At 46.3% G+C, this 72,089-nt stretch overlaps 2 protein-coding genes across 2 annotated transcripts; both read left to right on the forward strand.

Moving 5' to 3' along the window:
- The first annotated feature begins 6,457 nt into the window (after positions 1 to 6,457).
- On the forward strand, positions 6,458 to 16,423 carry LOC121008594 (nmrA-like family domain-containing protein 1). The gene is made up of 5 exons (XM_040441234.1): positions 6,458 to 6,783; positions 7,369 to 7,607; positions 7,768 to 8,017; positions 12,663 to 12,853; positions 16,114 to 16,423. Exons 1-5 carry the CDS (start codon positions 6,744 to 6,746, stop codon positions 16,291 to 16,293), a joined length of 900 nt encoding a protein of 299 aa, XP_040297168.1. The 5' UTR covers positions 6,458 to 6,743; the 3' UTR covers positions 16,294 to 16,423.
- Positions 16,424 to 46,967: 30,544 nt separating this feature from the next.
- On the forward strand, positions 46,968 to 53,091 carry LOC121008595 (nmrA-like family domain-containing protein 1). Its single transcript, XM_040441235.1, has 5 exons — positions 46,968 to 47,107; positions 48,551 to 48,789; positions 49,379 to 49,628; positions 49,768 to 49,958; positions 52,875 to 53,091. Exons 1-5 carry the CDS (start codon positions 47,068 to 47,070, stop codon positions 53,055 to 53,057), a joined length of 903 nt encoding a protein of 300 aa, XP_040297169.1. The 5' UTR covers positions 46,968 to 47,067; the 3' UTR covers positions 53,058 to 53,091.
- Positions 53,092 to 72,089: the final 18,998 nt, after the last annotated feature.

The following is a 72,089-nucleotide window of genomic DNA, read 5'->3' on the forward strand; positions in this document are numbered from 1 at the left end:
CATCAGGTCGAGGGACCATGCTGTTGAGCAAGGGGAAGCTCCACAGTCCACCTCTAGGGGGCCAAGGGCCTTTAAAGTGGACGAGTCTTTAAAGAAATTAATGGCGACCGAGTGGAAACACCCGGAGAAGGGGGCAGTATTAACAAAAAGATTTAAACTAATGTTCCCTTTACAGGATGCGGATTCCTTAGTCTGGGTTCCACCTCCAAAGGTGGATATGGCCATATCAAAGCTCTCTAAAAGGACTCTAGTCCCCTCAGACGACGGCATCAACCTAAAGGACCCCCTAGACAGACGAGCAGAGTGCACGCTTAGACGCAACTACTCGGCTGCCTCCGCCTCTGCCTCGGTTGCTATAGCATGCTCTGAAGTATCAGAGTTTGTCCGTGCACGCACTCTCAGAATCCAATCAGACTTGGATTCTGGGGTTGCCCGGGACGACATCCTGGACCAATTTAAAACACTCTTACTGGGCATTGATTTCCTTATCAGACTCCTCCCAACAGCAATTAAAATTAGCGGCCAAGTCTATGGTGCTCTCCTTTGCCAGCAGGCGCCCACTCTGGTTAAAACCATGGGCGGCGGACAACACGTCCAAATTTAACCTTTGCTCCCTTCCTTATGAGCTATGGGAGATTGTTCGGTTCTGAATTAGATTCTCTCATGGAGAACTTAGCGGACAAAAAAGGTAAATCCCTCCCCCAGCAGTCCTTTCGGGGTCGAGGAAGAGGCAGAGGAGGAAGATTTCAGGGGGGAGATAGAACCCAGAGGCGTTCTGAAGGTAGTAAGAGAGGTAGGTCGTGGGAACCGCAGGGCTGACCTATGACTCTCTACAGCCCGTCAATTCCCCTTCCCCACCCCCCAGGGTCCCAGAGGAAGGACTGGTTTTCAGTCCCCCAGTCGGTGGACGTTTGAGTCTATTCAAAAGTTTTTGGATGCAAAAAATTCCAGACCCTTGGGTGCTACAAGTGATAGCATCAGGGTACACAATAGATTTAATTTCCCTTCCTCGGGACAAGTTCGTCCTAACAAGGACGTTAGCACCCGACAAACAATTAATCCTGGAAGACTCGGTTCTCCAGTATATACAGAAAGGAGCATTAGAGGAGGTTCCTCCTCGCGTGTGGCGGCAGGGGGTTTATTCCCCCATCTTTCTGGTACCAAAACCATCAGGAGACTGGCGGATGATCATCGATTTAGGTTACTTAAATCGCTTCATCAGGAAGAAGCGTTTCCGGATGGAAACCATTCGCTCTGTATTAAATATCCTGAACCCAGGAGATATGGTAACTATAGACCTGAAGGATGCTTATCTTCATGTTCCCATCTGCCCAGCACACAGGAAATATCTCAGAGTTGCTGTGGCCTTGCAAGGGGTAGTGAAGCACTACCAGTTTGCTGTATTGCCCTTCGGCATATCCTCAGCTCCGCACACCTTCACAAAGGTAGTGGCTCCTGTGGTTGCCCATTTAAGACTTCTTGGGCTAGAGGTCGTACCGTACTTGGATGATTGGCTTTTAAAAGCCGCAGACGTCCTGCAGAGTCAGCTTCATCAAGCTCTCCAGATTCTCCATGGTCTGGGTTGGTTGATAAATTGGGACAAGTCGCACTTAGTCCCCTCAACCACGAGAACGTTCTTGGGGTTTGTGATCGATTCACAACTGATGACCCTGTACCTGTCCCCACAGAGGAGGGACAGAGTAATAAAAGCCGCACAGTCTCTTATACCGCCCAAACGAGTCTCCATAAGGGTTCTTATGAGGATGTTAGGCCACATGTCAGCATCTGCAGAGGCAGTTCCTTGGGCCTTGTGGCACTTACGCCCTCTTCAGGAGGAGGTCTTACCGAGGGTATTGATGAAGATCAAGCAAGACCAGACCTCGGTGATCGCCATCATGCCATTCTGGCCAAAGAGGTCTTGGTTCACCCAGCTCATGCAGATGAGTCAGGGCAATTATTGGAGACTTCCCCTATTACAGGACCTTGTGTATCAGGACACAGGTCCCTGTCTAGATCTGAGGAGGCTCAATCTGACAGCCTGGAGATTGACAGGTCCCTTCTAGAAGCTAGAGGGTTATCTGTGGAGGTCCTGAGAACAATTTCTCACTCCAGAGCGGAATCTACAAGCAAGAAGTATTCTAGAATCTACAGAATATTTCTGCAATGGTGCAATGACAGAGAGGTAGTTGCCTCAGACCCTCCTCTCTCCGCTATTTTACAATTCCTCCAGGATGGTCTAGACAAGGGTCTAAGCCCATCTACTCTCAGAGCTCACGTCTCTGCCTGATCGGCATGCCTTAGCAGACCGATTTCTCAGGACCCCCTAATCAAAAGGTTCCTGAAGGGAGCCGAGAGGCTTAAACCCAGAATCCTGAGACCAATCCCACAGTGGGACTTAACAGTGGTTCTAAAAAGGTTATGTGTTTCCCCCTTTGAGCCTTTGAATGAGGTGGACTTGAGGTTCCTATCCCTAAAGATCACCTTCTTACTAGCTATCACATCAGCTAAGAGAGTTGGGGAACTTCAGGCTCTGGGGGCTTCTGAGCCCTATTTAAAATTCCTTCAGGACAAGGTCCTGTTAAGGTTTTTGCCAACCTTTTTACCAAAGGTTCCTACTTTTTCTAATATTAATCAGACGATATGTCTGCCCACTTTTTCACCGGCTGCGGCTTCTCCCGAGGAGGAAAGGCTCCGTACATTGGACATCTCAAGAGGTCTTAGGATATATTTGGACAGAACAAGCGAATTCAGAAGGTCGGAAAACCTCCTTCTGACCTATTCAGGGAAGAACAGGGGTCTGAAGGCCTTCAAACCCACTTTGAGCAGGTGGATTAAAGAAGCAATCCGTCTGGCCTTTCTGTCCCAAGATTTGACGCCTCCTTCCTTTGTCTCCGCCCATTCTACCAGGGCTGTATCCACCTCTTATGCAGAGAAGAAACTGATCCCCCTAGATCAGATTTGTGCAGCCGCTTCTTGGAGTTCTCTGAACACCTTCATCTCGCATTATCGTCTAGAGGCTAGACAGGCGGAGGGAATGGCCTTTGGACAATCCGTTTTAAGTGCCGCCCTCTCCTGAGAGGGGAGTAGGGAGCCCTCCCAATTTGGGTGAGGTTTCTTGCTACTTCCCCACTTGTGCTGCTGGTTAAGACGAAAGGGAAGCGTCAATTTTGACGTAAATTTGTTTTCCCTTAGTCCTAACAGCAGCACACAAATTTCCCTCCCCTTGTGTGATTATTATCATTTACTTGTTATAAAGCAACCCCGTCCAGTTAGGGGCCGGGTTATATGGGGTAGGGGCTTAATTAATGAATTACTAATTAGGATACTTAGGCAGAAATTTTTTTGTTCATTAAAAATTCCACCTGTCCTGACCAGCTTCACAGGGGCAAATACCCCACTTGTGCTGCTGTTAGGACTAAGGGAAAACAAATTTACGTCAAAATTGACGCGTCCCTGCAAAGTCAGGACAGTTGGCAAGTAGGTGAGATCTCCTGAGGTAAAATCAGTTACAGTGAGCTCTCCTGAGGTAAAAATCAGTTACAGTGAGCTCTCCTGAGGTAAAATCAGTTGCAGTGAGCTCTCCTGAGGTAAAATCTGTTACAGCGAGCTCTCCTGAGGTAAAATCAGTTGCAGTGAGCTGTCCTGAGGTAAAATCAGTTGCAGTGAGCTGTCCTGAGGTAAAATCAGTTACAGTGAGCTCTCCTGAGGTAAAGTCAGTTGCAGTGAGTTCTCCTGAGGTAAAGTCAGTTGCAGTGAGCTCTCCTGAGGTAAAGTCCGTTGCAGTGAGCTCTCCTGAGGTAAAGTCAGTTGCAGTGAGCTCTCCTGAGGTAAAGTCAGTTGCAGTGAGCTCTCCTGAGGTAAAGTCAGTTGCAGTGAGCTCTCCTGAGGTAAAGTCAGTTGCAGTGAGCTCTCCTGAGGTAAAGTCAGTTGCAGTGAGCTCTCCTGAGGTAAAGTCAGTTGCAGTGAGTTCTCCTGAGGTAAAGTCAGTTGCAGTGAGCTCTCCTGAGGTAAAGTCAGTTGCAGTGAGCTCTCCTGAGGTAAAGTCAGTTGCAGTGAGCTCTCCTGAGGTAAAGTCAGTTGCAGTGAGCTCTCCTGAGGTAAAGTCAGTTGCAGTGAGCTCTCCTGAGGTAAAGTCAGTTGCAGTGAGCTCTCCTGAGGTAAAGTCAGTTGCAGTGAGCTCTCCTGAGGTAAAGTCAGTTGCAGTGAGTTCTCCTGAGGTAAAGTCAGTTGCAGTGAGCTCTCCTGAGGTAAAGTCAGTTGCAGTGAGTTCTCCTGAGGTAAAGTCAGTTGCAGTGAGCTCTCCTGAGGTAAAGTCAGTTGCAGTGAGCTCTCCTGAGGTAAAGTCAGTTGCAGTAAGCGTCCTGAGGTGAAATCAGTTACAGTGAGCTCTCCTGAGGTAAAATCAGTTGCAGCGAGCTCTCCTGAGGTAAAATCTGTTACAGCGAGCTCTCCTGAGGTAAAATCAGTTGCAGTGAGCTGTCCTGAGGTAAAATCAGTTGCAGTGAGCTGTCCTGAGGTAAAATCAGTTACAGTGAGCTCTCCTGAGGTAAAGTCAGTTGCAGTGAGTTCTCCTGAGGTAAAGTCAGTTGCAGTGAGCTCTCCTGAGGTAAAGTCCGTTGCAGTGAGCTCTCCTGAGGTAAAGTCAGTTGCAGTGAGCTCTCCTGAGGTAAAGTCAGTTGCAGTGAGCTCTCCTGAGGTAAAGTCAGTTGCAGTGAGCTCTCCTGAGGTAAAGTCAGTTGCAGTGAGCTCTCCTGAGGTAAAGTCAGTTGCAGTGAGCTCTCCTGAGGTAAAGTCAGTTGCAGTGAGTTCTCCTGAGGTAAAGTCAGTTGCAGTGAGCTCTCCTGAGGTAAAGTCAGTTGCAGTGAGCTCTCCTGAGGTAAAGTCAGTTGCAGTGAGCTCTCCTGAGGTAAAGTCAGTTGCAGTGAGCTCTCCTGAGGTAAAGTCAGTTGCAGTGAGCTCTCCTGAGGTAAAGTCAGTTGCAGTGAGCTCTCCTGAGGTAAAGTCAGTTGCAGTGAGCTCTCCTGAGGTAAAGTCAGTTGCAGTGAGTTCTCCTGAGGTAAAGTCAGTTGCAGTGAGCTCTCCTGAGGTAAAGTCAGTTGCAGTGAGTTCTCCTGAGGTAAAGTCAGTTGCAGTGAGCTCTCCTGAGGTAAAGTCAGTTGCAGTGAGCTCTCCTGAGGTAAAGTCAGTTGCAGTAAGCGTCCTGAGGTGAAATCAGTGAAAAGTGTCCGTCTACCCTCAGTGATGCCAGTCCTTGTGTTAAGAACGTGTTTGGGCCATGATGCGGGGCACCACCCTCTGTATGTTGGCAGTGGCTCAAATTCATTTAACCCTTTAAATCCCAGTCTTTTATACTCACTTTGATGCCCATTTGTGTGCCAGACATTTCTGTTTTCATGCTGCTTTCACCCGATTCCCCCTCAGGACGCTCACTGCTGATTTATTACTGGAGATAAATTCTCCTCAAAATTAATTTAAAAAAAAGAAATATAACAAAAAAATACAAATCATATGAAGAAAAAAACTGAGGAATAAGAACCAACTTCAGCCTCTTACAACCTACACATCCGAGAATTAGATACACAGCTTAGGAACAGTATCACACATGCTAGAATTAGATACACAGCTCAGCAGGCAGTATCAAACATGATAGGCTTAGATACACAGCTCAGCAGACAGTATCACACAGGATAGGATTAGATACACAGCTCAACAGGCAGTATTACACATCGTAGAATTAGATACACAGCTCAACAGGCAGTATTACACATCGTAGAATTAGATACACAGCTTAGGGACAGTATCACACATGCTATAATTAGATACACAACTCAGCAGGCAGTATCACACATGATAGGATTAGATACACATCTCAGCAGACAATATCCCCCATGATAGGATTAGATACACAGCTCAGCAGACAGTATCACACAGGATAGGATTAGATACACAGCTCAGCAGACAGTATCACATAGGATTAGATACACAGATCAGCAGACAGCATCACACAGGATAGGATTAGATACACAGCTCAGCAGACAGTATCACATAGGATTAGATACACAGATCAGCAGACAGCATCACACAGGATAGGATTAGATACACAGCTCAGCAGACAGTATCACATAGGATAGGATTAGATACACAGCTCAGCAGACAGTATCACATAGGATTAGATACACAGCTCAGCAGACAGTATCACATAGGAGAGGATTAGATACACAGCTCAGCAGACAGTATCACATAGGATTAGATACACAGCTCAGCAGACAGTATCACACTGGATAGGCTTAGATATACTGAGACTAATACCTCTGAATGTGAGACCACCTCCACCCATAAATGAAGACCCAGATCCACCACTATGACATCTTCCTTAGAGGTGGGGCTGTGACAACCTGACATTCTTGAGAATAAGGGTTGTTACTGCAGTATGGGGGGGGGGGGTTCATACAGTGCGGGCAGCTGAGGGAGGATTAGAGAAGGCATGTCGTGGGCGTCTGCAGTTTGTAGCCCGTTTACCTGGTGCCTCAGTAAATACTGGACGGAGGTTCTGATTGGCTGGACCACTCTCAAAAATGGCTGCACCCTTTGCATACAGAACCTGGGGATTAATAATCGAGCTGAGTCACAGGGATCGACTCTATAAGAGAGTAGACGGCGGAGGAGAAGACTCTCAGGACTTCCCTACAGACCCATCCGTTTGCAGCATTTTCACCACTGATCCCCCCCGAAGCTAGCGCCCCATGTCCGGGAAGAAGGTAGTCGTGGTCTTTGGAGCAACAGGTGAGTTGCCCTGCTCACCATCTTTTGTTACAGTGTATCAGTGTGGAATCTAGGCAGTGTATTAGGTCTGGTGTACATAAATAAGAATTTTAACACTTATTGACAGCAAGCAGAGATCTTGAAAGGAAAAATATATTAGAAAGTTGCTGAACATTTCGGTTTACATTGTAAAGTACATGTCCATCCTGTAGCACCATTTAAAATAGGTTCACAATTATGTTAAAGTTAAAGGGATTGTCCAGGCGATAAAATGTATTCTTAATAAAATAAAATAAATTATTCTCCTTATCAGCTGCTGTTCCCATTCCACTGCCCCTCCAGTCAAGACTTCTCCTAGTGCTGGAAATGATAAATTCCAGAGCCACCACTAGAGGGAGCTCAGGAGCTTACTGCATATGGTTTATGTATGCAGGAAGCTCCCTCTAGTGGTCGCTGCAGAAAACCAGAATTTTATCTTTTAGCTTAGAACTAAAGTTGTAGATCGTAACAAACACTTAGCTTATGGATGTGGCCCATATATATGGCCGCCATCAGCATGGTATCTTTGTATTTATGCTTTTCTTGTGTACTAACCTATATTTGCAGGAGCCCAGGGCGGATCAGTTGCTGCAGCGCTCCTGAAAGATGGCACCTTTGCCATTAGAGCAGTGACTCGAGACAGCAGCAAACCGGCATCTTTGAAGTTGAAGGAGGCCGGAGCGGAGGTTGTGTCTGCAGATCTGGACGATGAGAAAAGCCTGGAGGTCGCACTGGGCGGAGCTTATGGAGCGTTCGTGGTCACCAATGCATTTGAAGGCGCTAAAAAGGACAAAGAAGTCTTACAGGTGTGTGGGGAAAATAAAGAGGGGAGGTGGCCATGTTTTACAGAAGCAAGTAAATCATGACTTCAAGTGAGGAGCCTCTCGTTAAGGTTCAGTACAATCGTTCAGCAGTGATATGAATGAGGAGTTCATCTCTCTATGTCCTGACCCGATTCTCTTCCAGGGAAAACTGGTCGCAGATCTGTGTAAACGCCTGAACCTGGAGCTGGTGATCTACAGCGGACTAGAAAATGTGAAGAAGATTACTGGGGGGAAACTGGAGGTGCCTCACTTTGATAGTAAAGGCGAGGTAGAGGAGTATTTCCGACAAATTGACTGTCCCATGACCAGTGTCCGTCTAGCCTTCTACTACGAGAACCTGCTGCATGCCTTCAAACCAAAGAGAAGCCAAGACGGGAGAGTGTTTCTTTTAGGTAAGAAAATAAGGGAAAATGTAGAAAGGAAAAATATACAGTAATGAACAATACTGCTCTAATTTAGAAGAATTTAACTACTATAATACTGCTCCTATGTACTAGAATATAACTGCTATAATACTGCTCCTATGTACAAGAATATAACTACTATAATACTGCTCCTATGTACAAGAATATAACTACTATAATACTGCTCTAATTTAGAAGAATATAACTACTATAATACTGCTCCTATGTACAAGAATATAACTACTATAATACTGCTCCTATGTACAAGAATATATAACTACTATAATACTGCTCCTATGTACAAGAATATAACTACTATAATACTGCCTCCTATGTACAAGAATATAACTACTATAATACTGCTCCTATGTACAAGAATATAACTACTATAATACTGCTCCTATGTACAAGAATATAAAACTACTATAATACTGCTCCTATGTACAAGAATATAACTACTATAATACTGCTCCTATGTACAAGAATATAACTACTATAATACTGCTCCTATGTACAAGAATATAACTACTATAATACTGCCTCCTATGTACAAGAATATAACTACTATAATACTGCCTCCTATGTACAGGAATATAACTACTATAATACTGCCTCCTATGTACAAGAATATAACTCCTATAATACTGCTCCTATGTACAAGAATATAACTACTATAATACTGCTCCTATGTACAAGAATATAACTACTATAATACTGCTCCTATGTACAAGAATATAACTACTATAATACTGCCTCCTATGTCCAAGAATATAACTACTATAATACTGCCTCCTATGTTCTAGAATATAACTTCTATAATACTGCTCCTATGTACAAGAATATGACTACTATAATACTGCTCCTATGTACAAGAATATAACTACTATAATACTGCTCCTATGTACAAGAATATATCTACTATAATACTGCTCCTATGTACAAGAATATAGCTACTATAATACTGCTCCTATGTACAAGAATATAACTACTATAATACTGCCTCCTATGTACAAGAATACAGGGAGTGCAGAATTATTAGGCAAGTTGTATTTTTGAGGATTAATTTTATTATTGAACAACAACCATGTTCTCAATGAACCCAAAAAACTCATTAATATCAAAGCTGAATATTTTTGGAAGTAGTTTTTAGTTTGTTTTTAGTTTTAGCTATTTTAGGGGGATATCTGTGTGTGCAGGTGACTATTACTGTGCATAATTATTAGGCAACTTACCAAAAAACAAATATATACCCATTTCAATTATTTATTTTTACCAGTGAAACCAATATAACATCTCAACATTCACAAATATACATTTCTGACATTCAAAAACAAAACAAAAACAAATCAGTGACCAATATAGCCACCTTTCTTTGCAAGGACACTCAAAAGCCTGCCATCCATGGATTCTGTCAGTGTTTTGATCTGTTCACCATCAACATTGCGTGCAGCAGCAACCACAGCCTCCCAGACACTGTTCAGAGAGGTGTACTGTTTTCCCTCCTTGTAAATCTCACATTTGATGATGGACCACAGGTTCTCAATGGGGTTCAGATCAGGTGAACAAGGAGGCCATGTCATTAGATTTTCTTCTTTTATACCCTTTCTTGCCAGCCACGCTGTGGAATACTTGGACGCGTGTGATGGAGCATTGTCCTGCATGAAAATCATGTTTTTCTTGAAGGATGCAGACTTCTTCCTGTACCACTGCTTGAAGAAGGTGTCTTCCAGAAACTGGCAGTAGGACTGGGAGTTGAGCTTGACTCCATCCTCAACCCGAAAAGGCCCCACAAGCTCATCTTTGATGATACCAGCCCAAACCAGTACTCCACCTCCACCTTGCTGGCGTCTGAGTCGGACTGGAGCTCTCTGCCCTTTACCAATCCAGCCACGGGCCCATCCATCTGGCCCATCAAGACTCACTCTCATTTCATCAGTCCATAAAACCTTAGAAAAATCAGTCTTGAGATATTTCTTGGCCCAGTCTTGATGTTTCAGCTTGTGTGTCTTGTTCAGTGGTGGTCGTCTTTCAGCCTTTCTTACCTTGGCCATGTCTCTGAGTATTGCACACCTTGTGCTTTTGGGCACTCCAGTGATGTTGCAGCTCTGAAATATGGCCAAACTGGTGGCAAGTGGCATCTTGGCAGCTGCACGCTTGACTTTTCTCAGTTCATGGGCAGTTATTTTGCGCCTTGGTTTTTCCACACGCTTCTTGCGACCCTGTTGACTATTTTGAATGAAACGCTTGATTGTTCGATGATCACGCTTCAGAAGCTTTGCAATTTTAAGAGTGCTGCATCCCTCTGCAAGATATCTCACTATTTTTGACTTTTCTGAGCCTGTCAAGTCCTTCTTTTGACCCATTTTGCCAAAGGAAAGGAAGTTGCCTAATAATTATGCACACCTAATATAGGGTGTTGATGTCATTAGACCACACCCCTTCTCATTACAGAGATGCACATCACCTAATATGCTCAATTGGTAGTAGGCTTTCGAGCCTATACAGCTTGGAGTAAGACAACTTGCATAAAGAGGATGATGTGGTCAAAATACTCATTTGCCTAATAATTCTGCACGCAGTGTATAACTACTATAATACTGCTCCTATGTTCTAGAATATAACTGCTATAATACTGCTCCTATGTACAAGAATATAAGTACTATAATACTGCCTCCTATGTACAAGAATATAACTACTTTAATACTGCTCCTATGTACAAGAATATAACTACTATAATACTGCCTCCTATGTACAAGAATATAACTACTATAATACTGCCTCCTATGTACAAGAATATAACTACTATAATACTGCCTCCTATGTACAAGAATATAACTACTATAATACTGCTCCTATGTACAAGAATATAAGTACTATAATACTGCCTCCTATGTACAAGAATATAACTACTTTAATACTGCTCCTATGTACAAGAATATAACTACTATAATACTGCCTCCTATGTACAAGAATATAACTACTATAATACTGCTCCTATGTACAAGAATATAACTACTATAATACTGCCTCCTATGTACAAGAATATAACTACTATAATACTGCTTCTATGAACAACAATATAACTACTATAATACTGCTCCTATGTACAAGAATATAACTACTATAATACTGCCTCCTATGTACAAGAATATAACTACTATAATACTGCTCCTATGTACAAGAATATAACTACTATAATACTTCTCCTATGTACAAGAATATAACTACTATAATACTGTCTCCTATGTACAAGAATATACTACTATAATACTGCCTCCTATGTACTAGAATATAACTACTATAATACTGCTCCTATGTACAGGAATATAACAACTATAATACTGCCTACTATGTACAAGAATATAACTGCTATAATACTGCCTCCTATGTACAAGAATATAACTACTGTAATACTGCTCCTATGTACAAGAATATAACTACTATAATACTGCTCCTATGTACAAGAATATAACTACTATAATACTGCCCCCATGTACAATAATATAACTACTATAATACTGCCTCCATGTACAATAATATAACTACTATAATACTGCTCCTATGTACAAGAATATAACTACTATAATACTGCCCCCATGTACAATAATATAACTACTATAATACTGCTCCTATGTACAAGAATATAACTACTATAATACTGCTCCTATGTACAGGAATATAACTACTATAATACTGCTCCTATGTACAAGTATATAACTACTATAATACTGCCTCCTATGTACAAGAATATAACTACTATAATACTGCTCCTATGTCCAAGAATATAACTACTATAATACTGCTCCTATGTACAAGAATATAACTACTATAATACTGCCTCCTATGTACAAGAATATAACTACTATAATACTGCTCCTATGTACAATAATTTAACTACTATAATACTGCTCCTATGTACAAGAATATAACTACTATAATACTGCTCCTATGTACAAGAATATAACTACTATAATACTGCTCCTATGTACAAGAATATAACTACTATAATACTGCTCCTATGTACAGGAATATAACTACTATAATACTGCTCCTATGTACAAGAATATAACTACTATAATACTGCTCCTATGTACAAGAATATAACTACTATAATACTGCTCCTATGTACAAGAATATAACTACTATAATACTGCTCCTATGTACAATAATATAACTACTATAATACTGCTCCTATGTACAAGAATATAACTACTATAATACTGCTCCTATGTACAAGAATACAACTACTATAATACTGCTCCTATGTACAAGAATATAACTACTATAATACTGCCTCCTATGTACAAGAATATAACTACTATAATACTGCTCCTATGTACAAGAATATAACTACTATAATACTGCTCCTATGTACAAGAATATAACTACTATAATACTGCCTCCTATGTACAAGAATATAACTACTATAATACTGCCTCCTATGTACAAGAATATAACTACTATAATACTGCTTCTATGTACAAGAATATAACTACTATAATACTGCCCCCCTGTGTCCAAGAGTATATATACTTTAATATTATGGTATAATATAGTTTTATAGTTGTAGCACAGATTTTGGGCAGTGTGCATGACACAGAATTATGTCTTCTTGACCATCCTGTTATTCCAGGCCTCCCGATGGGTGATGTACCTCTGGACGGGATAGCGGTGGCAGATTTGGGTCCTGTAGTTGTCTCCATTCTGAAATCCCCAGCATGCTACAAAGGAAAGAACATCGGGCTCAGTGCAGGGAAGTTACTGGTGGAAGAATATGCCGAGATAATGTCCAAGATTACCAAGGAGATTGTCAAGGATGCTAAGGTGACAGTGACCACAAAAGATTCTAATATATTTAAAGAACATAATATACCAGTAGTAGTGCCCAGTAATATACCAGTATACAAGTAGTACTCCCCAGTAATATACTAGTATAAGTAGTAGTGCCCAGTAATATACCAGTAGTAGTGCCAGTAATAGTAGAAGTAGTAGTGCTCAGTAATATACCAGTAGTAGTGCCAGTAATAGTAGAAGTAGTAGTGCCCAGTAATATACCAGTAGTAGTGCCTAGTAATATACCAGTAGAAGTAGTAGTGCCCAGTAATATACCAGTAGAAGTAGTAGTGACCAGTAATACACCAGTAGAAGCAGTAGTGACCAGTAATATACCAGTAGAAGTAGTAGTGCCCAGTAATATAGTAGTAGTAGTAGTAGTGCCCAGTAATATACCAGTAGTAGTAGTAGTAGTGCCCAGTAATATACCAGTAGTAGTAGTGCACAGTAATACACCGGTAGAAGTAGTAGTGACCTGTAATATACCAGTAGAAGTAGTAGTGCCCAGTAATATACCAGTAGTAGTACCCAGTAATACACCAGTAGAAGTAGTAGTGCCCAGTAATATACCAGTAGAAATAGTAGTGCCCAGTAATATACCAGTAGAAATAGTAGTGCCCAGTAATATACCAGTAGTAGTGCCTAGTAATATACCAGTAGAAGTAGTAGTGCCCAGTAATATACCAGTAGAAGTAGTAGTGACCAGTAATACACCAGTAGAAGCAGTAGTGACCAGTAATATACCAGTAGAAGTAGTAGTGCCCAGTAATATACCAGTAGTAGTAGTAGTAGTGCCCAGTAATATACCAGTAGTAGTAGTGACCTGTAATATACCAGTAGAAGTAGTAGTGCCCAGTAATATACCAGTAGTAGTACCCAGTAATACACCAGTAGAAATAGTAGTGCCCAGTAATATACCAGTAGTAGTACCCAGTAATACACCAGTAGAAATAGTAGTGCCCAGTAATATACCAGTAGAAGTAGTAGTGCCCAGTAATATACCAGTAGAAGTAGTAGTGCCCAGTAATATACCAGTAGAAGTAGTAGTTCCCAGTAATATACCAGTAGTAGTACCCAGTAATATACCAGTAGAAGCAGTAGTGCCCAGTAATATACCAGTAGCAGCAGTAGTGCCCAGTAATATACCAGTAGTAGTGCCCAGTAATATACCAGTAGCAGCAGTAGTGCCCAGTAATATACGAGTAGAAGCAGTAGTGCCCAGTAATATACCAGTAGCAGCAGTAGTGCCCAGTAATATACCAGTAGAAATAGTAGTGCTCAGTAATATACCAGTAGAAGTAGTAGTGCCCAGTTTTATACCAGTAGAAGTAGTAGTGCCCAGTAATACACCAGTAGAAGCAGTAGTGACCAGTAATACACCAGTAGAAGTAGTAGTGCCCAGTAATACACCAGTAGAAGCAGTAGTGCCCAGTAATACACCAGTAGAAGTAGTAGTGCCCAGTAATACACCAGTAGAAATAGTAGTGCCCAGTAATATACCAGTAGAAGTAGTAGTGCCCAGTAATATACTAGTAGAAGTAGTAGTGCCCAGTAATACACCAGTAGAAATAGTAGTGCCCAGTAATATACCAGTAGAAGTAGTAGTGCCCAGTAATACACTAGTAGAAGTAGTAGTGCCCAGTAATACACCAGTAGAAGTAGTAGTGCCCAGTAATATACCAGTAGAAGTAGTAGTGCCCAGTAATACACCAGTAGAAGTAGTAGTGCCCAGTAATACACCAGTAGAAGCAGTAGTGCCCAGTAATACACTAGTAGAAGCAGTAGTGCCCAGTAATACACTAGTAGAAGTAGTAGTGCCCAGTAATACACCAGTAGAAGTAGTAGTGACCAGTAATACACCAGTAGAAGTAGTAGTGCCTAGTAATACACCAGTAGAAGTAGTAGTGCCCAGTAATATACCAGTAGAAGTAGTAGTGCCCAGTAATACACCAGTAGAAGTAGTAGTGACCAGTAATACACCAGTAGAAGTAGTAGTGCACAGTAATATACTAGTAGAAGTAGTAGTGCCCAGTAATACACCAGTAGAAGCAGTAGTGCCCAGTAATATACCAGTAGAAGTAGTAGTGCCCAGTAATACACCAGTAGAAGTAGTAGTGACCAGTAATACACCAGTAGAAGCAGTAGTGCCCAGTAATACACCAGTAGAAGTAGTAGTGACCAGTAATACACCAGTAGAAGCAGTAGTGCACAGTAATACACCAGTAGAAGCAGTAGTGCCCAGTAATATACCAGTAGAAGTAGTAGTGACCAGTAATATATTAGAAGTAGTAGTGCCCAGTAATACACCAGTAGAAGCAGTAGTGACCAGTAATACACCAGTAGAAGTAGTAGTGCCCAGTAATACACCAGTAGAAGCAGTAGTGCCCAGTAATATACCAGTAGAAGTAGTAGTGCCCAGTAATACACCAGTAGAAGTAGTAGTGACCAGTAATACACCAGTAGAAGCAGTAGTGCCCAGTAATACACCAGTAGAAGTAGTAGTGACCAGTAATACACCAGTAGAAGCAGTAGTGACCAGTAATACACCAGTAGAAGTAGTAGTGCCCAGTAATACACCAGTAGAAGCAGTAGTAACCAGTAATATACCAGTAGAAGCAGTAGTGCCCAGTAATATACCAGTAGAAGCAGTAGTGCCCAGTAATATACCAGTAGAAGCAGTAGTGACCAGTAATATACCAGTAGAAGCAGTAGTGCCCAGTAATATACCAGTAGAAGCAGTAGTGACCAGTAATATACCAGTAGAAGCAGTAGTGACCAGTAATATACCAGTAGAAGACACCAGTAGAAGCAGTAGTGACCAGTAATATACCAGTAGAAGCAGTAGTGCCCAGTAATATACCAGTAGAAGCAGTAGTGCCCAGTAATATACCAGTAGAAGCAGTAGTGCCCAGTAATATATTAGAAGTAGTAGTGCCCAGTAATACACCAGTAGAAGCAGTAGTGACCAGTAATATACCAGTAAAAGTAGTAGTGCCCAGTAATATACCAGTAGAAGTAGTAGTGACCAGTAATACACCAGTAGAAGCAGTAGTGACCAGTAATATACCAGTAGAAGCAGTAGTGCCCAGTAATATACTTACTAGTAGAGGTAGTAGTGCTCAGTAATACACCAGTAGAAGCAGTAGTGACCAGTAATATTCCACCAGTACTAGTAAAGGCCATCGCCATACCACCAGGAGCTCATTACTTTTATCCACTCTACACAGTTTCCTATGCTTCATCTTCTACAGATTCTCCCTGCTGATTACGAGGCGCAGGGCGGGGCGCACAACATGGCCAACATGTTCCGATTCTACATGATGAGACCTGACCGGGACGTGCAGCTCACCCGCAAACTGAACCCCAAAGTCAGGAGCTTCCAGCAGTGGATGGAGGAAAACGAGGAGGCGTTCAGGAGTGGATGCCAGTAAAGCCCTCACACCTTCACAGGATTATTGCTACTTTAACCCTTTTATAGATTTGATGTTTTATTTTATTTTTTGCTAATACTTTAATTTCCCCTGTATGGATCATGTAAACATTAAAGTTCTGAAAATCTGGCATGAGCTCAAGCCTCTTCTGTCAGCTGGTAGAACAGCAGGTGAAAGGTTTTTTCCTGGCGTGATAAGTATTTAGATCTTTTATTTTTATTTTTTTGCTTTTAATTTGCTATTAATTGTATTGAAATATATTCACATGAAAAAAAAGTCCTGGGCTCCCAAAAACAGCAACTTACAGATTGCACTGCGAGTCTGCGACCCATTCGGTTTAATGGCTGCACGGCTACATCGCGCTCTTTGGTCGTGCAACCGGTATTGCTGCCAAGATCACATGTAGCCCCAGCTTAAAGGGGTTTTCTGCTGACCTGAATTACACATCACCTGCCTGTGGAAGGTGTGATAGGAGGGGTGCTTAATAAGTTATCTAACCCAGCATGTTCTGTCAGCATTAGGGCTGTTTCCGTGCGTGACATCCGCTGCGTGAATGACAGCCCAGACCCGCTGCGGACAGCAGAAGCACGGAGCAGTAACATGATTGATGATGCTCCGTGCCTCCGTGAGTTGTCACCATGATATTGTAGTAAAAAGATCACAGAGAGGCACGGAGCATCATCAATCATGTTACTGCTCCGTGCTTCTGCTGTCCGCAGCGGGTCTTGGCTGTCATTCACGCAGCGGATGTCACGCACGGCATCTGCTTGTGTGAAACAGCCCTTAGAGCTGAACTTTTCTGTGGAGATTGAGACAGTGGCGTTGCTAGGGCTGGTGTCACCCGGTGCGGTAGAAAATTGTGTCACCCCCCCTCCCCAAGCAATAATATTATAGTTATATAACCAAAAATATGTTATATAGTGTGGGCAAAATATACCTAATTACATAACATTCCCAAAACATAAACTTATTTTTATGTGAAAAATGGCTATTATATTTTTTTTTAAAGTGATACACTTTGGTGCCAGGTGGTGTACCATAATAAAAATGTCAGGGTACACCCCCTGGCACCAAAGAGTATCACTAATAAAAATGTAAAATGGCCTTTTTTCACATAAAAATAAGTTTATTTATTGGGACTGTTATGTAATTAGGTATATTCTGCCCACATTATGTACTGTGGGACTCTTTATTTATTACATATAAATATAGGGGACACGTACTGTGCAGTAAAAATATTGCTATTGCCAAAGTCAGGAGGTAGGCAGGCTGGCAGCTCCAACACGGCACGCCTCTTCGTGGAGCTCTGAACAGCCCTCCGATGCGGCGCTTGCAGGAGTGTCACTGTACGGGCCTGCGCCTGCGCACTGGATACTCCGATGCTTCTGCCAGTAATCGGGAAACCAGTGCGCAGGCGCGGACATCCGGATCCTCGGCACAGGCGCGGGATTTGGCCACTGGAGGAGGAGGACAAGCTGAAGACACTGGGCGGGCCGCCTGTGTGAGTGAGTCACTGCTGTGGACGTGACCAGGGCAGGTGCAAGGATTTTTTGGCAACACAAGCGAAGCTACATCTCGTCCTGGTTCTGTCTGCAGCAGCTGGCTTCTCCTCTGTGTGGTCCTGGTATCTTCGCTCTGCTTCAATCGCTGGTTTAAGGACTGTACTTTTTGCCCTATAAGACGCACATAGGTTTTAGAGGAGTATAATAAGAAACAATATTTTCCATTATACCTCAGGTCAGACCACCAATCAGACCCCCAATGTTAATCATACCTCAGATCAGCCCCCCATATCAGCCGTCAGCCCCCATCTATCATGCCCCCCATGTCAGCCATCATGCCCTCATGTCAGCCCCCCATACATAATGCCCCTCATGTCAACCGTCAGCCCCCATCCATTATGCTCGCTAATGGGGGACAATGTTGGAGTCTGCACCATCAGGGGGGGTGACATGATGAGGGACAATGTTGGAGTCTGTGCCAAAGGGGGGGGTTACAATACAGCCCCCCCCCCATCAACTCAGCAACTCCTCTGGGCTGAGAATGATCAGTAGTACTGTACCTGATATATCACTGGGGTCTGGCTGGAGTGGGGTCGGGTCCTGGCTCCAGTCTCAGCCTTAAGTTGTCTTCTCCAGAGTCCAGCAGGGTCGGCCAACAAGTCGTGCCTCACTCAGTCTTCTCTTTGTTCTTCTGCTGCCAGCCTGAAGAGGCAGCTTTTACAGGCCACAGCAGAGCAGCTTCGCCTCCTCGCCTTCCTCCATCCAGAGTCCTCCAGACAGCTGCGCAGGCGCTGCCGTCCGCCGCGGCCCCACTGACAGACTCAGTCACGCCTCCTTGGGCCTGAGCGCCGCACGCACCGCACGGCACACACGTAGGCTGGCCAGACAAGACAGTAGCAGCCGCCAGCCAGACCTACCTAGGTGATTAATTAAATTATTTAACACATTCAAATTGCACTGCAGTAAGTCCGTCCGGCGGCCGGTGGGGGCAGGTGACACCCCATTGTAGCAGCTGCCAGCCAGACCTACCTAGGTGATGAATTTAACACATTTAAATTGCACTGCAGTAAGTCAGTCCGGCGGCCGGTGGGGGTAGGTGACACCCCATCAGACTGGTGTCACCCGGTGCAGCCCGCACCCCCCTTGCAACGCCACTGGATTGAGACATGTCTACACAGTAGCAGTGCAGTCTGATGAAAGCACTGGAAGTGACAGGATGGCAAGTGCAGTACAGTGCGGCTCTACAAAGGAAGTGAAGGATTTGGAGCTTCGTTCCGTGATTAAATTCCTTACAAAGGAAGAAAAGAAGCCTAAAGAAATCCATGAAAGGAAGATGCTGTACATGGTGATGAGGCACCTTCCTACTACCAAGTAAAGTTTTAGGCTAAGCAGTTTACATGTGGTAGGGAATCAATTGAAGATGAGCCCCGTTTAGGGCCATCTGCCAAAGCATCTTTAGAGGAAGTGTGCCGTAAATTGGAGGCCATGATCTTGGAAGATCTTCGGGTCAAAGTCTAGGTTATAGAACATGAATTAGACATTTCAGTTGGCAAAGCTTCCAGTATCATTCATGATGTCAAAGGTCAGTTCCCACGGTTGTTGACACCTGAGCCAAAAACTTGTCACCAGCAATTTAGCCAAGAGAATTTAGACACGCTCAGAGAAAATCCAGGAGACTTCTATTCTCGAAGTATTACGGGTGATGAAACATGGAGACCAGACAAGAGTCCATACAATGGAAGCACAAGGGGTCACCAACCCCAAAGAAATGTCATGTGCAGCAGCAGTCAGCTGGAAAGATCACGATAACAGTTTTTTGGGATACGGAAGGCATTTTTATTACTACAATTCATGCCACAGCTCGTATACTTACTATTCTGAAATTGTGTGGGACTCAGGAACTGCTCAGGAACCCAGTGACATGACGCTCCTCTCCTGAAAATCCTTCTTCCACCAACGTCACCACCTTTACCAGGGTTCCGGCTTGGACTATGGATGAGACGTCAGTTCTGCTGTAGACAGGGCCAGAACTAGTCCTCTCCCCGATGCATGTGATGCAGAGGTGGATTCAGGAGTCAGCAGAAGAAAATAAATACCGTATTTTTCGCCCTATAAGACGCACCTGCCCATAAGACGCACCTAGGTTTTTGAGGAGGAAAATAAGAAAATAAATATTTTGAACAAAAAGGTGTGCTTTTGGTCGGTTTTGAACTAATGGTGGTCTGTGGATGACACTATTATGGGGGATCTGTTGAGGACACTGTTATGGGGGATCTGTGGGTGACACTGTTATGGGGGCTCTGTGGGTGCCACTGTTATGGGGATCTCTGGATGGCTCTCATTGGTGTCTCTGGATTGCACTGTTAGGGGGATCTGTGGATGACACTGTTATGGGGGGATCTGTGGATGACACATATATGTGTCATCCACAGATCCCCTCCATAACAGTGTCCCTGTAGTGTGAATGACACCCAATACAGGGGGTGGGGGTCACATCTGGTTTTATAATGACAGCCCGGCGCCTGCCCCTGTGCGTCAGAGTAAGTCGCGTCACAAATGAAAGACAAACAATAAAACACAACTTTAAAATAGTACCATGATTATATGTGCAACATGTTAATAGGAGAGATCGGGTCCCTATAGGAATATCCCCATGTCGATTTTGTCGTTTAACCCCAGGGGTCCCATTGCGTCTGTACGTAGGATCCATTTGCTTTCTCTTCTAAGGAGCTCCTTGTGTCTATCGCCCCCCTGTGGTAGACTCTGCACTACCTCTATACCAGCGAAGCTAAGGATACGATGGTTACCTGCGTGTTCCTCCCTCACGTGATCTATCAGACGTATGCAGCCTTTTCCCGTGGACAGTGAGTTTATATGTTCCCTAATCCTCTCCTGGAGACACCTGATCGTTTTGCCTATATAAAACCTACCACATGCACATTTAATAAGGTACACCACGTGTTTACTTTTACAGGTGATGAGGGTGTTCACTTTGTGTTGTATCCCTCCAAACCTTAAGATGTTCCATTGGGGATTCAAACCGCAGCACGAACAATGGCCGCACCTGCGGTTTCCTTTCGGTCCCCAATTCTCCAGCCATGTGATGGGTTTCTTCTCTAGGAATCTGCTACGGACTAACTTGTCCCTCAAGGTATGGCATCTCCTGAAAGCTATGATCGGTGCCACATTTTTTATCTCCCTTAATGATTTGTCTCTTTTAAGTATGGCCAGGGGGTATCCCCTTAGACTACTGAACCGGGCCATAAAGAAGGCCGCTCACATTAAACCCCAAGTCTGCCCTGTACCCACTGGGAATGTGCAGACAGAGAGAGTAGTCCTTGACGAGGGCTCCCATCTGTAACATCCTGAAGTATGTCACTAAACTTCTTTCACCCTGCTTCATAATGTTAGGTGTGCATGTATATTTCCATTTTATGTAATCCTACTGTGCATTGCCATGATATGCCTGTTTCATAATATTTGCCGTAATCTCAATGTACACCAGCAGGTGGCAGCAGTATGTAGCAGGTCATAGATAGTTAAGTATCTAGACTGGAATAGTTCATTCCAGGCTAGCTCCCCCCTTTCTGAGGAGGAGTGGAATGTTCCCACATCCTACTTCAGGGGGAGGAAGGAAAGTTCTAAGCAGAGTAACCAGCCCCCCTGCTAGGGAAGGCTGTGTTAGTAGGAGCTCCCAGAAACAGGGATCCCAACCTAGGATCCAAGCCTCGGCTGAGGCCCAAGATCACCCTTCCCAGCCTGAGTCACCTATCTCAGCTGGTGGACAAAGAAAGCAGCCATCTACAGCACTATAGATCTCCAGGAAGACAACACCATACCCTGCGAGCAGTCCTGTAAGTACAGATCCAAAGACAAAGAGAAGCTAAGTACCTCATCAGCTAGTCAGGCCCAAACCAAGCAGACTAAAGACAGAGCAGAAGATAGATACCTGCCAGATTCTACTAGGCGTATGTACAAGAAGCAGAATAGATATAAATTCCTGCCACATATTGCCACTACCTGCTGGAACCCTAGACTATTGCTGTAACTGTATGGATCGGAGCTGCAAACCACTAAGTAAAGACAAGTTGGACCCCATTACCTGTTTGGATCTCAATTATTCCTGAATTACTCCTACTGACCATACTCAATTTATTGCATGTGAGCCAGGATCCAGGAGTCCAGCCATACCAAGGTAGGAGACACCGTTGACACTACCATATCCGCTATACAGAGACATTATCCCCCTCTGGCATTCCTCACCTGGTACATGAGCTATAACATCTTAAAGGGCACTGCTACAGTACCTGCGCAAGCTGCAATTGGCGTCACGAACTATTACACATATAAACTGACCCACTGCATAGCTGACCCACTGACCCAGTGTTCTTGCTCATTGCACATCCCTTTGTCTTCTCTTTCAAGTATGGATCCATAGCTTCTCAAATCAAGAAGGTCATTAAGGACAACTGGCCCATACTTGAAAGAGACGAATCATTAAGGGAGATAAAAAATGTGGCACTGATTAACCACCTCCGGACCGCCTAACGCAGGATCGCGTTCCGGAGGTGGCAGCGCTGCGCACAGTCACGCATATACGCGTCATCTCGCGAGACGCGAGATTTCCTGTGAACGCGCGCACACAGGCGCGCGCGCTCACAGGAACGGAAGGTAAGAGAGTTGATCTCCAGCCTGCCAGCGGCGATCGTTCGCTGGCAGGCTGGAGATGTGTTTTTTTTAACCCCTAACAGGTATATTAGACGCTGTTTTGATAACAGCGTCTAATATACCTGCTACCTGGTCCTCTGGTGGTCCCCTTTGTTTGGATCGACCACCAGAGGACACAGGTAGCTCAGTAAAGTAGCACCAAGCACCACTACACTACACTACACCCCCCCCCCCATCACTTATTAACCCCTTATTAGCCCCTGATCACCCCTAATCACCCCTGATCACCCCATATAGACTCCCTGATCACCCCCCTGTCATTGATTACCCCCCTGTCATTGATCAACCCCCTGTAAAGCTCCATTCAGACGTCCGCATGATTTTTACGGATCCACTGATAGATGGATCGGATCCGCAAAACGCATCCGGACGTCTGAATGAAGCCTTACAGGGGCATGATCAATGACTGTGGTGATCACCCCATATAGACTCCCTGATCACCCCCCTGTCATTGATTACCCCCCTGTCATTGATTACCCCCCTGTAAAGCTCCATTCAGATGTCCGCATGATTTTTACGGATGCACTGATACATGGATCGGATCCGCAAAACGCATCCGGTCGTCTGAATGAAGCCTTACAGGGGCATGATCAATGACTGTGGTGATCACCCCCCTGTCATTGATTACCCCCCTGTAAAGCTCCATTCAGATGTCCGCATGATTTTTACGGATGCACTGATAGATGGATCGGATCCGCAAAACGCATCCGGACGTCTGAATGAAGCCTTACAGGGGCATGATCAATGACTGTGGTGATCACCCCATATAGACTCCCTGATCACCCCCCTGTCATTGATTACCCCCCTGTCATTGATTACCCCCCTGTAAAGCTCCATTCAGATGTCCGCATGATTTTTACGGATGCACTGATAGATGGATCGGATCCGCAAAACGCATCCGGACGTCTGAATGAAGCCTTACAGGGGCATGATCAATGACTGTGGTTATCACCCCATATAGACTCCCTGATCACCCCCCTGTCATTGATTACACCCCTGTCATTGATCACCCCCTGTAAAGCTCCATTCAGATGTCCGCATGATTTTTACGGATGCACTGATACATGGATCGGATCCGCAAAACGCATCCGGTCGTCTGAATGAAGCCTTACAGGGGCATGATCAATGACTGTGGTGATCACCCCCCTGTCATTGATTACCCCCCTGTAAAGCTCCATTCAGATGTCCGCATGATTTTTACGGATGCACTGATAGATGGATCCGATCCGCAAAACGCATCCGGACGTCTGAATGAAGCCTTACAGGGGCATGATCAATGACTGTGGTGATCACCCCATATAGACTCCCTGATCACCCCCCTGTCATTGATCACCCCCCTGTCATTGATTACCCCCCTGTAAAGCTCCATTCAGATGTCCGCATGATTTTTACGGATGCACTGATAGATGGATCCGATCCGCAAAACGCATCCGGACGTCTGAATGAAGCCTTACAGGGGCATGATCAATGACTGTGGTGATCACCCCATATAGACTCCCTGATCACCCCCCTGTCATTGATTACCCCCCTGTAAAGCTCCATTCAGATGTCCGCATGATTTTTACGGATGCACTGATAGATGGATCGGATCCGCAAAACGCATCCGGACGTCTGAATGAAGCCTTACACGGGCGTGATCAATGACTGTGGTTATCACCCCATATAGACTCCCTGATCACCCCCCTGTCATTGATCACCCCCCTGTCATTGATCACCCCCCTGTCATTGATCACCCCCCTGTCATTGATCACCCCCCTGTCATTTATCACCCCCCCTGTCATTGATCACCCCCCCTGTCATTTATCACCCCCCTGTCATTTAGCACCCCTCTGTAAGGCTCCATTCAGATATTTTTTTGGCCCAAGTTAGCAGAATTTTATTTTTTTTTTCTTACAAAGTCTCATATTCCACTAACTTGTGTCAAAAAATAAAATCTCACATGAACTCACCATACCCCTCACGGAATCCAAATGCGTAAAATTTTTTAGACATTTATATTCCAGACTTCTTCTCACGCTTTAGGGCCCCTAGAATGCCAGGGCAGTATAAATACCCCACATGTGACCCCATTTCGGAAAGAAGACACCCCCAGGTATTCCGTGAGGGGCATATTGAGTCCATGAAAGATTGAAATTTTTGTCCCAAGTTAGCGGAACGGGAGACTTTGTGAGAAAAAAATTAAAAATATCAATTTCCGCTAACTTGTGCCAAAAAAAAAAAAATTTCTATGAACTCGCCATGCCCCTCATTGAATACCTTGGGGTGTCTTCTTTCCAAAATGGGGTCACATGTGGGGTATTTATACTGCCCTGGCATTCTAGGGGCCCCAAAGCGTGAGAAGAAGTCTGGTATCCAAATGTCTAAAAATGCCCTCCTAAAAGGAATTTGGGCACCTTTGCGCATCTAGGCTGCAAAAAAGTGTCACACATCTGGTATCGCCGTACTCAGGAGAAGTTGGGGAATGTGTTTTGGGGTGTCATTTTACATATACCCATGCTGGGTGAGAGAAATATCTTGGTCAAATGCCAACTTTGTATAAAAAAATGGGAAAAGTTGTCTTTTGCCAAGATATTTCTCTCACCCAGCATGGGTATATGTAAAATGACACCCCAAAACACATTCCCCAACTTCTCCTGAATACGGCGATACCAGATGTGTGACACTTTTTTGCAGCCTAGGTGGGCAAAGGGGCCCATATTCCAAAGAGCACCTTTAGGATTTCACAGGTCATTTACCTACTTACCACACATTAGGGCCCCTGGAAAATGCCAGGGCAGTATAACTACCCCACAAGTGACCCCATTTTGGAAAGAAGACACCCCAAGGTATTCTGTGAGGGGCATGGCGAGTTCCTAGAATTTTTTATTTTTTGTCACAAGTTAGTGGAAAATGCTTATTTTTTTTATTTTTTTTTTTTTCATACAAAGTCTCATATTCCACTAACTTGTGACAAAAAATAAAAACTTCCATGAACTCACTTTGCCCATCAGCGAATACCTTGGGGTCTCTTCTTTCCAAAATGGGGTCACTTGTGGGGTAGTTATACTGCCCTGGCATTCTAGGGGCCCAAATGTGTGGTAAGGAGTTTGAAATCAAATTCTGTAAAAAATGACCTGTGAAATCCGAAAGGTGCTCTTTGGAATATGGGCCCCTTTGCCCACCTCGGCTGCAAAAAAGTGTCACACATCTGGTATCTCCGTAATCGGGAGAAGTTGGGGAATGTGTTTTGGGGTGTCATTTTACATATACCCATGCTGGGTGAGAGAAATATCTTGGCAAAAGACAACTTTTCCCATTTTTTTATACAAAGTTGGCATTTGACCAAGATATTTATCTCACCCAGCATGGGTATATGTAAAAAGACACCCCAAAACACATTCCTCAACTTCTCCTGAATACGGGGATACCAGATGTGTGACACTTTTTTGCAGCCTAGGTGGGCAAAGGGGCCCACATTCCAAAGAGCACCTTTCGGATTTCACAGGTCATTTACCTACTTACCACACATTTGGGCCCCTAGAATGCCAGGGCAGTATAACTACCACACAAGTGACCCCATTTTGGAAAGAAGAGACCCCAAGGTATTCGCTGATGGGCATAGTGAGTTCATGGAAGTTTTTATTTTTTGTCACAAGTTTGTGGAATATGAGACTTTGTATGAAAAAAAAAAAAAAAAAAAAAAATCATCATTTTCCACTAACTTGTGACAAAAAATAAAAAATTCTAGGAACTCGCCATGCCCCTCACGGAATACCTTGGGGTGTCTTCTTTCCAAAATGGGGTCACTTGTGGGGTAGTTATACTGCCCTGGTATTCTAGGGGCCCAAATGTGTGGTAAGGAGTTTGAAATCAAATTCAGGAAAAAATGAGGAGTGAAATCCGAAAGGTGCTCTTTGGAATATGGGCCCCTTTGCCCACCTAGGCTGCAAAAAAGTGTCACACATCTGGTATCCCCGTACTCAGGAGAAGTTGAGGAATGTGTTTTGGGGTGTCTTTTTACATATACCCATGCTGGGTGAGATAAATATCTTGGTCAAATGACAACTTTGTATAAAAAAATGGGAAAAGTTGTCTTTTGCCAAGATATTTCTCTCACCCAGCATGGGTATATATAAAATGACACCCCAAAACACATTCCCCACCTTCTCCTGAGTACGGAGATACCAGATGTGTGACACTTTTTTGCAGCCTAGGTGGGCAAAGGGGCCCATATTCCAAAGAGCACCTTTCGGATTTCACAGGTCATTTTTTACAGAATTTGATTTCAAACTCCTTACCACACATTTGGGCCCCTAGAATGCCAGGGCAGTATAACTACCCCACAAGTGACCCCATTTTGGAAAGAAGAGACCCCAAGGTATTCGCTGATGGGCATAGTGAGTTCATAGAAGTTTTTATTTTTTGTCACAAGTTAGTGGAATATGAGACTTTGTAAGGAAAAAAAAAAAAAAAAAAAAAAATCATCATTTTCCGCTAACTTGTGACAAAAAATAAAAAGTTCTATGAACTCACTATGCCCATCAGCGAATACCTTAGGGTGTGTACTTTCAGAAATGGGGTCATTTGTGGGGTGTTTGTACTGTCTGGGCATTGTAGAACCTCAGGAAACATGACAGGTGCTCAGAAAGTCAGAGCTGCTTCAAAAAGCGGAAATTCACATTTTTGTACCATAGTTTGTAAACGCTATAACTTTTACCCAAACCATTTTTTTTTTACCCAAACATTTTTTTTTTATCAAAGACATGTAGAACTATAAATTTAGAGCAAAATTTCTATATGGATGTCGTTTTTTTTTGCAAAATTTTACAACTGAAAGTGAAAAATGTCATTTTTTTGCAAAAAAATCGTTAAATTTCGATTAATAACAAAAAAAGTAAAAATGTCAGCAGCAATGAAATACCACCAAATGAAAGCTCTATTAGTGAGAAGAAAAGGAGGTAAAATTCATTTGGGTGGTAAGTTGCATGACCGAGCAATAAACGGTGAAAGTAGTGTAGGTCAGAAGTGTAAAAAGTGGCCTGGTCTTTCAGGGTGTTTAAGCACTGGGGGCTGAGGTGGTTAAAGAAATGCCTATTCTTGTCCGCAAAACGGACAAGAATAGGACAGGACTCATAATTTTTGCGGGGCCACGGAATGGAGCAACGTATGCAGACCGCACACCGAGTGCCGTCCGCTTCTTTTGCGGACCCATTGTAATGAATGGATCCCGGTGCATTGCGGCAAACCCGCGCGAGTAGGAACGCAATTGCAGTCAGTTTTGACTGCGATTGCGTTCCGATGTTCAGTTTTTATCGCGCGGGTGCAATGTGTTTTGCACGCGCGTGATAAAAAACTGACTGTGGTACCCAGACCCGAACGTCTTCACAGAAGTTCGGGTTTGGGTTGGGTGTTGTGTAGATTGTATTATGTCCCCTTATAACATGGTTATAAAGGGAAAATAATAGCATTCTGAATACAGAATGCTTAGTACAATAGCGCTGGAGGGGTTAAAAAAAAATTAAAATAATTTAACTCACCTTAAATCCACTTATTCGCGCAGTCGGCCTCTCTTCTGTCTTCATCTGTGAGCAATAGGACCTTTGATGACGTCACTGCGCTCACCACATGATCCATCACCATGGTGATGGATCATGTGATGAACCATGTGATGAACGCAGTGACGTCATCAAAGGTCCTATTGCTCACAGATTAAGACAGAAGAGATGCCGGCTGCGCGAACAAGTGGATTAAGGTGAGTTAAATATTATTTTTATTTTTTTAACCCCTCCAGCGCTATTGTACTAAGCATTCTGTATTCAGAATGCTATTATTTTCCCTTATAACCATGTTATAAGGGGACATAATACAATCTACACAACACCCAACCCAAACCTGAACTTCTGTGAAGACGTTCGGGTCTGGGTACCACATTCAGTTTTTTATCATGCGCGTGCAAAACACAATTGCGTTCGTACTCGCGCTGGTTTGCCGCAATGCACCGGGACGCATCTGGACCTAATCTGGACACACCCGTGTGAAAGAGGTAATGGCTAAATACTATATTCGGGAAGGGCCTGCTGACGTCATAACATCACGTGGCACTCCTAGATCACGTGGATCGGAAACAGGAGAGCCGCGCTCTTTTTGATATGTATCATACTATCATGGAGCTCGCTAGGGTCAGCAGCGCAGGGAGTGAACTAAAAAACTCCTGCCGCGTTGTATAAGTACCCGGAACCTACTGATTAAGTAACTTATTTTGTACTGAAACTGTTGGGGATGTGCTGTGAGGGATTGTACACCGGGGGAGGGGGAGGGAGGAGCAGCTGTGTGGATGCTGAGGGAGGGGGTATCTTGTATGGGGGTGATTCTGAGGGAAGGGGTATCTTGTTGTATGGGGGGGATGCTGAGGGAGGGGGTATCTTGTTGTATGGGGGGATGCTGAGGGAGGGGGTATCTTGTATGGGGGGGCAGCTGCGTGGATGCTGAGGTAGGGGGTATCTTGTATGGGGGGATTCTGAGGGAGGGGGTATCTTGTTGTATGGGGGGATGCTGAGGGAGGGGGTATCTTGTATGGGGGGATGCTGAGGGAGGGGGTATCTTGTATGGGGGGATGCTGAGGGAGGGGGTATCTTGTATGGGGGGGCAGCTGCATGGATGCTGAGGGAGGGGGTATTTTGTATGGGGGGCAGCTGCGTGGATGCTGAGGGAGGGGGTATCTTATATGGGGGGGCAGCTGCGTGGATGCTGAGGGAGGGAGTATCTTGTATGGGGGGGATGCTGAGAGCTGCGTGGATGCTGAGGGAGGGAGTATCTTGTATGGGGAGGATGCTGAGAGCTGCGTGGATGCTGAGGGAGGGGGTATCTTGTATGGGGGGATTCTGAGGGAGGGGGTATCTTGTTGTATGGAGGGGATGCTGAGGGAGGGGGTATCTTGTATGGGGGGGGCAGCTGCATGGATGCTGAGGGAGGGGGGTATCTTGTATGGGGGGGGCAGCTGCGTGGATTCTGAGGGAGGGGGTATCTTGTTGTATGGGGGGATGCTGAGGGAGGGGGTATCTTGTATGGGGGGGCAGCTGCATGGATGCTGAGGGAAGGGGTATCTTGTATGGGGGGGATTCTGGGGGAGGGGGTATCTTGTTGTATAGGGGGGATGCTGAGTGAGGGGGTATCTTGTATGGGGGGCAGCTGCATGGATGCTGAGGGAGGGGGTATTTTGTATGGGGGGCAGCTGCGTGGATGCTGAGGGAGGGGGTATCTTATATGGGGGGGGGCAGCTGCGTGGATGCTGAGGGAGGGAGTATCTTGTATGGGGGGATTCTGAGGGAGGGGGTATCTTGTTGTATGGGGGGGATGCTGAGAGAGGGGGTATCTTGTATGGGGGGGCAGCTGCGTGGATGCTGAGAAGGGGGTATCTTGTATGGGGGGAATTCTGAGGGAGGGGGTATCTTGTTGTATGGGGGGATGCTGAGGGAGGGGGTATCTTGTATGGGGGGGGCAGCTGCATGGATGCTGAGGGAGGGGGTATCTTGTTGTATAGGGGGATGCTGAGGGAGGGGGTAACTTGTATGGGGGGAGCTGCGTGGCTGCGTGGGAGGGAGCTGCGTGGATGCTGAGGGAGGGGGTATTTTGTATGGGGGCAGCTGTGTGGATGCTGAGGGTGGGAGTATCTTATATGGGGGGGACAGCTGTGTGGATGCTGAGGGTGGGGGTATCTTATATGGGGGGGACAGCTGCGTGGATGCTGAGGGAGGGGGTATCTTGTATGGGGGGGATGCTGAGAGCTGCGTGGATGCTGAGGGAGGGGGTATCTTGTATGGGGGGGATGCTGAGAGCTGCGTGGATGCTGAGGGAGGGGGTATCTTGTATGGGGGGGGGCAGCTGGCGGGAGCTGTAAGGAGGAGGGGCTAGTGTAAGGAGGAGGGGCTAGCTTCCTGGGTTGCTATATTAGGGAGAGCCAGGCACGCTCCCCAAGGACCCCGGCAAATATGGCGGTGGAGCTGAAGACTACATCCCAGACATCAAGATGGACTCGCAGAACAAGGTGACAGCAGTGTGTAATCTATCCATGTACGTGGTGCAGTGTGTGATCATCAGATGCGCCCCACACGCTTCTAATACCACACGCACCTCATACTGCCCCACACGCTTCTAATACCACACGCACCTCACACTGCCCCACACGCTTCTAATACCACACGCACCTCATACTGCCCCACACGCTTCTAATACCACACGCACCTCACACTGCCCCACACGCTTCTAATACCACACGCACCTCATACTGCCCCACACGCTTCTAATACCACACGCACCTCACACTGCCCCACACGCTTCTAATACCACACGCACCTCATACTGCCCCACACGCTTCTAATACCACACGCACCTCACACTGCCCCACACGCTTCTAATACCACACGCACCTCACACTGCCCCACACGCTTCTAATACCACATGCACCTCACACTGCCCCACACGCTTCTAATACCACACGCACCTCATACTGCCCCACACGCTTCTAATACCACACGCACCTCACACTGCCCCACACGCTTCTAATACCACACGCACCTCATACTGCCCCACACGCTTCTAATACCACACGCACCTCACACTGCCCCACACGCTTCTAATACCACACGCACCTCACACTGCCCCACACACTTCTAATACCACATGCACCTCACACTGCCCCACACGCTTCTAATACCACACGCACCTCATACTGCCCCACACGCTTCTAATACCACACGCACCTCACACTGCCCCACACACTTCTAATACCACACGCACCTCACACTGCCCCACACGCTTCTAATACCACACGCACCTCATACTGCCCCACACGCTTCTAATACCACACGCACCTCACACTGCCCCACACGCTTCTAATACCACACGCACCTCACACTGCCCCACACGCTTCTAATACCACACGCACCTCATACTGCCCCACACGCTTCTAATACCACACGCACCTCATACTGCCCCATACGCTTCTAATACCACACGCACCTCACACTGCCCCACACGCTTCTAATACCACACGCACCTCACACTGCCCCACACACTTCTAATACCATACGCACCTCACACTGCCCCACACGCTTCTAATACCACACGCACCTCACACTGCCCCACACGCTTCTAATACCACACGCACCTCATACTGCCCCACACACTTCTAATACCACACGCACCTCACACTGCCCCACACGCTTCTAATACCACACGCACCTCACACTGCCCCACACGCTTCTAATACCACACGCACCTCACACTGCCCCACACGCTTCTAATACCACACGCACCTCACACTGCCCCACACGCTTCTAATACCACACGCACCTCACACTGCCCCACACGCTTCTAATACCACACGCACCTCATACTGCCCCACACGCTTCTAATACCACACGCACCTCATACTGCCCCACACGCTTCTAATACCACACGCACCTCACACTGCCCCACACACTTCTAATACCACATGCACCTCACACTGCCCCACACGCTTCTAATACCACACGCACCTCATACTGCCCCACACGCTTCTAATACCACACGCACCTCACACTGCCCCACACACTTCTAATACCACACGCTCCTCACACTGCCCCACACGCTTCTAATACCACACGCACCTCACACTGCCCCATACGCTTCTAATACCACACGCACCTCACACTGCCCCACACGCTTCTAATACCACACGCACCTCACACTGCCCCACACACTTCTAATACCATACGCACCTCACACTGCCCCACACGCTTCTAATACCACACGCACCTCACACTGCCCCACACGCTTCTAATACCACACGCACCTCACACTGCCCCACACGCTTCTAATACCACACGCACCTCACACTGCCCCACACGCTTCTAATACCACATGCACCTCACACTGCCCCACACGCTTCTAATACCACACGCACCTCACACTGCCCCACACGCTTCTAATACCACACGCACCTCACACTGCCCCACACGCTTCTAATACCACACGCACCTCACACTGCCCCACACGCTTCTAATACCACACGCACACCTCACACTGCCCCACACGCTTCTAATACCACACGCACCTCACACTGCCCCACACGCTTCTAATACCACACGCACCTCACACTGCCCCACACGCTTCTAATACCACACGCACCTCACACTGCCCCACACGCTTCTAATACCACACGCACCTCACACTGCCCCACACACTTCTAATACCACACGCACACCTCACACTGCCCCACACGCTTCTAATACCACACGCACCTCACACTGCCCCACACGCTTCTAATACCACATGCACCTCATACTGCCCCACACGCTTCTAATACCACACGCACCTCACACTGCCCCACACGCTTCTAATACCACACGCACACCTCACACTGCCCCACACGCTTCTAATACCACACGCACCTCACACTGCCCCACACGCTTCTAATACCACACGCACCTCACACTGCCCCACACGCTTCTAATACCACGCGCACCTCACACTGCCCCACACGCTTCTAATACCACACGCACCTCACACTGCCCCACACGCTTCTAATACCACACGCACCTCACACTGCCCCACACGCTTCTAATACCACACGCACCTCACACTGCCCCACACGCTTCTAATACCACATGCACCTCATACTGCCCCACACGCTTCTAATACCACACGCTCCTCACACTGCCCCACACGCTTCTAATACCACACGCACCTCATACTGCCCCACACGCTTCTAATACCACACGCACCTCACACTGCCCCACACGCTTCTAATACCACACGCACCTCACACTGCCCCACACGCTTCTAATACCACACGCACCTCACACTGCCCCACACGCTTCTAATACCACACGCACCTCACACTGCCCCACACGCTTCTAATACCACATGCACCTCATACTGCCCCACACGCTTCTAATACCACACGCTCCTCACACTGCCCCACACGCTTCTAATACCACACGCACCTCACACTGCCCCACACGCTTCTAATACCACACGCACCTCACACTGCCCCACACGCTTCTAATACCACACGCACCTCACACTGCCCCACACGCTTCTAATACCACATGCACCTCATACTGCCCCACACGCTTCTAATACCACACGCTCCTCACACTGCCCCACACGCTTCTAATACCACACGCACCTCATACTGCCCCACACGCTTCTAATACCACACGCACCTCACACTGCCTCACACGCTTCTAATACCACACGCTCCTCACACTGCCCCACACGCTTCTAATACCACACGCACCTCACACTGCCCCACACGCTTCTAATACCACACGCACCTCAAACTGCCCCACACACTTCTAATACCACACGCACCTCACACTGCCCCACACGCTTCTAATACCACACGCACCTCACACACGCTGCACCCCACGCACTGATGTGTGTGTGAGATGCATGTAGCGAATGCAGGCTATTAAAGCCAAGTGGTAAAGTACAGGGAGGATCCGCCATATTGGACCGGACTTTATCACTTCACTATAATTACCTCATGTTATTTAGACCAGTAACGGTTTCCTGCACGCTCACCTCTTAGGCCCCGTTCACACCACCGCTATTTATTTCTGTTCTGCTCTGTTAGATGAGCAGAAATAAAGGAAGTTCTGGATGGGGTACGTAAGGGTGGCTTTTTGTCGGACGCCTCACTGACGCCATACTGTGGCATCCGTCACCATAGAGTTCCATTGTAAAAAAAGTAAAGCAAAGGTTTGTTGTAGGACTCTGCAGGATGGGAGGTGTAGTGCACCACTGGTATAGGCTAACATATATATTTTTTTACACTATGGTACTCTAAGGTGATGCCACAGTATGGCATCTGTCTGAGGCACCTGGTAACATATATACATTTTTTGGCGTACATTAAATGTATGATAAAAATGTGATATGAGCTCAGCCTAACAGACAGGGAAGAAGCTGAACAGACCCCGCCGACTATGATGGAGTCCGTTCAGTTTCTGTTTAGGATCTGACTTTATACCAGACAAAAAAGTGCTGCATACAAGGCTTTTTTTGTCTGTGATGGAAAAATGAATCTAGCCAGCAATGGAGGCAACATGGAGGATCACAATACATTAGAAGGTGGCTTGTATTAACTTTATCTACATCAGGCATGCTCAACCTGCGGCCCTTCAGCTGTTGTAAAACTACAACTCCCACCATGCCCTTCTGTAGGCTGAAAGCTGTAGGATGTACGGGAATGATGGTAGTTGTAGTTTTGCAACAGCTGAAGGGCCTCAGGTTGAGCATGCCGGATCTACATGATGAATGCTATGTGCTGAAGTGAGAGGACCCCTTTAACTGGGTTAGAGGTGGGCTAGGTCAGGATTTGGGGAGTACAGTTTAGGCACGTTCATAATGGTGTACTACTAGTTAGGATTCTGTGGGTGCACTGGGGTAACATGGTTTAGCACTGGCACGGTGTGCTGGAGGGACATAGAGGATGGTGGCATGCATGAGATGTTTTTTTTTTTGTCCCTTATGAAAGGTATATGTAAAGCTTGTGGGGTGCTTGTAACAGTGTGGGTGTAGTCTGGGGGTACATGGGGGACCAGTGGGTTGCTTGTAACAGTGTAGGTGTAGTCTGGGGGGTACATGGGGGACCAGTGGGGTGCTGGTAACAGTGTGGGTGTAGTCTGGGGGTACATGGGGGACCAGTGGGTTGCTTGTAACAGTGTAGGTGTAGTCTGGGGGTACATGGGGGACCAGTGGGTTGCTGGTAACAGTGTGGGTGTAGTCTGGGGGTACATGGGGGACCAATGGGGTGCTGGTAACAGTGTGGGTGTAGTCTGGGGGTACATGGGGGACCAGTGGGGTGCTGGTAACAGTGTGGGTGTAGTCTGGGGGTACATGGGGGACCAGTGGGGTGCTGGTAACAGTGTGGGTGTAGTCTGGGGGTACATGGGGGACCAGTGGGGTGCTTGTAACAGTGTAGGTGTAGTCTGGGGGTACATGGGGGACCAGTGGGTTGCTGGTAACAGTGTGGGTGTAGTCTGGGGGTACATGGGGGACCAGTGGGTTGCTGGTAACAATGTGGGTGTAGTCTGGGGGTACATGGGGGACCAGTGGGTTGCTTGTAACAGTGTAGGTGTAGTCTGGGGGGTACATGGGGGACCAGTGGGTTGCTGGTAACAGTGTGGGTGTAGTCTGGGGGTACATGGGGGACCAGTGGGTTGCTGGTAACAGTGTGGGTGTAGTCTGGGGGTACATGGGGGACCAGTGGGTTGCTTGTAACAGTGTAGGTGTAGTCTGGGGGTACATGGGGGACCAGTGGGGTGCTGGTAACAGTGTGGGTGTAGTCTGGGGGTACATGGGGGACCAGTGGGGTGCTGGTAACAGTGTGGGTGTAGTCTGGGGGTACATGGGGGACCAGTGGGGTGCTGGTAACAGTGTGGGTGTAGTCTGGGGGTACATGGGGGACCAGTGGGTTGCTGGTAACAATGTGGGTGTAGTCTGGGGGTACATGGGGGACCAGTGGGTTGCTGGTAACAGTGTGGGTGTAGTCTGGGGGTACATGGGGGACCAGTGGGGTGCTGGTAACAGTGTGGGTGTAGTCTGGGGGTACTTGGGGGACCAGTGGGTTGCTTGTAACAGTGTGGGTGTAGTCTGGGGGGTACATGGGGGACCAGTGGGGTGCTGGTAACAGTGTGGGTGTAGTCTGGGGGTACATGGGGGACCAGTGGGTTGCTGGTAACAGTGTAGGTGTAGACTGGGGGGTACATGGGGGACCAGTGGGTTGCTGGTAACAGTGTAGGTGTAGTCTGGGGGTACATGGGGGACCAGTGGGTTGCTGGTAACAGTGTAGGTGTAGTCTGGGGGTACATGGGGGACCAGTGGGGTGCTGGTAACAGTGTAGGTGTAGACTGGGGGGTACATGGGGGACCAGTGGGTGCTGGTAACAGTGTGGGTGTAGTCTGGGGGTACATGGGGGACCAGTGGGGTGCTGGTAACAGTGTAGGTGTAGACTGGGTGGTACATGGGGGACCAGTGGGTTGCTTGTAACAGTGTGGGTGTAGTCTGGGGGTACATGGGGGACCAGTGGGGTGCTGGTAACAGTGTGGGTGTAGTCTGGGGGTACATGGGGGACCAGTGGGGTGCTGGTAACAGTGTGGGTGTAGTCTGGGGGGTACATGGGGGACCAATGGGTTGCTGGTAACAGTGTGGGTGTAGTCTGGGGGTACATGGGGGACCAGTGGGTTGCTGGTAACAGTGTGGGTGTAGTCTGGGGGTACATGGGGGACCAGTGGGGTGCTGGTAACAGTGTGGGTGTAGTCTGGGGGTACATGGGGGACCAGTGGGGTGCTGGTAACAGTGTAGGTGTAGACTGGGGGGTACATGGGGGACCAGTGGGTTGCTTGTAACAGTGTGGGTGTAGTCTGGGGGTACATGGGGGACCAGTGGGGTGCTGGTAACAGTGTGGGTGTAGTCTGGGGGTACATGGGGGACCAGTGGGGTGCTGGTAACAGTGTGGGTGTAGTCTGGGGGGTACATGGGGGACCAGTGGGTTGCTGGTAACAGTGTGGGTGTAGTCTGGGGTACATGGGGGACCAGTGGGTGCTGGTAACAGTGTGGGTGTAGTCTGGGGGTACATGGGGGACCAGTGGGTTGCTGGTAACAGTGTGGGTGTAGTCTGGGGGTACATGGGGGACCAGTGGGGTGCTGGTAACAGTGTGGGTGTAGTCTGGGGGTACATGGGGGACCAGTGGGTTGCTGGTAACAGTGTGGGTGTAGTCTGGGGGTACTTGGGGGACCAGTGGGGTGCTGGTAACAGTGTGGGTGTAGTCTGGGGGTACATGGGGGACCAGTGGGGTGCTTGTAACAGTGTGGGTGTAGTCTGGGGGTACATGGGGGACCAGTGGGTGCTGGTAACAGTGTGGGTGTAGTCTGGGGGTACATGGGGGACCAGTGGGTGCTGGTAACAGTGTGGGTGTAGTCTGGGGGTACATGGGGGACCAGTGGGGTGCTTGTAACAGTGTGGGTGTAGTCTGGGGGTACATGGGGGACCAGTGGGTGCTTGTAACAGTGTGGGTGTAGTCTGGGGGTACATGGGGGACCAGTGGGTGCTGGTAACAGTGTGGGTGTAGTCTGGGGGTACATGGGGGACCAGTGGGGTGCTGGTAACAGTGTAGGTGTAGTCTGGGGGTGCATGGGGGACCAGTGGGTTGCTAGTAACAGTGTGGGTGTAGTCTGGGTGTACATGGGGGACCAGTGGGGTGCTCGTAACAGTGTGGGTGTAGTCTGGGGGTACATGGGGGACCAGTGGGGTGCTTGTAACAGTGTGGGTGTAGTCTGGGGGTACATGGGGGACCAGTGGGTGCTGGTAAAAGTGTGGGTGTAGTCTGGGGGTACATGGGGGACCAGTGGGGTGCTGGTAACAGTGTAGGTGTAGTCTGGGGGTGCATGGGGGACCAGTGGGTTGCTGGTAACAGTGTGGGTGTAGTCTGGGGGTACATGGGGGACCAGTGGGGTGCTGGTAACAGTGTGGGTGTAGTCTGGGGGTACATGGGGGACCAGTGGGGTGCTGGCAACAGTGTGGTTGTAGTCTGGGGGTACATGGGGGACCAGTGGGGTGCTGGTAACAGTGTGGGTGTAGTCTGGGGGTACATGGGGGACCAGTGGGGTGCTGGTAACAGTGTGGGTGTAGTCTGGGGGTACATGGGGGACCAGTGGGGTGCTGGTAATGTAACATCCCGGAGTATGTCACTAAACTCTAGTTCCCTGCTACATCATGCTAGGTGTATATTTATTGTCATCTTGTGTAATCTAACATTGCATTTTCCTTTATATGTATTCTCTGAGCCTGTTATTTATATATATTCTGTAATTTTCATGTGCACCAGCAGGTGGCAGCAATATGTTTAGCAGGACCTTTGCCAGTTTAGTATTGCTAGACTGGAATAGCTTATTCCAGTCTAGTCTCCCCTCTGTGAGCAGAAGTGGGCTGGTCCCATGTCCTGTCTCATGAGGAGGAGAGGAAGTTAAGTTAGTGTACCAGCCCCCCCCTGCTTGGGGTAGGCTGTGTTAGTAGGAGCTCCCAGACATAGGGATCCCAACCTAGGATCCAGCCTCGGCTGAGGCCAAGGATCACTCTTCCCAGTCTGAGTGTCACGGCATCGGTGTGTGCCGCGATATTTTCGCTGCGCATGTTGGTTGCCGGTGGCAACTTGTTTTTATGCATGTGTGTGCGCTTTCCCTTTTAGGATGTTTCCTTTCCCTGCTTTGGTGTGCACGGGGTTAAGGTGTGCTTGGTAGGTGTGGTGGGTGTGACCTCAGGCCTCCTATATGTTGGTGTAGTGGAGCCTGAGTGTCAGTTTGGTTTGTTTGTCAGCTTGGTGTGGAGCTCTGCTCCTGGGCTGAATGATACTATCTGTGTGAGCTATCCTTATTTTATTTTGTATTTCTTTCTTTGTCTGTTGTCCCCTCCGGTGTGTTTCTGTCATTCCTCCCCCCACCTGGTGTATGTAGTTATGGTGCGGGTTTTGCTTGGAGGTTTGATTGTTGTATGAGGCTCCGGAAGGGGCGGGCTTTCCCGGAGGGGTTTAAGCGAAGACTCGCCTGTGGGCTTTTCCAGCTTGGAGCCACCTTCCATCATGGCTACGGCAGGTAAGTGAGGATTGCATAGTTATGTTACTGTGTAACTTACCTGCCGTACTGTTTAGCCCATGGCCTTCTATCCTGCTTGCCACTGGGCCGTTTGAGACACCATTCATCCGTGGTGTTGGATGAATGGGTGGTCTCTGCCCTGCCATTAGGCCTAGGGCTTTAGTAGGGTCAAAGGTTGGTGAGCATGAGCCCCCTTACCTTCTGAGGCGCCTCATGCGGTAGGAGTCTAAGGTGAGTTCAGGGTTGCTTTAGGTGGTGACCTGCTCCCTGTTCCTTCCTATCTGGCATTGCAGTCTCTGCCTTTGCACGGTGGGGGGTTTTCCCCACTCCCCGCCGTGACAAAATAACAAATAAGGATAGCTCACACAGACAGTATCCTTCAGCCCAGGAGCAGAGCTCCACACCAAGCTGACAAACAAACCAAACTGACACCTTGGCTCCACCACACCAACATATAGGAGGCCTGAGGTCACACCCACCACACCTACCAAGCACACCTTAACCCCGTGCACACCAAAGCAGGGAAAGGAAACATCTTTGGGAGCTCCCGGCCTGTGTCAGTACAGAGCCCGTGGATGCTTCCCTGGAAGCAATATCTATTGTCCCAGGGTCCAGTTCACCACCCCAAAAAGGAAAAATGACATCTGGCTGCCTGTAATCTGAGAGGCTAACTTTAAGAGTTTAAGTCTTATCAGATTCCATCATTAACACCATGGCAGCCAGCAGGAAGGAGATTACCTCCAGGATTTATTCCAGGGTCTGGAAAATATTCTGCGGCTGGTGTTACTGGTCCAAATATTCATCCCAGGAGTTCTCTATTCAAACTACAGTATATTGGGATTTTTACAATCTGGATTTCAGAAAGGGTTGCGCCCAAATACTTTAAGGGTCCACATATCAGCTTTATGTTCCGTGTTTGATAAAAAGATTGCAGACCATCCTTGGGTCATCCGATATCTGAGAGGAGCAGATAGATTAAGACCCTTTCTAAGACCCGCGGTTCCCCCTTGGGATCTTAATCTAGTCTTGTCTGTGTTAACTTTGGGCCCCTTTGAGCCTCTTTCAGAAGTCCCGTTAAAATATATTACACTGAAGACGTTATTCCTAGTGGCAATTACCTCAGCGCGTAGGGTAAGTGAGATTCAGGCCCTGAAAATCGTGGACCCTTTCTTTACGGTATTCCCTGACAAAGTAGTGTTTAGGTTAGACAATTCCTTCCTACCTAAAGTTGTTACTCATTTCCACAGACAGGAGGAAATGACGGTTCCCTCTTTCTGTTCTAATCCAAAATCGGAAGGGGAAGTTAAATTCCACAAACTGGATGTACGGAGAGCCATCCCGGCTTATCTAGAAGCCACAAAACCCTTCAGGAGATCAGACTACCTATTTGTACAGTTACTAGGGACTTATAAGGGTCATAAAGCCACAACAAATTCCTTGTCCAGATGGATAAAAATGCCTACACTGCGTGCAGAATTATTAGGCAAATGAGTATTCTGACCACATCATCCTCTTTATGCATGTTGTCTTACTCCAAGCTGTATAGGCTCGAAAGCCTACTACCAATTAAGCATATTAGGTGATGTGCATCTCTGTAATGAGAAGGGGTGTGGTCTAATGACATCAACACCCTATATTAGGTGTGCACAATTATTAGGCAACTTCCTTTCCTTTGGCAAAATGGGTCAAAAGAAGGACTTGACAGGCTCAGAAAAGTCAAAAATAGTGAGATATCTTGCAGAGGGATGCAGCACTCTTAAAATTGCAAAGCTTCTGAAGCGTGATCATCGAACAATCAAGCGTTTCATTCAAAATAGTCAACAGGGTCACAAGAAGCGTGTGGAAAAACCAAGGCGCAAAATAACTGCCCATGAACTGAGAAAAGTCAAGCGTGCAGCTGCCAAGATGCCACTTGCCACCAGTTTGGCCATATTTCAGAGCTGCAACATCACTGGAGTGCCCAAAAGCACAAGGTGTGCAATACTCAGAGACATGGCCAAGGTAAGAAAGGCTGAAAGACGACCACCACTGAACAAGACACACAAGCTGAAACGTCAAGACTGGGCCAAGAAATATCTCAAGACTGATTTTTCTAAGGTTTTATGGACTGATGAAATGAGAGTGAGTCTTGATGGGCCAGATGGATGGGCCCGTGGCTGGATTGGTAAAGGGCAGAGAGCTCCAGTCCGACTCAGACGCCAGCAAGGTGGAGGTGGAGTACTGGTTTGGGCTGGTATCATCAAAGATGAGCTTGTGGGGCCTTTTCGGGTTGAGGATGGAGTCAAGCTCAACTCCCAGTCCTACTGGCAGTTTCTGGAAGACACCTTCTTCAAGCAGTGGTACAGGAAGAAGTCTGCATCCTTCAAGAAAAACATGATTTTCATGCATGACAATGCTCCATCACACGCGTCCAAGTACTCCACACCGTGGCTGGCAAGAAAGGGTATAAAAGAAGAAAATCTAATGACATGGCCTCCTTGTTCACCTGATCTGAACCCCATTGAGAACCTGTGGTCCATCATCAAATGTGAGATTTACAAGGAGGGAAAACAGTACACCTCTCTGAACAGTGTCTGGGAGGCTGTGGTTGCTGCTGCACGCAATGTTGATGGTGAACAGATCAAAACACAGACAGAATCCATGGATGGCAGGCTTTTGAGTGTCCTTGCAAAGAAAGGTGGCTATATTGGTCACTGATTTGTTTTTGTTTTGTTTTTGAATGTCAGAAATGTATATTTGTGAATGTTGAGATGTTATATTGGTTTCACTGGTAAAAATAAATAATTGAAATGGGTATATATTTGTTTTTTGCTAAGTTGCCTAATAATTATGCACAGTAATAGTCACCTGCACACACAGATATCCCCCTAAAATAGCTAAAACTAAAAACAAACTAAAAACTACTTCCAAAAATATTCAGCTTTGATATTAATGAGTTTTTTGGGTTCATTGAGAACATGGTTGTTGTTCAATAATAAAATTAATCCTCAAAAATACAACTTGCCTAATAATTCTGCACTCCCTGTATATCTGAGTCCTACAATACCCTGGGTGAGACCCCACCAGGAAATCTAAAAGCCCATTCTACAAGATCAGTCTCTACATCCTAGGCGGAAAAAGCTAATGCCTCCATAGAACAAATTTGTAGGGCTGCAACATGGTCACATTTACCAGACATTACAGAGTGGATACTACGGCAAAGCAAGAGCCTTCCTTTGGAAGGAAAGTTTGCAGGCTATAGTCCCTCCCTAAACAAGGATTAATCTGTTATATCTCATGGTATGCCGTCATGGAGGATGAAAGGCAAAGACCATATTACTTACCGGTAAATTCCTTTTCATGAATCCTCCATGATGGCATGGGTCTCCCCCCCCCCCCCCTTCCCCCCCAAAAAAACAAAAACTAATATTTGGTATACAGTGTATGGGTGTGGAAAAAAAGAAGGAAAAAACTCTCTAGGCTGTCGGATCAGAAAGACATTGAGGAGGAGTCGGAGGAGGTTCAAATTTATTCTTCCTATCCCTACCTGGTTGGAGGCGGTCATCCCTCATGGTATGCCATCATGGAGGATTCATGAAAAGGAAATTACCGGTAAGTAATATGTTTTTTTGGCGGAAACGGAAGTGTGGATGCGGAGAGCACATAGTGTGCTGTCCGCATCTTTTCCGTCCCCATTGGAAATTAATGGGTCCGCACCCGTTCCACAAAATTGCGGACCCATATTGTGGACGTGTGAATGGAGCCTAAATCCTATCCTTGAAAAGGACCTCGGCAGTATGAATCCTCCGTACTCCATAATAGAGGGGAAAAGGTCCTTTTGGGGTACGGGAAATAGTTACTTCAGTGTGAGCCGGCTAAATCCTATCCCTGAAAAGAACCACAGCAGTATGAATCCTCCATACTCCATAATAGAGGGGAAAAGGTCCTTTTGGGGTACGGGAAATAGTCACTTCAGTGCGAGTCGGCTAAATCCTATCCTTGCAAAGGACCTCAGAAGTATGAATCCTCCCTAGTACAAAATAGATGGAAAAGGTCCTTTTGAGAATATAGGAAATTTCTAATTTGTTTTTTAAACAAATAATGTTAAAGGGGTTATCTGATATCGAAAATATCTCTGCCAATGCCCGGGCTCCTTGTATGGATTATACGTGCTCAGGGCACCCGCGTCGCTCCCGATCCCTGCATGGCCGCCGGTGCATCTCCCCGTCACTCGGATCAAAATACCTGGCAACGGGGAGAGCAGGCAATAGCATGCCGCGACTGGAACGAGCCCCCTTGGGTCTGGTCACTGTTGCGGCCTGATCCGAACGACATGGAGATGCAGCAGTGGCCATACAGAAATCCGCAGCGACGCGGGTGCCACTGAGCAGGTAAGTATAATCCATACAAGGAAAGTACAGAGATCACATGACCAGATGTTTCTGCAAAGCGCTTAACCATGAATATCACAGGAACGACATTTCTGAAGATACAAGTGCTCAGAAGTCACATGATATATATTTTTTTATTGTTTATTGTAAAGAATTTTCAGAAATAAAAATAAACATAAAAGAGGCTTATTCTACAATAGTCACCTATATAACTTTTTTGTATACTACAACACTGTATCCATGTAGCTGTGTTACTGGTCGTAGTTAATGACCAGGTCCTAATAGACAAGGGGATTTAGCCAAGTCATTGAGAAACAACTAAATCCTAACAGAGTTCAATAACCAGATCAACGAAGCAGAAGAAGAGGTCCCTACAAATTATGGGAAATAGACAGCTCCTCTACAGTCGGCTATTTCCTATCACTGGTGAGGACCAGGTCCTTACGGAGTATAGCATTTAGCCAACTCACTGTGAACTGGCTACATGCGGGGGGGACGGATCCCCCCCAGGAAATAATGCGGGGGGGACAGGTTTGGTCAAATCCCCCCCAGGCCAGCGGCGGCGGGGCAGGCACTGTGCGGCGGCGGCGGGGCAGGCACTGAGATGAGCGCTTCCATTGTGGAAGCGAAGCGCTCATCTCCATAGTAATCTGTTTCTGTTTGTATCGCCGTCCTCAGGACAGCGATACAAACAGAAGGCTGCGGAGGAGAAGGGAGGTGTGTCCCTTTCCTGTTCCTCTGATAGGCTGCCGGCACTACTAGGCCGGCAGCCTTTCAGAGGCCGGTGTAGGTGGCGCGATGACGTCATCGCGCCGCCTGAGCCATACAATGCTGGAGTGGGACACAGGCCAGAAGAGGCCTGCATCGCATCGCTCCAAAGAGGTAAGTATAAGTGTTTAATTATATTTTTTTAACTATATACAATGCTTAGTTTTTTTTACTGGCACATAATGGGGGGGCCCTGGTATTACTGGCACATGATTGGGGAATTTGGGGAGGCCCTGGTATTACTGGCACATGATTGGGGGGGGGGGGTCTGGTATTACTGGCACATGATTGGGGGGGGGGTCTGGTATTACTGGCACATAATTTGGGGGGGCCCTGGTATTACTGGCACATGATTGGGGAATTTGGGGGGGCCCTGGTATTACTGGCACATGATTGGGGGGTCTGGTATTACTGGCACATAATTGGGGGGGGGGGGTCTGGTATTACTGGAACATGATTGGGGGGGCCCTGGTATTACTGGCACATGATTGGGGGGGCTGGTATTACTGGCACATGATTTGGGGGGCCCTGGTATTACTGGCACATGATTTGGGGGGCCCTGGTATTACTGGCACATGATTTGGGGGGTCTGTTATTACTGGCACATGATTGGGGGGTCTGTTATTACTGGCACATGATTGGGGGGTCTGTTATTACTGGCACATGATTGGGGGGTCTGTTATTACTGGCACATGATTGGGGGGGGCTGTTATTACTGGCTGATGAGAGGCGCCAGGGGGGCTGATGAGAGGCACTGGGGGCTGCTATGAGGCATGGGGCTCTTATCTGAGGTCTGATTGGGGGTCATTCATATTGGGGTCTGAGCTGAGGTGTGATCTGAGGTCTTATTAACATTGGGGATCTTATTGGGGCTGTTAGCTGAGGTCTGATTAACATTGGGGGTCTGATTGGTGGTCTGACCTGAGGTGTAATGAAAAATATATTTTTCTTATTGTGCCCACTTCCAGCCCGGAGCCCAGCTGCCCAGAGCACTGATCCGGAGCAGCTTGGAGAAAAAGGCCTCACAGTCTCCCACACTGCTTCTGGCCGGCCAAGCCAGCACCCCTGAGGCCAAGCCAGCCAGCACCCCTGAGGCCAAGCCAGCCAGCACCCCTGAGTCTTCAGAACTGTAAGTAAATTATATACAATACCCGGCGAACAAAAATGCTGTCCCCCCCCAGATTTTTGGGGGTTTCTACACCCATGACTGGCTATATACTATTTCAGTTCAGGACCTGAACACTAGGGGGCAAAAAGGTCCTTACCGGTGATAGGAAATAGCTAGCTCACACTAAGGGCCCTTTCACACTTGCGTTCTTTTCTTCCGGCATCTATGCCGGAAGAATCCTGATCAGTTTTATCCTAATGCATTCTGAATAGAGAGAAATCCGTTCAGGATGCATCAGGATGTCTTCAGTTCCGGAACGGAACGTTTTTTGGCTGGAGAAAATACCGCAGCATGCTGCGCTTTTTGCTCCGGCCAAAAATCCTGAAGACTTGCCGCAAGGTCGGATCCGGAATTAATGCCCATTGAAAGGCATTGATCCGGATCCGGCCTTAAGCTAAACGTCGTTTAGCTTTTTCAGAGTGATTACCATGGCTGCCGGGACGCTAAAGTCCTGGCAGCCATGGTAAAGTGTAGCGGGGAGCGGGGGAGCAGTATACTTACCGTCCGTGCGGCTCCCCGGGGCGCTCCAGAGTGACGTCAGGCCGCCCCAAGCGCATGGATCATGTGATCACATGGATCACGTCATCCATGCGCATGGGGCGCCCTGACGTCATTCTGGAGCGCCCCGGGAGCCGCACGGACTGTAAGTATACCGCTCCCCCGCTCCCCGCTCCTACTATGGCAACCAGGACTTTAATAGCGTCCTGGCTGCCATAGTAACACTGAAAGCATTTTGAAGACGGCTCCGTCTTCAAATGCTTTCAGTACACTTGCGTTTTCCCGGATCCGGCGGGCACCTCCGGCAACGGAAGTGCACGCCGGATCCCAACAACGCAAGTGTGAAAGAGGCCTAAGTCGGCTATTTACTATCACTGGCAAGGACCAGGTCCTTACAGAGTAGTATATAGCCGGTTCACAGAGAGTTGGCTAAATACTATACTCCTTAAGGACCTAGTCCTTAACAGTGATAGGAAATAGCCAACAGACATCACATGGGTCTGGAAAGCGCTTTACCATGAATATCATAGGACCGGACATTTCTACCGATACAAGTACTCCAAAGTCACATGACAGTTTTTTTGGTTATTTTAAAGATTTTTCAAATATAAAAATAAACATAAAAGAGGCTCATTCTACTATAGTCCCCTATATAACTTCATTGTATACTATAACACTGTATCCATGTAGAAGATGTGTTACTGGACATAGTTAAGGACCAGGTCATAATAGACTAGGGGATTTCACCAAGTCATTAAAAATCAACTAAATCCTAACACAGTTCAATAACTAGATCAGGGACCAGGTCCTTACGAAGTATAGTATTTAGCCAACTCACTGTGAACTGGCTATATACACTATATAAACACTAGGGGGGAAACCTGGTCCTTACCAGTGATAGTAAATAGCCGACTCAGTGTGAGCTGGCTATTTCCTATCAGTGGTAAGGACCAGGTCCTAAAGAGGCCTTAATCTACCTGAATTCAAAAGCAGCGGGCACGCCCAAAACCTAAATAAATGAAATCTCTTCCCCATGCTGAGTCACTGGGGTAGGGCTGCAGTATAAGAAAGCAGCACCTGATCCTTGTACACGAACAGTCCTACTAGAGCTGCACGGATCCACATGGCGTCAAAGAAGATTATCACCGTGTTCGGAGCCACAGGTAAGTGCAAGTCATAGAGTGCAGCAGAAATAACACTGCTATCCTGCTAGGGCCCCATGGCTGCAGGGGAGACTTTCTTACCTGGGCCCCACGGCTGCAGGGGAGACTTTCTTACCAGGGCCCCACGGCTGCAGGGGAGGCTATCCTGCCAGGGCCCCATGGCTGCAGGGGAGGCTATCCTGCCAGGGCCCCATGGCTGCAGGGGAGGCTATCCTGCCAGGGCCCCATGGCTGCAGGGGAGGCTATCCTGCCAGGACCCCACGGCTGCAGGGGAGGCTATCCTGCCAGGGCCCCACGGCTGCAGGGGAGGCTATCTTACCACATCCCATTTATAATCCTGTGTCCCTCAGACCCCAGTTGACTACGACCTGCTATAGCTCTGGCTATGCTGTGACTTTTTGTATGATCCCTAAACAAGGGATCTAAGCACGTTATCTGCTACAAATCTTAAACAGTCCCTTTCACACCATTTAATTTCATAGAAAATGATCTGAATCGCGTCATTTAAAAAAAAAATAGCCTGCGTCCACCTAAAATGGCTATAAAGGCAAGGTCACCCGGGTCTCACTTCCACCTAAGTTCAGATCGGTCCCTAGTAAAAGAGACACGGAACACGCTCACAAGAAATGGGGCGTGCCAGAGCTAGCTGAGATGCTGAGCTTGCTAAAAGAACTTCTTCTACACTGCTTTTAAAGGTTATAGGAGCCTCCTGTGTATCTGTTTAGTATAATTTAACCCCCCCCCCCCCCCCCCTCCTTTCTTATCTGTTCTGTGAGCTCTGGAGCTGAAAACAAATATAGTGGGAAGCAGGGCAAAGGACTTCACAGCAGTACAGTGCTGGCAGATTCCACAGAAGTGAGACGCCCCCTGCTTCTGAGGGAAATGCATCTAACTGTGCAGCCGAAACAGGCAATAATATGGCTGAAAAAACATTAGGGAAGCCCAAAAAAGACACATTCCTTCAAAGTTATTATTGTAAACCATCATGCAAAACTTTTTTGAAAACTCTGGTCCGCTTTAAAATGCTGTCTAGGGTCAGAAGAATGAGAAGACATGACTCATGGTGGTACTTAAGTCTTTCTTCTTCTGACCCCAAACGGCAGAAGATTCCTTTTATTAGCAAAAACCTGGGTGTTACCCTTACAACCTAAGGTCCCATTCAGTCCATGCCCGTATTGTAGACCACAAACAGCGGGTCTGCAATATACGGGCACCGGTCGTGTAAATCCCATATCACGGATGCGGACCCATTGGCTTGAATGCAGCGATGCATGAGGAGTATACATCCCGCTTATACCAGATATTGCAGGCTATGAATATATGAAATTTACAGAACAGCAGTATTTAAATAGAATTGAAAAAGTAATGGATCCCCCGCCCGACCCGGTTCTACTGCTCTGTATATGCAGGAGGGGGCTATTCCCTAACATGTTAATTTTTCAGGCTCTCAGGGGGGGTCGGTCGCCTGCGCCCTCTTGAAGGACGGCTCCTTTGCGGTCAGGGCAGTGACTCGGGACACCAGCAAACCGGCAGCCGTGAAGCTGAAGGAGGCCGGAGCGCAGGTCGTGTCCGCTGATCTGGACAACGAGAAAAGCCTGGAGGCCGCGTTGTGCGGAGCTTATGGAGCGTTCGTGGTCACCAACTTCTGGGAGCATTTCAGTAAAGAGAAGGAGGTGAAACAGGTGAGGCCTGCAGTCGGCATATCACTGGGAACTTTTCAGAAAAATAATCTAAACTTGCAATACCACCAGTGACCACAAGGCGCACAGATTGCAGTATGGTTTTTACCGTGTAATTTGTGTACTACACTGGGCAGGAATCTTCTATACCAGGGATGCTCAACCTGCGGCCCTCCAGCTGTTGTAAAACTACAAGTTCCACCATGTCCTGCTGTAGGCTGATAGCTGTAAGCTGTCCATGTATGCTGGGAGTTGTAGTTTTGCAACAGCTGGAGGGCCGCAGGTTGAGCATCCCTGCTCTATACCATGCTCATTACACTCTATGAAGCTATGAAACATGGGGTTTTACATCAGATATGATAGGAAGGCCCCTGGGGTTGGTATTGGCCCAGGGTGCAGCAGATAAGGAAGCCTTGAAGGATATCCTTGAAAGTGACTTTTCGCACTTCGAGTGAACTGGTTTGTACAGGACGCCAGGGGTTAACCCCTAGAGATGTTCTTACGGGTTGTCAGAAGAGTCACTCCTGATTCTCCATGACTCCCCCTGTATTCTCTATGGCTTCAGATTACCGCAGAGCTTATTTCGTTACAGGGCAAAGTTATCGCGGATTTGTGCAAACGCCTGGGCCTGCAGCACGTGATCTACAGCGGACTGGAGAACGTCAACAAGTTGACGAAGGGGAAGCTGGAAGTTTTGCATTTTGACAGTAAAGGGGAAGTGGAGGAATATTTCCGACAGATCTCCTGCCCCATGACCAGCATGAGACTCGCCTTCTACTTTGAGAATTTCCTAACTCTCATGAAACCACAGAAATCGAAGGATGGCAATAGCTACGAGCTGGGTGAGACTTGGGGTCTCCGGGGGTCATTTATTGGGTGTAGCAACCAATCAGAATGCTGGGAATATGAAACGCGTCCTGTCATTGGCTGCTAGGGACACCAAGGAGACTTATTTTTATTGGTTCTTCGTTTTTCTTGCAGTGCTTCCCATGTGTGACGTCCCCATGGACGGGATTTCTGTGTCGGATCTGGGGCCAGCAGTTCTCAGCGTCCTGAAGAGTCCAAAGGATTATAAAGGGAAGGACATCGGACTCAGTGCGGAGAAACTGACGGCAGCACAATATGCCGCCATCATGTCCAAAGTCTCCGGCAAGGTCATCAAGGACGCCAAGGTGAGGCCATCTCCCCTCGTGTCCGGGGAGGGGGAGGATTGTATACCATTACATAGAAGTGACCAAGAAGGAACGAAGACCAGTTTATGTAGAATACAGGGCGGTCCGTCAGCCCATAGAAGTGAATAGAGCCATGGACCAACGCACGACCCAACTTCCCGTCGGGCAGACCCCCAGCTATAACATAATATCAAATAATTGGAAGGCTGAGCACTCACCACCTGGGCCAAACAGAGATACGTACAAGTATGGCTGATGGTGTCAATTAAATATTTATTATTACACCTAATGCAAATTTGACAACTAAAATATACAATGATAAAAAACCAATAATATTACAATCTGACAATAAAATGATGGATAACAATATGACTGATATAAAATACACTCCAAGATAAAAGGTAAATTGCTGAGGTGAAAAAAACATCATTAAAATATATATAACATAGTATAATTAACTGCTATGGCATATAAAACCCTTGCGATTAAATAATATCGATAGTTTAAAATTCGATAAATTTTCGCAGATAAAATGCCCAATACATTTTCGGATGACTGTGTGAACGAGAGTCACATTGTGTTCGATATTCTAACAGATTCGGCATATATTCTCTGACTGAGATGCTGTGATTACACCTCCTGATATGGTATAGTTCAATTGCCGTACGACTTGCGCGCACACAGTGGCGTCCCACGTGGCTGGCAATGTCGAGTATGGCGGTACCGGATTACAGTTCGTCGGCTGGAACGGCTCGAATGATTCTGCGGTCACTGGTATTCACAATCTCCAAAGGTCTTCCGAACTTTCTCCAATTGTGGAGGGTATTCAGGTGGGATCTCGCGGTTGTCAGAACCGAATATTTAAATCGAGGCGTTCATGTCTATGCCAGAAAATCGAACTCGTATAATGGAGGGCTCCACAGGGATAAGGATCCAATTCCAAAGTATGTGGATAAGAATATGTCCATCAGCTTATGTGCGGGTCTTAAAACAACCAGACGCGTTTCAGGGTCTTTTCCTAGCCCCTTCCTCAGTGGAGATCGTGAATACCAGTGACCGCAGAATCATTCGAGCCGTTCCAGCTGACGAACTGTAATCCGGTACCGCCATACTCGACATTGCCAGCCACGTGGGACGCCACTGTGTGCGCGCAAGTCGTACGGCAATTGAACTATACCATATCAGGAGGTGTAATCACAGCATCTCAGTCAGCGAATATATGCCGAATCTGTTATAATATCGAACACAAACTATCGAATGTGACTCTCGTTCACACAGTCATCCGAAAATGTATTGGGCATTTTATCAGCGAAAATGTATCGGATTTTAAACTATCGATATTATTTAATCGCAAGGGTTTTATATGCCATAGCAGTTAATTATACTATGTTATATATATTTTAATGATGTTTTTTTCACCTCAGCAATTACCTGTATCTTTTTAAACATATTGGAGTGTATTTTATATTAGTCATATTGTTATCCGTCATTTTATTATCAGTTAGATTGTAATATTATTGGTTTTTTATCATTGTATATTTTAGTTCTCAAATTTGCATTAGGTGTAATAATAAATATTTAATTGACACCATCAGCCATACGTATCTCTGTTTGGCCCAGGTGGTGAGTGCTCAGCCTTCCAATTATTTGTTTCTACTTCTTTTTATGACTGGGTGAGTCATTCGGGCTTAGCAGCACCCAACCCACAGCTATTGACAGAGTGAGCCACCATATTCTTGTACTCATATAATACAATATCATTTGGATAGGTGCTAAATACTGTTCGTGGGATAACTAAACCTATAAGATTAAAAGCGCAATTGCTTGTTTTCGCCACTAGGTGGCAATCTGTATACAGGAGTATAGGCTCCTATTTGGCTAAATAGAAGCTGAACCCGGATTGCCTCCTAGTGGTAGAAACTGGCAGCTGAGATTATAAAAGTATGGGGAGGGGGGTGTCTGCAAAAAAATAAAAAAAAACGACAACCGATTTTTCATTATTTTTTATTTTTTTTAGCTAGGCAAGGGGATTTTACATTTTGCTTTAACATTTTAGTGAAGCTTTTTTTTTTCTTACTTTATTTTAGTCTCATTATGACACTCTAATTCTTCTATAATACTCTGCAATACTTCAGTATTGCAGAGTATTATGCCTGTCAGGACCTCACAGGAGTACTAAGGTGGAAGACCTGGGGACCACTGTTGAGCCACCAGCTGCCATGGCAACTATTTTGTCAGGGTTATAGATGGAGCTGCTGCATATATAAAACGGATGGCGGTTCAGCATTGACTGCGGCATCTAAGGCATACCTGCCAACTCCCCCGCATCATCAGCAGGCTCCCAAATGTACAATGCATGGGTTCGCCTGCGTCAAGGGGATGGCATACATTAAAATGGGCACGGTTTGTGAAAAAGGGGCATGTGTATGCCAAAAAAAAAAAACTCAGGGACCTCCCGGATACCTCTCTCAGAAAGTTGTCAGGTATGATTTGAGGGGTTCATTGGCCAGAATCAGAATTACCCAGCTTTCCCGGAAACGGATATAGCTGACATATAGCTAAATGTTATTTAAAGTTTATTTTTTATTTTTTTCTTCCAGGATTTAGACAGGTCATCAATATCAGATAGGTAGGGCTCAAACACCTGGCACCGTCCACCAGTCAATTGTATCGGGCAGCCACCGCGCCCAAAGCTATACAATGAATGGAGCTGGAAGCAGACAGCGCCGTACACACTGTAGTGGCCATACTGGGGTACTGCAACTCTGCTGAGATCCAAATGAATGGGAGCCGAGCCGCTGTATGCTGGTGCTGGGGGCTACAGAGTGTACATCTGCTTCCAGCTATCCTCAGGATAGCTCACCAACATCTGTAGACCAGAGAGCTCCTATAATATTGCTTTTTCTTGTCTCTCAGATTTCTCCTGAGGTTTATGAGAAGCTGCCCTTCCCCGGGGCACAGGAAATGGCCAGCATGTTCAAGTTTTACCTGATGATCCCCAACCGGGACGTGGCGCTCACCCACAAACTGAACCCCAATACCAAGAACTTCCAGCAGTTTCTGGAGGAGAAGAAGGAGGCCTTCATCAAAGCCTTGTAAACCGGGGGACGGGTTTATTTTTGAAAATAAAAAAAGTTTCAGAAAAATCTCTGGGTATATTTATTATTATTTTGTATGATTTGAAGTCACATGACCGAGACGGGCTGACCTCACAGATCAGACAGTGAGTTAAAGGAACGTTCCAGGCAACACTGGAACTCTAGGCTCTACTTAGTGCAGAGTCGGAGCGGGCGGAGAATGACCCAAGGATTCTGTCCTGTGTCTTGCACTGCCCGCTCTGAGCCTGCATCGGGGCACACCGGCGGCCAGTGCACTTACTATGGACCCCTTCAGGGAGCCCGGCCCAGGCCTGGTCAGTCTCATCACCCTTAGGCTAAATGCACATGATCAGGATTGCGTGCGGATTTTCTGCGTGGATTTGCGTGTGGAAAATCCTCACCGTAGGTCATGCACATTGTATTCTATGAGAATTTGTAATTCTCAATGCACACGATGCAGATTTTGACCTGCGGTGCGGATTTTAAAATCTGCAGCATGTCAATTTATTTTATTTTTCCTGACCGGATTTTCTCTATTCACTTAGTAAAATCCGCATGCGGAAAATCCGCACCAACTGATGCAGAGTGACCGCACGGATTTGCCTGCGAACACCTGCGGATTTCGGTGCAGATTCTCCGCACATGAATCCTGAACGTGTGCATGTCCTCTAACTATTGGATGGTAAGACCCGGCCGCGAAAGATGTGGTGAAGAGGCCCCTGGGTTATGTGAAGGAACGGAAGGTGAAATGAGCCCCGCTCTTCTGTCTGGTGCACCATGTTTGATGTCTGCCCCTCCCATTACACCTCGCAACAAAAAATAATAATAATTTTGTCTGCTATTGGGCAAAAACCATTAGTCCTATACTAAATCGAGTGTGCGGATTACAAATCCGAAGTCAGAATTTTTGTAACACGTCATGAAATTTTGCTAGGCAGAAGTATGCCTAAATGAATGAAGCTCTTGGAAAGCATTGAATAATTTTGAACAGAACGAGTTTTACCCCAACAATGACCTGATCTACATCAAAGTTTGCGTAGTAAACAGTGTATGAAAATCTAATGGAGTAACAAAATTTCATAAAGTCTAGTTTTTCAGTTAGGCCTCATGCACACGGCATTGCCCGGCCGTGGCCGTATTGTGTCCCGCAAATAGCGGGCCCACAATATGCGGCCACCGGCCGTTTCCTCCCTGCATCACGGAAACGGACCCATTCACTTGAATAGGTCCGCAATCTGGAGCTGCAGTGCGGAACGGAGGCACGGAACCCCACGGAAGCACGATGGAGTGCTTCCATGGTGTTTCAGTCCGTGCCTCCGCACCGCAAAAAAATAGAACATGTTCTATTTTTTTTGCGGTGCGGACTGATCACGGACCCATTCAAGTCGAATGGGTCTCGATCCATCCCAGCCGCCGCACGGACGTTGCCCGTGCATTCGGGACCCCAAATTGCGGTCCCCAATGCACGGAACGGCCGCACAACAGTCATGTGCATGAGGCCTTAAAGTCTTACTTGAGCGAGGCCCAGTACTGTTAAGTGCTTCAGGCATCTGCTTTTGCGAACGGTCATATTTTCCCGTTGCAGTAGTCCGCCATCATGTTGGGATTCCAGCGGCCTTGATACCTGTTCTCCATTGTAGAAATATCTTTATGGAACCGCTCTCCATGTTGGTCACTTACATGTCCCAAATTGGGTGGGAAAAACTCAAGATGGGAATGTAAGAAATGCACTTTCAATGACATTCGGCAGCCAAGTTGTTCATGTGCTGGAAGCAGGTTGTCTACTGATTCAGCAGAGTTTGCAGCTCGTCTGTCCCCAAGGAGGTTCTGCACTACGAGCACAAACGCATCCCGAGCTGCAAGACGCATTTACGTTGTCAGATTCTTGCGCTGATCATAAGTAGTGTATTTGCCACATACAGTTGCAGGAAAAAGTATGTGAACCCTTTGGAATGATATGAATTTCTGCACAAATTGGTCATAAAATGTGATCTGATCTTCATCTAAGTCACAACAATAGACAATCACAATCTGCTTAAACTAATAAGACACAAAGAATTTAATTACCATGTTTTTATTGAACACACCATGTAAACATTCACAGTGCAGGTGGAAAAAGTATGTGAACCCCTAGACTAATGACATCTCCAAGAGCTAATTGGAGTGAGGTGTCATCCAACTGGAGTCCAATCAATGAGATGAGATTGGAGGTGTTGGTTACAGCTGCCCTTTGAAAAATACACACCAGTTCTGGGTTTGCTTTTCACAAGAAGCATTGCCTGATGTGAATGATGCCTCGCACAAAAGAGCTCTCAGAAGACCTACAATTAAGAATTGTTGACTTGCATAAAGCTGGAAAGGGTTATAAAAGTATCTCCAAAAGCCTTGCTGTTCATCAGTCCACGGTAAGACAAATTGTCTATAAATGGAGAAAGTTCAGCACTGCTGCTACTCTCCCTAGGAGTGGCCGTCCTGTAAAGATGAGTGCAAGAGCACAGCGCAGACTGCTCAATGAGGTGAAGAAGAATCCTAGAGTGTCAGCTAAAGACTTACAAAAGTCTCTGGCATATGCTAACATCCCTGTTAGCGAATCTACGATACGTAAAACACTAAACAAGAATGGATTTCATGGGAGGATACCACAGAGGAAGCCACTGCTGTCCAAAAAAACATTGCTGCACGTTTACAGTTTGCACAAGAGCACCTGGATGTTCCACAGCAGTACTGGCAAAATATTCTGTGGACAGATGAAACCAAAGTTGAGTTGTTTGGAAGAAACACACAACACTATGTGTGGAGAAAAAGAGGCACAGCACACCGACATCAAAACCTCATCCCAACTGTGAAGTATGGTGGTGGGGGCATCATGGTTTGGGGGTGCTTTGCTGCGTCAGGGCCTGGACGGATTGCTATCATCGAAGGAAAAATGAATTACCAAGTTTATCAAGACATTTTGCAGGAGAACTTAAGGCCATCTGTCCACCAGCTGAAGCTCAACAGAAGATGGATGTTGCAACAGGACAACGACCCAAAGCATAGAAGTAAATCAACAACAGAATGGCTTAAACAGAAGAAAATCCGCCTTCTGGAGTGGCCCAGTCAGAGTCCTGACCTCAACCCGATTGAGATGCTGTAGCATGACCTCAAGAAAGCGATTCACACCAGACATCCCAAGAATATTGCTGAACTGAAACAGTTCTGTAAAGAGGAATGGTCAAGAATTACTCCTGACCGTTGTGCACGTCTGATCTGCAACTACAGGAAACGTTTGGTTGAAGTTATTGCTGCCAAAGGAGGTTCAACCAGTTATTAAATCCAAGGGTTCACATACTTTTTCCACCTGCACTGTGAATGTTTACATGGTGTGTTCAATAAAAACATGGTAACATTTAATTCTTTGTGTGTTATTAGTTTAAGCAGACTGTGATTGTCTATTGTTGTGACTTAGATGAAGATCAGATCACATTTTATGACCAATTTGTGCAGAAATCCATATCATTCCAAAGGGTTCACATACTTTTTCTTGCAACTGTATGTAGCAGAAATTGTCTGGATCGATAACACATTTGCGTTTATCCATCTTAAGTTTCAAAACTGATAGCACTATAACAGATCACTTTATCAAAATCTGTCCAGCTTACCTTATATACTTACTGCTGACATCGGCCTGAGTGCGTCCGGACAGGTCTGGACATGTCTATTAGAATATCTCCAATACAATGCATTAATATTATAACTGAATAGCCTTTGCATGTATAACTTAACCCTTTAAGGACCTCAAACATGGTGCCCGCTCGCACGTGCAGCGGGCACCATAGCCGGAGGGTTTCTGCTATTTTAAATAGCACAGACCCGCGGCACAGGTATGTGATCAGCCATACATTTTCCCTTTCAGATGTCACATTTGACCACGGCATCTGCGCAGTGCGGAAGCGGAAGTCCGCTCCAGTAACAGCATTCCCCGGCTGAGATCGGAGAACCTGTTACATTGATATGATAGGCTGAAGCCTAGAGCAGGCTTCGGTGCCTATTAGATGACTATACCAATACAGGCCACTAGGTGGCAGCATTGTATTGGTATAGTGTAAAATGAGGTGTTCAAAACCATTAACAGATTTATTTAACCAATCACTGGTAACAGGAGTCGTCCCAGAAGATTGTAAATTAGCAAATGTTGTGCCCATTCACAAGAAAGGTAGTAGGGAGGAATCGGGCAACTATAGGCCAGTAAGCCTGACATCAATAGTGGGGAAATTAATGGAAACCATACTTAAGGAGAGGATTGTGGAACATCTAAAATCCCATGGATTGAAAGATGAAAAACAGCATGGGTTTACTTCAGGGAGATCATGTCAAACTAATCTTATAGATTTTTTTGATTGGGTGACTAAAATAATAGATGGCGGAGGTGCAGTAGACATCGCTTATCTAGACTTTAGTAAGGCTTTTGATATTGTCCCACATAGAAGACTTATCAATAAATTGCAGTCTTTGGGCTTGGACTCCCATATTGTTGAATGGATTAGGCAGTGGCTGAGGGACAGGCAACAGAGGGTTGTAGTCAATGGAGTATATTCAGACCAAGGTCTTGTTACCAGTGGGGTACCTCAGGGATCTGTTCTGGGACCCATATTGTTTAATATCTTTATCAGCGAAATTGCAGAAGGCCTCGATGGTAAGGTGTGTCTTTTTGCTGATGATACAAACATTTGTAAGAGGGTTGATGTTCCTGGAGGGATACACCAAATGGAAAAGGATTTAGGAAAACTAGAGGAATGGTCAAAAATCTGGAAACTAAAATTTAATGTTGATAAGTGCAAGATAATGCACCTGGGACGTAAAAACCCAAGAGCAGAATATAAAATCAGTGATACAGTCCTAACCTCAGTATCTGAGGAAAGGGATTTAGGGGTCATTATTTCAGAAGACTTAAAGGTAGGCAGACAATGTCATAGAGCAGCAGGAAATGCTAGCAGAATGCTGGGGTGTATAGGGAGAGGCATTACCAGTAGACAGAGGGAGGCGCTCATGCCGCTCTACAGAGACTAGTGAGACCTCATCTGGAGTATTGTGCTCAGTACTGGAGACCATATCTCCAGAAGGATACTGATACTTTGGAGAGAGCTCAGAGAAGAGCTACTAAACTGGTACATGGATTGTAGGATAAAACTTACCAGGAAAGATTAAAGGACCTTAACATGTATAGCTTGGAAGAAAGACCAGACAGAGGGGAGATGATAGAAACTGCTAAATACATAAAGGGAATCAACAAGGGAAAAGAGGAGAGAATATTTAAAAGAAGAAAAACTGCTACAAGAGAATATAGTTTTAAATTAGAGGGGCAAAGGTTTAACAGTAATATCAGGAAGTATTACTTTACTGAGAGAGTAGTGGATGCATGGAATAGCCTTCCTGCAGAAGTGGTAGCTGCAAATACAGTGAAGGGGTTTAAGCATGCATGGAATAGGCATAAGGCCATCCTTCATATAAGATAGGGCCGGGGGCTATCCATAGTATTCAGTATATTGGGCAGACTAGATGGGCCAAATGGTTCTTATCTGCCGACACATTCTAGGTTTCTATATAGACATCAATGTACACAATAGGCAATCTAATGATTGCCAGTTATTGTCACCCAAGTAAAAAAAAAAAGTTTTTACAAATATAAAAAAAAAATAAAAGTTCAAATCACCCCCCTTTCCTTAAAATAAAAATACTTAAACAATAAAAAAATAAAAACAATAAAAAAAAATAAACATCATGGGCATCGCCGCGTGTGAAAATGCCCATACTATTAAAATATAACAATATTAATGGCATATGGCAAATGGCGTAACGGTAAAAAAATAAAAACAGCCAATTTGCCATTTTTTGTCACTTCAACTACCCAATAATTTTTTTTATAAAAAGTTATCAAAAAGTCGCACACACTTCAAATTGGTATCACTGAAAAGAACATATGATCCCGCAAAATATTAGCCCTCACACAGCCCCCTACACATAACTACAAAAAAGTTATAGGGGTCAGAATATGGTTAAAAAAAAAAATTCCTCAAAGGTTTTTAAAAAAAATTCAGTATTAAAACGCAAGAAAAATTATACAGTGTGGTATCGTTGCAACCTTTATCAGAATTGCGTTTTTTCCCAATTCTACCCCATCTGGAATTTTTTTCCCGCTTCCTACTACACGGTATGCAACCGTAAATGGTGACATTAGAAAGTACAACTTGTCCCGCAAAAAATAAGCATGTGAATATGAAAAAAAAAAAGTTAGGACTATGGGAAGGCGGGGAATGCAAAAATGGAAAATCCCAGGGTCCTTAAGGGGTTAAAATCTAGACGTGTCAGGCGAGTTCATATTTGGAATCGGCGCGCTCATTTTAGTATAAATCACATGTTTTTATCTCAGTAGCAAAATCATTGTTGCGCGATGTTATTAGCGGCTAATAATTAATTCCAAAACCAGTAGTGAAGATCCTGAATTTATAACGGTTCTGTCTTTTGGCTCACAATAAATGATGGAAATGACTGACCAAATAACTGAAGTGTGAACTCTGCCTTTGGAAGGACGAGGCCAATTCCAGCCATTCTGGATTGTTTAAAATTTTACACAGTAATGGTCGTTCAGGTCATGTGAGGAAAACTTCCCATGTCAATCAATCACAGCTTTCCATTTTCAATGGAGTTTAAAGAGGACCTCTCGCCTCTCCTGACGTGTCTGTTTTAGTAACTACTCACATTCCCCTTGTAATAACAGTTCTGAAGCTTCTGTTCTTACCATGCTGTGTTGTTCCACTCATAGTTATTAAGGTTGTATAAAGACAAAAGTTACACAATGTTTAAAAATTCTCCTTCTCAAACCTTACTGCGAAAATGGCAAGGAGCCAAGCAGGAATATGAAAACACTCTTAGGAGTTGGGAAAATATAGCTCAATCTAAATGGGAGGCTCATCTTTTTAGACACGGTAATAAAGCTGGCAAGTTACTAGCTGCTTTGGCGAAAGGCCATAGACTAGTGACAAATATTACCACCCTTAAAGATGACTCAGGGACTCTTTGCTCAGACCCCAAGGGGATCAACACCATATTAAAAGATTTTTATGTAGCATTATATAAGAGTCCAGTACAAGAAAATTGTAATATGGGAGACTGGTTGGACGGGATCCATCTTCCCACGCTTTCAGACCTAGACAGGGAAGTGCTTAATGCTCCAGTTTCGGAGGAGGAAGTCACCAATACCATCAAAAACATGTCTTTAGGAAAATCCCCGGGACCAGATGGGTACACAGGCGAATTCTTTTGTGTCCTATCACATGATATTGCCCCGACCTTATCGCAGGTCTTTACAGGATACATGCAAGGGTCTGATATCCCTTTAAAAGCAAACACGGCCCACATAAAGGTTCTGCCGAAACCAGGAAAAGATCCACTTTCAGCAGCTTCCTACCGACCGATATCATTAATCAACGTAGACTTGAAAATAATATCAAAAATTTTAGCAGATAGGTTGGCACGTATCATGCCTTCCCTGATTTCCCCGTCCCAAGTGGGCTTTGTGCAAGGGAGAGCGGCTGTGACAAACTTACGAAAGGTCTTGACCGTGCTGGATGAAGTGAAAATGCGCCCACTAGTGCACCCGTCAGTGGCCATAGTCTCGATAGATGCTGAAAAAGCATTTGACAATGTAAATTGGGGGTGGCTAGGAGTTTTTCTAGATCGTATGGGTTTTAGTGGTCCTTTTCGTAAATACATCGCAGCTTTATATACAGATCCGCAAGCTAGGATATGCACTTCAGGTTTTCTTTCACCATCTTTTAGTTTGCATAAAGGGACTAGACAAGGCTGTCCGCTCTCCCCCCTGCTATTCAATTTGGCAATAGAAACTTAGCAAAAGCCAAAATATAGAGGGTATCAAAATAGGCAAAACCTCCATTAAACATGCGCTTTTTGCCGACGATCTACTAGTTTTTCTAGAAAATCCTGAGAGGGATTTGACAAGTGTATTTAAACTTTTGCAAGATTTTGGAACAGTGTCCGGATACAAAGTGAACGTCACTAAATCTGAGATTCTCTTTTTGAGTAATAACCCCCACAGGAAAAACCAACACAATCTTGATGTTCCTATCCAAATAGCCCCCCATATCTATTAAATACTTGGGAATCCATATAGGTAGGCAGCCAGGGTCACTATATTGCTTAAATTATCCACCGCTGTTTCAAAAAATACTCTCAGATATAGAGAGGTGGATGAATCTCCCCCTTTCTCTGGGAGGAAGGTGCCAGCTCCTAAAAATGATTGCCATCCCAAAACTCCTTTATCCCATGCAAACAATACCACTTCTTCTCAAGCATTCTGACACCAAAATGCTGGAAAGAGCTTTTAGTAGATTCCTATGGGCAGGGAAAAGACCTAGAGTGGCATTATCAAAATTGCAGCTACCCAAATTAAAAGGAGGTATGGCGTTCCCTAGCTTGAGACTGTACAATCTGGCGAGTCTCATGAGACATTGTATTGACTGGATTTTTAACACCAATTTCTATACCAATGGATCGCTGGAGTCCCAGCTTGTACATCCTTGGAGCTTAAAGGCCTTATTGCACACGAAATACTCAGCCCAACCCCCATCGATAAGATCGAGTCTATTAATAAGGGACACTATTGCCACTTGGAAAGAAACTCGCAAAATCTTTAAACTGCCCTTTACTCTCTCTAAACATATGCCATTATGGGGACTTCCGGAATTTCCAGCTGGTGTTCAGCTTAAACATTTTAATACCTGGAAGGAAGCGGGCATCATGAAGGGTTCAGACTTATGGCATACACAAGAACAGCGTTACTATACATGTGCCGAGCTAAGTGAGAGATTTCCCTTAGAAGAAGTTTATCCCTGTTTATTTTACGCTAGAAGATTAGCTTAGAATGTCACGATTTGAATCGATTTGAATTGAATGATCATTATGATAATATACAATCGATACCAGTTGTAATGCAGCTACATGCGTGTGTAACTTTGTCTAACTTACCCCAGCTGTATTGTATTGCATGTGTTATCACCTGTCAAACTATCATACCACTGTGACATGATGTTGGAATGAAGAAAAAATGACAAAAGCTAATAAAGATTATATTTTTTTTTAAAAAAGTCAAAAGTCCATCAGCTCCAACCTGTGATCCTGCTATATTGATCCACGGAACAAATCCCTGGATCAATGTCCATCTTCCTTTTAATAAGGGGTTGGGTCAAAGGGACAGGGTGAGTAGAAGAGGATTTCTATACATTGTCAGGAGCCTCAATGAAAAAAGTCATCTGAACCTTCTCTGAAGCATCTCCTGTATTTGCTGTGACCGGCTCCTGCGGCTCCTCCAGAGATTCACCGCTCTTACTGTGAAGAATGCTTCTCGCCTCTTATGACTGAATCTTTTTTTCTCCAGGCGTAGGGAGTGGCCCCTTGTTTTTTAAGGGGGTTTAACACAGAATAGCTTCCCTGAATATTTCTGGTATGGTCCGTTTATATATTTGTACAGGTTAATCATCTTCCAGGCCCTTTATCAGTTTAGTCGCTCTCCTTTGCACTTTTTCCAGCTCCAGGGCATCCTTTTTATGGACTGATGCCTAGATCTGACCCACGTGTTCCAGGTGAGGCTGCACCAACGCTTTGTATAGTGGCAATGTTACATCCCTGTCCCGCGATTCCAGACCTCTTTTAATATAAGACAAAATTCTGTTGGCCTTAGAGGCAGCTGACTGGCATTGTGTTGTTGTTTAGTCTATGATCTACTAGTACACCCAGATCCTTCTCAACCAGTGACTCTCCCAGTGTTACTCCCCCCGGACATATGCTGCATGCAGATTATTAGCCCCCAGGTGCAGAACTTTACATTTATCTATATTGAACCTCTTTTGCTAAGTGAAGGCCCAAACAGTAAGTTTGTCCAAGTCAGCTTGTAATTAATTAACATCTTCCATAGACTGGACTGTAATACAAAGTTTGGTATCTGGAAAAATAGAAACAGCACTACTACTCCCATCCTCTACGTCATTAATGGATAAGTTAAATAATAGTGGACCCAGCACCGAACCTTGGGGTACACCACTTATAACCAGGGACCATTCGGAGTAGGAATCACTGACCACAACTCTTTGGATACGATCGTAAAGCCACTTTTCAATCCGATTACAAATTATATTTTCTAAACCAATAGACCTCAATTTACCCATTAGTCATCCGTGTGAGACAGAATCAAACACCTTTGCAAAGTCCAAAAACACAATATCCACAGTCTGTCCTCTGTCCAGGCTCCTACTCACCTCACTACATCCACAGCCGCCCCTCTGTCCAGGCTCCTACTCCCCTCACTACATCCACAGCCGCCCCTCTGTCCAGGCTACTACTTACCTCACTACATCCACAGCCGCCCCTCTGTCCAGGCTACTACTTACCTCACTACATCCACAGCCGCCCCTCTGTCCAGGCTTCTACTTACCTCACTACATCCACAGCCGCCCCTCTGTCCAGGCTACTACTTACCTCACTACATCCACAGCCGCCCCTCTGTCCAGGCTCCTACTCACCTCACTACATCCACAGCCGCCCCTCTGTCCAGGATTCTACCTACCTCACTACATCCACAGCCGCCCCTCTGTCCAGGCTACTACTTACCTCACTACATCCACAGCCGCCCCTCTGTCCAGGCTTCTACTTACCTCACTACATCCACAGCCGCCCCTCTGTCCAGGCTACTACTTACCTCACTACATCCACAGCCGCCCCTCTGTCCAGGCTACTACTTACCTCACTACATCCACAGCCGCCCCTCTGTCCAGGATTCTACTCACCTCACTACATCCACAGCCGCCCCTCTGTCCAGGCTTCTACTTACCTCACTACATCCACAGCCGCCCCTCTGTCCAGGCTTCTACTCACCTCGCTCATCCACATCCGCCCCTCTGTCCAGGATTCTACCTACCTCACTACATCCACAGCCGCCCCTCTGTCCAGGATTCTACTCACCTCACTACATCCACAGCCGCCCCTCTGTCCAGGCTTCTACTTACCTCACTACATCCACAGCCGCCCCTCTGTCCAGGCTTCTACTCACCTCGCTCATCCACATCCGCCCCTCTGTCCAGGATTCTACCTACCTCACTACATCCACAGCCGCCCACCGTCCAACCTTCTAGTTCCCTCACTACATCCACAGCTGCCCTCTGTCCTGGCTTCTACTTACCTCACTACATCCACAGCTACCATTCTGTACAAGCTACTACTTACCTCACTACATCCACAGCCGCCCCTCTGTCCAGGATTCTACTTACCTCACTACATCCACAGCCCCCCCCCCTCTCTCCAGGTTTGTACTTACTTCACTACATCCACAGCCGCCCTCTGTCCAGGCTTCTACTCACCTCAGTAATTCGACAGACACCCTCTGTCCAGGCTCCTACTCATCTCACTTCATCCACAGCCGTCCCTCTGTCCAGGCTCCTACTCATCTCACTTCATCCACAGCCGTCCCTCTGTCCAGGCTTCTACTTACCTCCCTACATCCACAGCCGTCCCTCTATCCAGGCTTCTACTCACCTCACTACATCCACAGCCGTCCCTCTATCCAGGCTTCTACTCACCTCACTACATCCACAGCAGCCCCTCTATCCAGGCTTCTACTCACCTCGCTTATCCACAGCCATCCTTCTATCCAGGATTCTACCTACCTCACTACACCCACAGCCGCCCACTGTCCAAGCTTCTAGTCCCCTCACTACACCCACAGCCGCCCTCTGTCCTGGCTTCTACTTACCTCACTACATCCACAGCCACCATTCTGTACAAGCTTCTACTTACCTCACTACATCCACAGCCGACCCTCTGTCCAGGATTCTACTTACTTCACTACATCCACAGCCGCCCCTCTGTCCAGGCTTCTACTCCCCTCAGTACATCCACAGCCGCCCTCTGTCCAGGCTTCTACTTACCTCACTACATCCAATACTCATCTCACTATATCCACAGTCTTCCTTCTGTCCAGGCTTCTACTTACCTCAATACATCCACAGCTGCCCCTCTGTCCAGGATTCTACCTACCTCACTACATCCGCAGCCGCCCACTGTCCAAGCTTCTAGTCCCCTCACTACATCCACAGCCGGCCTCTGTCCTGGCTTCTACTTACCTCACTACATTCACAGCCACCATTCTGTACAAGCTTCTACTTACCTTACTGCATCCACATCCGCCCCTCTGTCCAGGCTTCTACTTACCTCACTACAGCCACCATTCTGTACAAGCTTCTACTTACCTCACTACATCCACAGCCGCCCCTCTGTCCAGGATTCTACTTGCTTCACTACATCCACAGCCCTCCCCCCTCTGTCCAGGCTTCTACTTACCTCACTACATCCACAGCCGCCCTCTTTCCAGGCTTCTACTTACCTCACTACATCCACAGCCGCCCTCTTTCCAGGCTTCTAATTACCTCACTATATCCACAGCCGCCCCTCTGTCCAGGCTTCTAATTACCTCACTAGATCCACAGCCGCCCCTCTGTCCAGGCTTATACTCATCTCACTATATCCACAGCCTCCCTTCTGTCCAGGCTTATACTTACCTCACTACATTCACATCCGCCCCTCTGTCCAGGTTTATACTTACCTCACTATATCTACAGCCACCCTTCTGTCCAGGCTTCTCCTCACCTCACTACATCCACAGCAGCCCCTAGTGTCCAGGCTCATACTCCCCTCAGTTAGTCTGACAGCTTCTGTCCGTAGTAAAACCATGTTGACTATCACTTATGATATTATTGACATTCACATAATCCTGTATGTTGTCCCGTAGAAGGCCCTCAAACATTTTTCCCACAATGGATGCTAAGCTTACTGGTCTATTATTTCCTGGTGAAGACCCTTTTTCAAAATGGGCGCCACATTCGTCTTGTGCCAGTCTCTTGGTACAATGCCTGTCATTAAAGAATCTGTAAATATTATGAACAGAGGCAAAGCAATAACTAAACTGAGCTCCTTTAGAACTCTTGGGTGTAATCCATCTGGACCTGGGGCCTTGTTCACTTTTATATTTTTTTAGCATATTAAGGACCATATCTACAGTCAACCAGTTAAGCATGTTATTTGAGGTATTTAAAGCAGTGGCACCCCCCTCATGAGATGCCCTCTCTTCTTTTGTATATATCGAGCTAAAAAACCCATTTAGGAGCTCTGCCTTCTATTGATTCCCAGTGACCAACACACTGTTACCATCATTTAGAGGCCCTACATGTTCTGACCTTGTGTTTTTTTTTTTTTTTTTTGCATTTATGCTTTTGAAGAATGTTTTGGGGTTGTTCTTACTTTATTTGGCCACCTGTATTTCACTGTGTATTTTAGCTGATTTTATCACCGAATGGGTGTAGTAGTTGCACTCACTTTTCTGTAGCTCCCTGGGCCGGCCTTGATGTAGAGGGGAAGACAGCATGAAATTCTCCGGGGCACTCTCTATTGTAGGAAACACCAGCAAGATGGAAGTTGAGGTGCCCTTGATGGTAATGGGTACGCGTACGGTGCTTTGGTGGCTGGGTCCCTGTGTTGTTCGTGACGCCAGCACCGTTAGGTGCAATTAGGAGATGGAGTAGAATGATGAGAGAGGCAATAGTTGAACCAAACAGGAACTTTACTTGTTATTTGTAGTCTTGCAATAAGTATCATCTAATAGCAGCACTTTGTCATACATCAAGATAGTAATATGTAAATTAAAAAAACAGGCTCAGTGAGGAGGAGTATGTAGGTTCCAGCTCAACTATGTAGAAGTGATGATCTTACTTGTACTTGGCTCCTGTTCTTGCTCTGGTTACTCAGCTTTTCAATAATAGTTTGGATCCTCTGTAACTAAATATTCAGCAAATGCAATGCTTCAGTGATTCAGCAACCCAAGGGCGGTCTCCCTCATGGCAGGCAAACTCTCTGCTCCATCCTTTGAAAAGGTTGCACAAGCTATAGCAATTATTCCCTTAGCCTCTGGAAGGGTCCCTAGAAGGGATATTACAGTAAAGGATCAATAAGTCCTAGTCCTGAACTACAAAGGTTGAAGTAGCTTCACTCCCTGGGCAAGGCCCAGGAGGACAGAGCCAAGTCTGGCTCCTCTCCTCTCCTCCTAACTCCTAAACTCCCTCTAACTTCTTGTGTGCTCACCTAATATAAATGGTGTGAAAGTGACACCTAGAGGCGGATATGTGTAGTGCATTGAACCAGCCTGAAATAGGAATTTAGCAGCTGTGACAAAGGAAGATCCAATAAATAGTGCAAAATGACATAGGATGACACAGACAATTTTGGAGTGTTCCCATCCACCTGGACTGGGAGACTACATTCCTCACTGCTTTAAGGAAAGTCGACCTCGACTTTAGACTTGCTAGATGCTGTGGATCTCCTCGCCGTCACCTGAAAAACACCAAAAAACATGCGTCGCACACATATAGATCTCAAAGTTCGGCATTATATAATATATATATATATTTTTTTTTTTCAAGTTAATCCAGTACTCAAGTGCATAAAAGAGTTTGCATAGAAATACACATTATCACAATATCAGAGGTTAATACTTCTTAGTTGTCATGGCGCAGAAAAAGGGATATTGGGCATTGTACTCTCTTCTTTGCTTGACGGTGACAAAATGGGCGGTGATTTATAAGTAATATAATACAGTCCATAGCAAAGTCCATTGGGGCAAAGTCCATCCCTGATTTAGGGGTATAAATATTTTGTAATCCAATAAAGTGCAAAAAGTTCTGGTATTGTAAATGTAACACCCCAGAGTTGTGTTACTAAACTCTTTTACCCCGCTACAATCTGTTAAGAGCTTTAATCTTGTCATGATGACCACTGCGGATGGGATGTGGAATCATCCCGAAACGCGTCTGGGATATCGGACACTCTGACAAAACCTCAGTTGTAATTAATCTTTGCATGGCCAGGCTAGATGTGAAATTCGTATGAACCGAATTGAAAAATTTTCGATAAACAAATCGACTCAAACAACCGAGTGATCCTGCTCACCGGACGGAAGTCCCACTCATATTACTGCGAGATTAGGTGAGATCATCGGTCAATACCAACTGTGAGGACGTAGTGGCGTCCCCAGCCTACCGCCTGCACATAGCCAGGGATAGGATCTTTAAACAAGCGTGAGAGGAGGTAAGAGTCCTTCCTTTTAAACCACTCAAGACCATCTGCCACATAGGCACTTATTTGGGTCGTTGCCATAGACGGTTTATTAAAGCCTACTGCTCAACAGCAAGATTATACACAGAGGCACATGCGAACCATTCCATGGGGGCGACGCATTAACCGGGACAATCCAATCCTTATGGAAATTACTAATAGCAAATATCTCAGCACTTATTAACGTGCAGTGTACTACCAGGTACTTCACTGTGACACAAACACTTTATATTTTTTATACTTTGAAGCAATTTATTCACCGTATTTTTGTATGGACAAAAGGACACTTGCACTAAGTTTAGTTTCCAGGACTGATTATTTTCTTTTTTATATATAATCACCCAGCACTTTCTGCCACAACAGGCACTGAAGTGCACATTGCACGTTATTATCTAAAAATCGACTGCTGCTATTATCGATTGCGACAATTGCTATTTATTGTTCATTGTTACAGTTATCCATTGTTATTGTGGTCTTATATACTTTTATGGTCGCCCGACCAAATCCTAGGAATTTTTAATATACTTTATGTGATTGCAGTCTTCTCTTCCAGGTGTAGTGTGACGCAATCGGCGCAGGCGCACTGAGGAAGGAGCTGTGTTTGTATCAGGGGTCTAAGTACGTTGCCACCCAGTACTGGTCCTTGCCCTTAATGCTTTTTAGACAGGGGTCCCTTTTCAAACACTGGAGCATGAAGGCCTCCATGTGCACTAAACTGGAAGCGGTGGAGTGGCCTGGCTCCTGCTCATCATCCAGGATAATGTTGTCCTTGTTCTCCTCCCCCCATCCACAGACAACACCAGGGATCCCAGAAACGTTTAAAGCATGCTCTTCTTGCTCCTCCTCCACCCCGACACCATCCTCCTCTGACTCCTCTTCAGACTCCTGATGACTTGTCTCAGATGGAGTAGCCCCCCTGGGAATTCATCCAGCATTGCGACTTCCTCATCTTCCTCTTCCTGCTCCTCTTCCTGCTTGATCAATGACACGACGCAATGCACGCTCCCGAAAGAAGGCGTAAGGTACGATGTCACTGATGGCGCCCTGGATGCGACTGACCAGTTTGGTGATCTCATCAAATGGCCGCAGAAGTCTGCATGTGTCGCGCATGAGCAGCCACTGGCGCGGTGAAAAGAAGCCAAGCTCCCCAGAACCTGTCCTGCTGCAGAGGTCGTACAGTAGTCGTTAGCGGCACGTGGCTGCTGTAGCAGCCTATCAACCATATACAAGGTGGAGTTCCATCGCGTCGGGCTGTCACAAATCAGACGTCTGACGGGCAGGTGGTGTCGTCGCTGAACGTCAGCAAGGCGAGCCATGGCCGTGTAAGATCTTCTAAAATGGGCAGAGATTTTCCTGGCCTGCCGCAAGACGTCCTGGACCCCGGGGTATTTGGCACTGTTGTCGCACACCACTTTACAAACTGTCAAATTGAGGGGGGTCAGCCACTGATCGGCCTGTGACCGCAGAGCTGAAAGCAGTGCAGGACCGGTGTGGCTCTTGGCTTCCAGACACAACAGCCTCAGCGCAGCATCGCAACGTCTCACCTGGCACGTCGAATAAGTTCTGGGGAGCTTGGGGGGCGCAGCGGAAGAGGCGGTAGCAGTGGAAAAGGAGGAGGAGACGGAGGATGGAGTAGGAGGAGGAGAAGAAGAGGCAGGCCAGCATGCAATCCATGCGGTAACACCAAATCCACACGGGTGCCACGGGTTGCATGCTTGACGGCCGTCAGAAGGTTCACCCAGTGGGCAGTAAAAGTTCCCTGCCCGTGTTTGCTAGACCACGTGTCTGCGGTCAGATGTATCTTGGCACCGACACTGTGTGCCTGAGATACATTCACTTGCCGCTGAACGTGGCCATATAGCTCTGGGATGCCCTTCTGGGAGAAATATTTTCTTCCGGGGACCTTCCATTGCGGTGTGCCAATGGCCACAAATTTTCTAAAGGCCTCCGAGTCCACCAGTTTATATGGCAGTAGTTGGCGGGCTAGCAGTTCCGACAAGCCAGCGGTCAGCCATTGGGCAAGAGGGTTATCCGGCGTCATCATCTTTTTTCGGGCAAGTGTTGCACATATGCTGAAAGTATGGTTAATAATTCCATTGTGCGAAGGCAGCGGGCTGGGTGAAACCAGAAGTGTTTTTATTCAACATTTTCTGCAAGACAAAATTACCTGACCTTGAGAGTAAGAGGCAGGATGATAACAGTCTATCCTGTCCACACATATTAATATACATCCATCTATTCAATACTGACATTAACATTAACGGACATAGCCTTCTTATAAGATATAATAATTACCGTGTGCAGCTCTGTTATTACTGAACCTGCCTCACAATAAGCAAATAGTGCAGTATAACCATATATATGGGCATCAGCTCCTATAACAATCGCATTCACTATGCATTAGTACCAGGTGACATGTCTGACGTCACACCCACCACCCCGGGTTCTACTGATAATGTATAGCGCTCGGCTCTCAGAATTCCGCCCCCTTGTCTGACGTCACACCCACTGCTGGAGGAGAGGGCGTCCCCGGGTTCTGTCATTGCCGAATGGTGAGCGCTGAGGAGCGCTGGGCTGTCAGCTGTTGTGGGACACGCCCCCTTCTGACTACGTCAGCTGGTGGGGCGGAGCTCAGGGGATACCGCTGTGTGCTCTCGTCGGCGCTCTGCGGACGGGGGAGAGATGGAAGTGGATCACGCGGACTGGGGGGGGGGGGAGGTTTGCGCTATACATTATCAGTAGAACCCAGGGTGGTGGGTGTGACGTCAGTGAGGGGCGTGCCCTATTGAGCACCGGCAGGCACCTCACTACGTCGGCACAATGCTAACCACTGGATCTGAACCTCTGGCCATTCAAATTAACCCCGCCCATGGCCACGCCCCCTGTAGCCAAAAGAAGGCGCCAAAATAAGTGTATAAATAAACTGCAATTGTCTTGTACTCTGTAAATAGTGTGATTGTCCTGAAGAAGAGGGCCCCATGCCCTCGAAACGCGTAAATAAAGTATAACCTTTTACTGCACCACCTGCCTGATCTATCCAGCCTAGCAGCAGCGCCACAAGAGAAAAAGTAGTTCCAGTTTTTTCTTCCTTTTACTTAGGCTACTTTCACACTTGCGGCAGTGTGATCCGGCGGGCAGTTCCGTCGTCGGAACTGCCCGCCGAATCCGCGGATCTGAATGCGACTGAAAGCATTTGTGAGACGCATCCGGATGTGGATCCGTCTCACAAATGCATTGCAAGGACGGATCCGTCTCTCCGCTTGTCATGCGGACAGGCGGATCCGTCTTGTATCTTTGGGGCGCAATATGTAAAGCCCGAAACGTCGCTTTTTTCAAAATGATGTAAAGTCCGGCTGAATAAAAACACTAATTGCATTGAAAATCTCTATTGGTGTGCTGTCTCCCACTTTGATTGATCGTCTGAAGAATTCCTGAGGTGGAGTCAGGGATAACAAGGGACGAGCACCCATTCATTTGCCAGTTTCCTGCCGAGTGCTGTGATAGTGTAGTGCATTGAACCAGCCTGAAATGGGAATTCATCAGCTGTGACAAAGGAAGATACAATAAATAGTGCAAAATGACATAGGATGACACAGACAATTTTGGAGTGTTCCCATCCACCTGGAGTGGGACACTACATTATCCCCTTACCTAATTGATTTAGTTCTGTATATTGACCCCTAAGATTTGTATTTCTTAGAGCACTTCTTACTGTCATTTATTGCCCTTTTTACACTATTTGTAAGCCATGTGGGTTTCAATTTTATTTGCTTGTACTTGTTACCTCTAGGAATGTATTTAACAATATACTTATCCAATGTAG

The sequence above is a fragment of the Bufo bufo genome, chromosome 7 (genome assembly GCF_905171765.1).
Source record: "Bufo bufo chromosome 7, aBufBuf1.1, whole genome shotgun sequence".
In the NCBI taxonomy this organism is placed as follows: Eukaryota; Metazoa; Chordata; class Amphibia; order Anura; family Bufonidae; genus Bufo; species Bufo bufo.

Bases quoted from the DNA above. Each gene is read 5' to 3' on its own strand.
- LOC121008594 (XM_040441234.1), top strand. From the start codon at position 6,744: ATGTCCGGGAAGAAGGTAGTCGTGGTCTTTGGAGCAACAG. The intron at 6,784-7,368 runs GTGAGTTGCCCT...CTATATTTGCAG, and splicing joins CGTGGTCTTTGGAGCAACAG to GAGCCCAGGGCGGATCAGTT. The intron at 12,854-16,113 runs GTGACAGTGACC...CATCTTCTACAG, and splicing joins AGATTGTCAAGGATGCTAAG to ATTCTCCCTGCTGATTACGA.
- LOC121008595 (XM_040441235.1), top strand. From the start codon at position 47,068: ATGGCGTCAAAGAAGATTATCACCGTGTTCGGAGCCACAG. The intron at 47,108-48,550 runs GTAAGTGCAAGT...TTAATTTTTCAG, and splicing joins CACCGTGTTCGGAGCCACAG to GCTCTCAGGGGGGGTCGGTC. The intron at 49,629-49,767 runs GTGAGACTTGGG...TTTTTCTTGCAG, and splicing joins TGGCAATAGCTACGAGCTGG to TGCTTCCCATGTGTGACGTC.